The following is a 60,990-nucleotide window of genomic DNA, read 5'->3' as shown; positions in this document are numbered from 1 at the left end:
AAATAAAAAATAAAAAGGGGCTGGGAATGTGGCTCAGTGTTTAAGCACCCTTGGGTTCAATCCCTGGTACCAAAAAAAGAAAAAAAAAAAAAAAACTAGGCATGCAGGGGCATTAGCTCAGTAGCTAGGCATGTATCATCACATCTAGCTAAAAAGTAAAAATGTTTTTAATGATACAAAATAGCAAGTATTACATGGAGTAAAGACAAGTTATACCTACTCAGGTCACATTGCTAAAATATGTCAATATGAGTTGCACAGACCCAGAATCAATCAATCAATCACTCTCTCACACACACAAAGTCAATATGAGTGATGGGTTAGAAAAATTAAGATAAAATATCTGTAGGGTAAATAACATTAGCACTATATTTACAACCACAAGACAAGGGCACACTTTAATTTCATGATATTAATAGATTCATTAACTGATCTGAGCCTTGTTTTTAACTAGTTTAAGTGGGGGGAAAAAAATCAGACCTATGCCTTCATAAAGTTTTGAGCTGGGCAGAGTTTTAATGTAATTATAACCAAGAGCTACACTTTTTTTTTTCTTCAAAAACAGTTTATTTTAGAGTGAGAACATGTCACTACTACTTTTAAATCCTGGTGTATTCAAGGCAAGTAGTCTTGATACAGGATATAATCAAATCATGATGTACTTCAGTGATTTTTATACTGAGTCACAAACAATATAAAGACACATTGTATTGAATAAAAAAATAAGTGTTAAGTTCTTGAGCTTTTAAATTAGAATTTCATAAAGTGCTTTTCATAAAGTCATATATTAATTAAGTGGATATAATTTCCTTATTAAAGGCACCTTGAATTTAATTGGCACATGACATTGATTCACCTTTTTTTTTTCTTTTTGGTAATTTCAAAGTCTCTTCACATGTCTTCTCATATACTTTGCTTAAATTTTCTTTAATTCATTTGAACAGCAAGCCCTTTTATAAATAATGTGAACTTTATAAAGGTCAATTTTAAGGCAGTCTTAGGAGTTTGGCAATTTTGCTATGCATAAACTGATTCTTAACGATTTTAAAAAACAATTATATTGAAGTGGCAAATTTGGAAACAATATAGTAATTCAGAGTCCATGATTTGAGATGGTATTTTAAATACATGTTTTATCTTCAAGGTGTTCTGTTGTTTTCTCAGAGCCATCTGGATATAAATTGATGGTTGCCACAGGTAAAACATTCACTTTATCCATCTGAAGAATCGCTCTGAAATATAAGATGATTAATTATTATCAAAGATAAAAATAGTTCCTCCACCAATAGTTTGTGTGAGATAAGGCTAGCTACTTCAAGGTTATAATTACCTGTGGTTAAATGCTTTGCTTCTGACATTTTTATAATTGTTATACAAACTCTTAAGCCCAAAATTCATTTTTACGAAACTGACTTAGGTAATAGAAAGGAATACAGGGATTGGGTGTGGCAGTACACACCTGTAATCTCAGCAATCCCAGAGGCTAAGATAGGAGGATCACAAGTTCAAGTCCAGCCTCAGCAACTTAGAGGCCCTACATGTCTTTTTTTAATTTTTTAAAAATATTTTTTAGTTGACACAATACATTTATTTATTTGTTTGTTTGTTTATTTATTTATAGGTGGTGCTGAGGATCAAACCCAGGGTTGTCACATGTGCGAGGCAAGCACTCTACCTCTGAGCCACAACCCCAGCCCTGAGGCCCTACGCGTATTAAAATAAAAAATGAAAATGGCCGGATGTAGCTTATTGGTAAAATGCCCCATGGGCCTCTGCATCTGGCCCATAAAAAGAACAATGAAAGAAGAAAAAGTTGCCCTAAGCAACTAGCAAAGATCTTATTAAAAGATCACAGTAACTAGGCATGGTATTACACAGGCTATCATGGCAGCAACTCAGGAAGCACAGCAGGAGGATCATAAGCTTTAGACCATCCTGGGCCACTTAGCAAGACCCTATGCCAAAATAAAATTTTAAAAATGGGTGGAGATGGAGCTCTGTGATAAGAGTACTTGCTTAGCATGTACAAGGTCCTGGATTCACTCCCCAGTACAGTGGGGGGGAAAACTGAGGAGGAAAGCTCTCAACCTTTACTCTCTCATGCCTATTGGTTAGAAATAAACTATTCTCTCATTGCAATAATTTGGGTGAACACCCCCCCCCCAGCAGATTTTGGATTTATTGGGCCACAGAAAATCTCATTGCCTATGTGCCATTTAGTCAAGTCCTCATTGATAAATGACTAAGAGGCTTCTAGTTTAGCTTTTATTTTCTAATAGGAAGAATGCTGCAATTAGTATCTTGCCAGTCTGAAATTAACTACATTTTAAACTGATACTTTGGGATTGAAAATATACAGTGAATTCCTCTTGCTGATTTCTGACCTTATACACTGCACTTTCTCCATTATAAGCATACGTTTCCTTTCTCTCCCTACCAAGTTCTTAGAGCTTGTCTTATTCACATTTGAGTCTCTCAAAGTATTTTGATCACGATATTTTAATTTTACTAAAGTTGGAAATTAGAAAAAAGTATTCTTCCCCCCTCCCACTTCTCTTTCCCTCCTTATTTTTATATTTCTCTAAACTAAATATAACCCATATTTTAATAACTAAAAATACTGTTTCAAAAACAAATACTTACTTGTATTTAGAAACTGGGAAAAGCACCTTTAAGATGGTTATGACCCCAGCTGCTCCTAGAATTCCAACCACCATGACGTTCAAAAACATAAAGAACACTGGGAAAACACTGCTCCAGAACTTACACAGATCTTTTCTGAACTTTTCCATCCACTGACACATTACCTGGAAAATGAGTTTTAATTAGATATAAAAGTTCCACAAACTTAAAATGATTGTGGTAATGGTTACAATACTGTCAAAACGAAATGTATTTTTAGGGCTGAGGGTATAGTTCAATGGTAGAGTACTTATTCACACACTTGAGGCTCTGTGTTCAATCCCCAGCACCACAAAAAAAAAAAAAAAAAAAAAAATACAAAAACTAACGGTATATTTTAAACAGGTGCATTTTATTCTAAAATGTACCTTAATAAGTTATTTACAAACTTAAAAAATTATGTTCCAGAAATATAGAGCCAGAAATGTTAGTATCCTTTAAGATTATTTATACTGTAGTCTTAACTACACATCAAATGCAAAAAAAAAAAAAAAAAAAACCTAATATAATGAACTGTTTCAAGTAATTGGAAGACAAGAAAGAGAAAGACAAACTTAATAGCTTTTAGAACAGGTGGGAGGTTCATTGTGTACAAAATATTTCTTGACAAGCAAGAAAAGAACCTAAAGTGGGCACTAATGGCATGAGATATGAAGACAGTCTGTTCTGGTGCTGACCTGCTGCAGGGGTTGGGGTTAGATAGGGTGAGGGTATCACAGTCCAAACTGCCAAAGTGACCTAGATTTCTCCATCAACTCCAAATAAGCAATTCTGATCTTAACTTCTCTTCTATGTAGGCTAACCACAGACTTTTCTCATTTAAATGGAAATTATTTGGGGCAAGGGGGCTAACTAATAGGAAGAGATACCTGCATATTTCTGAACTGTATCCTAGTCAGCAGTATACATGTCAGGATAATGAGTACTTAGTAGGTGCCAATACATAAATATTTATACATAATATCCATCTTATTTTACCCTTACAACTTAATGAAATACTTCACACTACTTTAGAGATTAAGCACAAATAATGAAAGAGGTTACAAAGGTTAAGAATTTGCTACACAACTAGTAAATGGCAGGCCAGGTTTCAAACTAGGCAACCTGAATCCAGAAAGTATACTTTTAACCACCTGTGCTTAATCATCATACAAGATCCTGGGGGCACAAATGTATCTGTGTGTATATAAAGTAATAGCTGTAGAATAAAAAGAAATAGAAATATGAGAATTCTGGAACTGGGAATTCTCAACCAAATGAAATTCAGTGCCTTAATAATCATGATATGACTACGTTAGTATTAAATGAAGCTTAAAGAATAAAATAGGAATACCTAAAAATATCACCAAGTCCATTATTAACAATGTTCCATAGTTCTGATCTTCATGGTTTCTTCCTCATTTTAAATATTACTACTTTTTTCACGACAGCCATAAAGGTTGGTAACACCAAAGGCTCAATTTACCTTATATGAGGATGGAGGCTCTGCTCTGAGAGGAGTTTCAGGTAATTTTCCAGGTAAAGCATTTTCATCTATAGTGGTTTCCACATTCCTGAGAAGATACTGGCTGGTGGTCTGCAGTGAACTAACACTTTCCACTGAGGAAGAACAAAGTTACCAAAATGCTAGCAACATACTTGAGTCTCTTCTAAAAGTCATAAGATTATTATGCCAATAACATTTAGGTATTATGCCACATTCAGGAAAGTAAGTACATACCTTTTACAATGGGAGAAAAAAATAAAAACATTTTATTCCCCGATTTAAGCACCAGAAGGGCAACACTTAGGCACTTAGAAGAAGTTATAATTTAGTCACATACAAAGTATAAATTTAATAATTCTATAGCCTACAGTGGAAAATGAATACTTCTTCCTTTAAATGAACATTTACAATATTATATTTTTGATAAGTACCCAGAGTAAGAATGGGCAATTACTGAAAATTGTCACCACACCAGCAGCACTGATCACATTCTACTAAGGCTCAAAATAAGATTCCTAAAGTCCTTAAATGGACATACATACTAATACATGTTATGAGACTTCTGTGGTGCTGGGAATCAAACCCAGGGCCTCATGCGTGCAAGGCAAGTGCTCTACCACTGGGCTACACCCCAGCCCCTTAAATATTTTTTAAAAGAAGCTTATTTCCAAACATATTAAACACATATGGCAGCTTTTACAAGTAATATAAAGAGTCCAAAGTTCAAGAGTATATAATATAGCTACTAACTAAAGAAATAGTTTCCTTAATATGTTAAATTATGGCCTTTAAATACCTTTTTTGGAGAGGTTGGGAAGGGTAAATAAATTGTCACTGTCTCGGGAAATAGAGTATAACATGCTTTCTTCCAAAGGAAGGGTGTAGTTTGAATGTCTGAGTACTCCCTGGTTCTTAACTAAAATATCAATTTCGGTAACTTCCTTCTGTTGAGCCTATGAAAGAAAAAAATAAGTACCTGTATTTTAAATACTGGCCTAGAACCATGAGAACTTAAAAAGTCAATTTTCCTCCCTGATTTCTATAATTAAAAAAACTTGACTTATTCAGACAATTATTTCTTATACCCTCCCACTCCCACTTTGGAGCATTTAATTTGCAATTTGAATCATATTCCTGTCTGCTTTAGCATTCACACAATCCCAGTTCCATTCAATTTATACATAGACTTAGTAAAAGGAAATGGTAGCTGAACTATGAACCAAATTCAATCTCTTCACTTAACTTTTTGTTTAATGATATTTATAACAATTAAGTGATATGACATACAAATAAGCAAATTTAAAAAAAAAAAAACTGTTCATGGACCTTTATTAATTTATTTATATGTGGTGCTGAGAATTGAACCCAGTGCGCCTCACACATGCTAGGCAAGTGCTCTACCACTGAGCCACAACCCCAGCCCCAAATAAGCAAATTTTAAAAAATTAATATACTTAAAATGCTAAAATAATAAAAATGCTAACTGATTAGATATAGGCAATGTTAGGGTAGCTTCTTCCTTATCAAGTTAGAAAGAAATAATTGAACACATGCATACCTAGCACAAATTGAAATCTTAACAATTCCCAGTTAACAAGCATACTATCTTACTTGTTTTCCATCAATCTCCACTACCTCTTCTTGAATGACAAGTAGTTGCAAACTGGAACCCGATGTCATAGGCCACTCATGAACTAAAATCCTTACACTGACAATTCCAAAATATTCCTTTTCCTCCAAATTTTCCAGATTTTCATTCTTCACTATAAAAAAAAGTAGTGACAACTTTGAGCAAAGATTGCCACCAAATTTGTTATTGAATTTGTTTATTCTGATGACATTTACATGAAACAATACCATTGAAAACCATTTTCATTGGCTTCTTCATCCCTGACCTTAAGACTATTTCAGATTTATAAAAACAAAGACAACTTGACAACCCTGACAAGGGCTTATGCTTGTTTGAAAAGGGGAGATGCTTGGCAATCTTTTAATTTTATAAGAAATGCTACACCAGCAACATCTTTCCTATCCATTTTATACAGGTTGGTAGTGAGGAGCCAAAAGAGTGTAACTATGGACAAAGCAGGCCACAAGACAGTCAATCCCATGGTTTAGCAAAATAAGCACATACATTCATCCACAAAACCCAGTGATAGAAGAGGCGCAACATAAGTCCCCCCCCCCAATTCTTTCCTCTATAAGTGATTTGTTACTGTTGGAGAGGGCAGGAAGGGGGAAAAGAATGGGACAAGCCTAGTAAAGGACAGGTAGGGTAGGTACTAGCTATGTTCCTCTTTAGGTAGGAATATACTCCTACCCCCAACCCCAACCCCAAATGAAATGGGGTAGAGTAGTTGCAGGTATTTATGGAGCCAGTGGCTCTTCTATTAAATTAGAAAGTGCTATAGAAAAAGCAACACACCCAATGATACCACCACAAAAGGAGCATTTAGTTGTTGTCCTTCAAATAATCTCAGGATTTATCAAACAGGAACCTAATGGATATCTGAATGCAGACCTAGCAGTTTAAACTGATTTCTTGCCTTTATAGAGGTATTCCTTTTGTCTAGAATATCCCTATATCTAATTCACTACCACCCAGAATCATAATGGCTACCTAGTTATTCCCCTATAGTCTCTTCCCCTCTAAACCATTCATGCAACATTGCCTGATTTACCTTACTATAACAGTTTTAATTATATTCCTTGCTCAAACACTGTCAATGGCATCCCCATGAATTTTCTGGTACTTCTCTGACTGGTCTTCCTTCAGGCTTCTATTTGGGGCTGGGCTCCCTCTCTAGCCTTCCTAATCCCCACTTGCAATATCCTTGGACACTTGTAACTGTAAAATGCCCCCTTTTCATGATTCATCTCAGTGCACTTTTGTTTCTGTTTTGTTTTTTGCTTTGTTTTGAGGTTCTGAGGTCAAACCCAGGGCCTTTTACATACCAGTCCTGTGTTCTACCACTGAACTATACAGGCCTAGTCCCTTACATTTCTTTTCTTTCTTTTTTTTTTTTTTTTTTTGGTACTGGGGATTGAATTCAGGGGCCCTCAACCACTGAGCCACATCCCCAGCCCTATTTTAAATTTAATTTAGAGACAGGGTCTCACTGGATTGCTTAGCGCCTTGCTTTTGCCGAGGCTGGATTTGAACTCATGATCCTCCTGCTGACTCAGCCTCCCAAGCCACTGGGATTACAGGCATGTGCCACAGCACCCAGCTTCATTTTTTTTTTTTTGAGAATTTTAATATTTATTATTTTTTTTTTTAGTTTTCGGCAGACACAACATCTTTGTTTGTATGTGGTGCTGAGGATAGAACCCGGGCCGCATGCATGCCAGGCGAGTGCGCTACCACTTGAGCCACATTCCCAGCCCTTCATTTTTCTCTTGAGACAGGGTATCACTATGCTGCCTAGGCTGGCTTTGAACTCCTAGGCTCAAGTAATTCTCCCACCTCAGCCTCTCAAATGCTGGGACTACCAGTGTGTATCACCACACCTGTTTCCATGTCAGTGTTTCTAACTGTTAACTCACTGATTGCCCTTACAGCCTTGTTAGCATTTCTGTATGCCCAAAGCCTAAGGCACAAGAGGGAGTGAGAAAATGCAGTCATACAAAAACATCACAATGGATACTCTTCAGCCCCCAAATCTGATACCCCTACTATAAATTAAAACTAAATTAAAAACAGAAGCCCTTCACATTCTGACTTCCTCACTGTGGCAGCCAACTTTCAAAAATGGCCCTCAAAGATGCTTGCCTTTGCATGACTCCCTCTCTCTGGGTAAGGGACAGGATTAGTCACTTGTTTCTGACAAACAGCACGGCACAAGAGATAATTTACATTCCTTTTTTCATTTGAATAATATGGTCTATTCCAATGTAATATATTTGCTTATCTTTAAACAATTAAAAAATTTAAAAGGTTAAAAAGAAAAATGTTCTACTGACATAAGGGTAGAAGAAACTGACAATTATACCAACAGTTCATTTTCTCCAATCGTGGAAAGTGATTCTCCAAGATTTCAGCTTTTGCTATCCTACCTCAGTATATGCATGCTTATACTGATGACCCTCCCAGAAATGCAGTCCCATCAATGCCAATCTCATGAAAGAAAATGGTCGACATCCCATCAGTAACCAATATAAAGCACACAGTTTTAAGCACATTGGTATTGTATATTAGAGAAATGATGTGTATTATTGCTTTAAAATGGACATGTATAACATCCGAGAATCTTATTATTTAGTATTATTAAAAACAGAATACTTTGGAAATGATTTAGTAGTACTCACCTATCAAAGTCTGACAGCTTATTCGGGTTACACCACTATTTACAGGTAAGTCATTTACATATACCTGTCCACTCTCATAGGTTATGTTAAGAACAACCTTAAAATAAAGCAGCATATACATTAATTCCAGTGGTTTATAAATTACAAACTCTTCATGTCAAAAATACATTGTCTAACTAAATTACATGTAGAGGTGCTATGGTTTACATGTTGTTTGTCCTAAGAAATCATGTGTTAGAGGGTTGGTCAGTGTTGTGGTGTTGAGGTGGCAGGACTTTTAAGATATGGGTCAACTTGGAAGTCCATAAGTTGCTGAAAGCATGTCCTCAGAAGGAACTGTGAGACTCCAGACTCTCTTTGGCTTCCTATCTGGCAATGTGATCTTTCACTCCCACATGTGCTCTTGCCACTGTGGTACCATCTGCCACAAGGTGTTCCAAGCTGACTCCAGAAATAAGCCCTTGAATTTCCCTAACTGTTAATTAAACTGCTAAATAGACCTCTTTCTTTATAAAGTAGCCTAGCTCAGGTATTTTGTTATAGCAACAGAAAATGAACAAATAGAATAAAAGTAAAATCCACTGCATTTCATTTGGCTAAATTATATATTAAAAACATAATGAAAAAGAAACAAACCTGTTCTTTAGATACCTCCCCATCATCTTTCAGGGTAGTTACATTAATTTTGATGCCATCCTGCAAAACAAATATAAATAGACAGGTATTCATTTCACAAATTATTTTTATTGTATCATCCCTTATAAGAGCATGAAAAGAATATTTTAAAAAACCATTGCTGGGTACAGTGAAATACATTGGTAGTCCCAGTAATTTGGGAGTCTGAGGCAGGAGGACCACAAGTTCAAGGCCAGCCACAGTAGCTTAGTGAGACCCTGTCTCAAAATAAAAAAAAATAAGGATCTGAAGATGTATTTCAGTGGTAGAATGCCTCTGGGTTCAATCCCCAGTACTGGAAATAAATAAATAAATAAATAAATAACCTCAAAAGAGCAAAAAAATTATATTTTATTATAGACTTTTTATGACTTGATTACAATTCCAATTTTGAAATAATCTATATGCTTTTTCCATTGTGAAATATATTACATACATGAGAATATAAATGTCATGTAGAGTTTAAAAAGATTAGTCCCCATGTAACTACTACCTAGGTTAAAATCTAGAATATTACTCATGCTTTAGAAGTCCCTGCATGAAGCTGTCAAAGCCCCCTCCTCTCCTCAGAGGGAATCTCTTTTATTCCCTCCACATTTTTATTGATGCATTATAATTATCTATAATGGAGCACTATTTCCAGGTTAATTAATTCCTGCTTCATCATAGTTTTGGTAGAATGCCTCTTGGTTCAATCCCCAGCTTCATCATAGTTTTACTATCTGTATATCTCTAATAACATATTACCTAGTTTCATCTGTTTCTAAGCTTTATATAAATGGAATATTTTATGTATTCTTCCAAAATTTGTTTCTTCTATTTAAAATTGTTGATGCATGCTATGTGCAGTGATGCACACCTGTAATCTTCAGGCTAAGGCAGGAAGATCACAAGTTTGAGAGCAGAATGGGCCACTTGGCAAAACTTTTTGTCAAAATAAAAATTTTTAAAAAGGGGGCTAGGCTGTAGTTCAGTGGCAGAGTGCTCTTGGGTCAAATCCCCAGTACCACACACACACAAAAATTGTTGACGCACACAGCTATAATCACTAATTACACTACTTTATGCACCATTCCCACTGTAGGATTAACAAATTATTTAATTATTCCACTATTCATGGACACTTGTGTTGTTTTCAACTTAATTTTGATTTTACAAACGAAGGTGCTCTGGCCATTCTTGAGTGTGACTCTTGGACAAGCATATACAGTGTACATTTTATTGCCTATATTAAGGTATGATCAAAAGCATTCTACCCAAATATTAAGTTTACTGATGGCATGCTTTCTGTAGAAAAGAAGCACTATTTCACAAAGTACTATCACTGACCACCGGAACTACAATCTGTGCTTTATTTCCTAAGTTTTCACACAAGACATTGTTATCATAGAACAAAACAATACATTCCTCTCAAATATGGTTATCCTTGGGTTGTATTCTTAATTTAAAAATAGAAAATTTACTCATAAACATAAAAAACAAGTATTTCTTGGTTTGCGAGTATCCCTAATACCTTATATTTATACACAGTCATGCTCCACATAATATTTCAGCAAACAAGAGACTACATATGACAGTGGCCCCATACAAATGTATCATCTATTGATGGCATAGCTGTCCTTGTGTAAGTATGTTCTATACCACTCATACAACATCAAAATCATCTAAGGTTACATTTCTCAAAACATATCCCCATGTGACATAGCTACAATTTCCAACAGAAGAGAGAATAAGACTGACATGATTTCGTGAGGTTGGCTGACTCCAGGGACAATTTGTGGAGAAGGATTCATACCACATAAGGCCCAATCATATGTTTAAGCCCACTTTGGTGCACTTCCCAACTACTCTAGGAACCAAGGAAGCTCTGCAACCATTAATTCCTCAGAACCAGTTTGGTTCTTCCTAGTCCACCTTGATCTAGAGTAAGCTTCAGTTAGAATCAATGAAAACTCTAAAACATATCACTCAATAAGCCATCCAGTTGGTGGGTACATTGTTTTTTGTTTTTTTTTTAAGTTGCTCAAGACAATACAATGATCTTGACATATCATATTTGATTCAAATTCTCATTTTTCCATGTGTACAGATTGCAGGATAACATTGGTTATACATCCATGTGTATACATACAGCAATCCTAGTGTCAGTTGTATTCTGCTGCCCTCCCTATCCCCCCTCCCCTCCCCTCCCCTCCCATCACTATTCTCTACCCATTCTACTCTGACACTTACCTCTCTTTTTTTTCTTCCCTTCCCTCTCACACCGTCATATATGTATTTTGTGAACCCATGAGGGTTTCCTTCCATCTTCCGTGCAACTCCCTTCTCCCTCCCTTTCCCTTCCTCCTCTTTTCCTTGTTTCATGGTAATTTTCTTCTCATGCTCTTCCTTCCTACTCTGTTTTGAGTCACCTCCCTTATATCAGAGAAGACATTCGGCATTTGTTTTTTAGGGATTGGCTGACTTCACTTAGCATAATTTGCTTTAGTGCCATCCATTTCCCTGCAAATGCCATGATTTTGTTATTTTTTAATGCTGAGTAATATTCCATTGTGTCACAATATCCTCAAAAAAAAAAAAATAAAATATTTGGGAATCAACCTAACAAAAGAGGTGAAAGACCTTTTCAACGAAAACTACGGAACACTAAAGAGGGAAATAGAAGAAGATCTTAGAAGATGGAAAGATATACCTTGCTCATGGTTAGGCAGAATTAATATCATTAAAATGGCCATACTACCAAAAGTACTCTATAGGTTTAATGCAATGCCAATCAAAATCCCAATGGCATTCCTCGAAGAAATAGAAAAAGCAATCATGAAATTCATCTGGAGAAATAAAAGACCCAGAATAGCTAAAGTAATTCTAAGCAGGAAGAGTGAAACAGGTGGTATAGCGATACCAGATTTCAAACTATACTATTGAGCAATAGTAACAAAAACAGCATGGTACTGGTACCAAAATAGGCAGGTAGACCAATGGTACAGAATAGAGGACACAGAGACCAATCAACAAAATTACAACTACCTTATATTAGACAAAGGTGCTAAAAGCATGCAATGGAGAAAGGACAGCATCTTCTACATTGTTTTTTTAATCCAAAGTCCAGTTAAAAGTTCCTCTTACCAAACTACAAAAGCTGTTTCTAACTGCCTAGAGAGAATCTCCAATAACAGAACAAAATAGAAACCATTTTCAGCTTCTGCCTTTCAGCAGCAAATATATACTACAACATTGTTAGTCATTTACTGAACATAAACCTACTGCTTGCTTAGTAAAATACAGGGTTTATAAAAGACAATTAATAGACCAAACACACTGTATTTTCCAGAGACTCAAGTTTAATTAATTCTTTTGGGGTACTGGGAGTGTAGCTAAGTAGTAAAGTGCACACTTAGCATGTGCAAGGCCCTGGGTTTAATCCCCAGCACCAATAAAATAAAATAAATTCTTTTAGATCCTTCTCAATGACTTCAGTGCAGAAGGGAATTTCATTCTTTACTGCCTCCTAAAACTAAGTTCAAAACTCACATTTCTTGTTCTAAAAACCTCTGATTGAACTGGAAGTTCAGACTTGTAAGCCATGGTTGTGTATGCCTAGAAAGTAGATGTCAAAACTGAAGTTTCTCCCCACCCATTTTCAGATCTTTACTCACTGTCTGCCTATCTGGGACACAACTGGCTTCCTAAAGAAAAAGAGAATCAACTGTTGGTTTAAATTAAGTCTGGGAGAAATATATAAAACAAGTACCCATTCAAAATATATTATTATCTAAAAATCTCTGGAAACCAAGTTAACATTAGAAGAATGTACTACAGCCAGGCACAGTGGATTTGCCTGTAATCCCAGCAATTTGGGAGGCTGAGGCAGGAGGCTCTCAGGTTCAAAGCCAACCTCAGCAATTTAGCAAGGCCTTAAGCAATTTGGCAAGATCCTGTCTCTAAAAATAAAAAAGAGCTGAGAATGTGACTCAGTGGGTAAGCTCCCCTGGGTTCAATTCTTAGTACCAAAAAAGAAAAAGGAAAAAAACAAAGAATGTACTACAAAAGCTTTAAATATTTTGCAGTCTGACAAATGCATACACATGAAAGTGAAAATGCTTAGAATACAGTAAATGTGAGTCCTTGCAGGAAGACAGGAAAAATTTTCTTGACTTCAACCAGTTGTCTTAAATTTATATCAGGCTGGATATAAGGATGGACAGATGAACAAGTATGTAACAAAGTAAGTTCAGAAAAATGTTAATATTAGTAGTCTATAAGTAAAATCTGGCACCCTCTAATGGCACATGGCTACATAAATTACTTAAAATTAAATAAAAAATTTAAAAGCCAGTCCTTCATTTACATTGGCCACATTTCAAGTGCTCAGTGACCACAACTATAGCTACTACAATGGTAGGAAAATTAACAATCACTACACAAAGTTCTACTGAAGAGCACTTATCTGACATGGAGGACCACTGTAAAATTCTTTCAAGTTTTCTGTACATTTTTTTCTTTTTATTTCTTTCTTTTTTGTTTTGGTACCAGAGACTGAACTCAGGGGCATTTGACCACTGAACCACATCTCCAGCCCTTTTTTGTATTTTATTTAGAGACAGGGTCTCACTGAGTTGCTTAGCACCTGGCTTTTGCTGAGGCTGGCTTTGAACTGATGTTCCTCCTGCCTCAGCCTAAAGAGCCCCTGGGATTACAGGTGTGCGCCACTACACCCAGCGAAAATTTTCAACTTTGAAAAAGAACTTGGATGAATCGATTTCAGCATCTCATGTTTCTATCCCAACTAATGAGACTGTCTTTCTAGCTATTCTGCATTAATTTAGTTTATGAAATTCCGAGTTTAGATTTGAACTTTCCAAAAGTGGAATGAAAATCTAAGAAGGGAGAACTGAAATGGTGAAATCACTAACACCCAAGCCACAGTGCAGTGTACTTAACCTTTCAGCTAAACTCTTTTTTTCTCAGATTTTCAGACAGACCCAAATGTGTTTTGGGTTGATAAATAACAACGATACATCTTTATAGATGAAAAAGGGAGAAACAAAGTCATTATCTCCCTAACTTTAAAATTATTTCATTTTTTTTTTTTTTTTGGTTTCTTGGTGCTTGTCCATGGCATTTCTATTTTTAATTATATGCAACTGTAACACACAAATAATTTCACATAAAAGTGGTCCTTATGAGCTCTCAATGTTGTGGCTCTCTGGAATGTGCCAGCAGAACTAAAACAGACATCCTCGTCATTTTTGTACCAGGGACATAAAAGTTTGTTGTTGTTGTTTTTAAGTGACATTTTGTCAGTCACCTCTGTATTTATTTTACTCAAGTCCAAACTTGAGTAAGATGTACTTCCCTAGTTTCTTTTCTTTCTGGGAAAAATTGTATTTTAAAATCTTCAAACTTTTCCTGACTATACACCTGAAAAAAGGCCAATATCACGGCTGCTTTGTAATACAATGATGCAAAGGTTCTCACGGGTTCAGGGTCTCCTAACACACAGTGGGCCCCGCCCCCGGCCACACCTGAAGGAGCACTATTAACACATCGGACAAAACGAGGAGTCAGGTCTTCAGCCTCTCCTTTTCTCTAACCCCTCAGCCTGGGAAGGAACTCCTTCCCCACCGCCAGCCGAGGAAATACACTAAGAAATACACTAAGCGGGTAACTTTCACATTTCCCGAACACAAACACTGCCGGGCTAGGACTGCTCTAGCCCAGGAAGGCGCCACAACAAAACCCTGAGGTCAAGGGTGATCGCGCACTTTAGACAGAAAAGCTCCAGCAGGAGGAGCAACTGTTTGGACTGCTCTAAGAATCTCGAAGCTTTGCGGCCCGAGACTCGGCCACACATTAAGGTGTCCCAATTGGTTCCTTCTCTCTCTCTCTCGCCTCCGGCTCCCCACCATTCCATTTCCCACGGTGCTTCCCCTCACCCTTCCTTTTGGGTCGAACCACAGCCCCAGCTCCCCGGCGCGAGGTGAGGGGAGTCGCTGGAGCGACCTGGCCTCCCCGCAGGTCTGACTCGAAGAACGGACAGCCGCACCCGCCGTGTCCTACCCGTGGGGCTCCGGACAGCTCCGGCGGAGGCTCCCGGGCATTCGTCGTCAGCCACCCGAAGGCAGGCAAAGCCAGGAGGAGCAGCAGTCGGAGGGCGAGCCGTGCAGAGGGAGCACCATCCATCTTGCACAACCCGGGATTCGGGCTGGGAGGACGCCGTAGACCTTCCGGGGGCGGGGTCAGAGGGGCTGGGCAGGCCTGCCCCCCCAGGCGACTGCGCACGCGCTGGGAGCTGCCACTACCCTGCCCGCGCGGAGGATCAAACTGTGCACGCGCGCTGCGGCTCCACCAAGGGATCAAGTCAAGTTTGGGGAAGACCCGGTTATTTCACCGCGGCTGAGCTTTGAAGAGGGGTTCCAACCTAAATAAGTGCAAGCACTTTCGTTGCCATTACTTTTTAATTGACAATAAACAATTTTACTATTTTGTATGAACCATTCATACAAAATAGTAAAATTGTTTATGTACTTTATATACATATGCACATGCATCTGCAAAATGAAAACAATGATAACACTTCAGGACACTTATGCATCAAAAGTAAAAAGTTTCACATTTAAAAGGGAAATTTTTGTTAAATGGGTAGTTCCCATCCTTGGCTGCATGTGGGAATCTCCGGGGCAGTTTTTGAAAGTACTGGGGTCTCTCTGGGCTCCCAAGTTTCTGAGCTAGGTGGGAATTCCAGGAAGAGAGTAACCAAAGTACAAAGCTAGTTGAAGAAGGCCCTCAGTTGAGGCCTGTTGGCTAAATAATGGCTAAATAGTTTACAGTATTATTTGACAATAAACAATTTTACTATTTTGTATGAATGGTTCTACTTTTTTGCTATATGCATGCACAAGCATCATGGGATTTCATGTTAAAATGTCCCAAAATATGAAAAGAAATACATCACAACTATGATGTTATAACAAAACTTTAAGCAAATCTTGTTACAAAGTTTCACTCACTTGTTATCCATTAGAATGTCATCAGACTCAGCTTGGCATACCTGACTTTTTTATTAATCTGTAAACCAACTCAGCCATTGCTTAAATTACAGTGGGTTTTTGTTGTTGTTGTTGTTTGGGGGGGATACTGGGGATTGAACTCAGGGGCACTCAACCACTGAGCCATATCCCCGGCCTGATTTTATATTTTATTTAGAGAAAGGGTCTTACTGAGTTGCTTAGTGCCTGGCTTTTGCTGAAGCTGGCTTTGAACTTGTAATTCTCCTGTCTCAGCCTCCAGAGCACTGGGATTGCTGGGATTACAGTCTTGAGCAACCAGACCAGCATAGTGTGTGTTTTGATCTTTTGTGTCCGCACATGTCAACTTGACTTCCTTGATCATTAAAGCAATGAAAAGGAGTTTCACCTAACACAGGAATCCACTGTAGTTCAGTACACACGAAGTGCTTTCCACTTAGTGAAGATAATCTTTCAAGTAACAGTAAATAGTCTAAAAATTTCTAACAGCATGTAAGTTGTATTAAAAATAAATCTTCAGGGGCTGGGGATATAGGTCAGTTGGTAGAGTGCTTGCCTCACATACACAAGGCCCTGGGCCAGCATCACACACACACACAAAAAAAAATCCCTTCATTCCTTCATCAGATAATACCCTTGGACCCCAAACTATGATTTATTTCCTTCTTCAGCCAATGATTTGTTATTTTCATCATTCCCATATTTGAAATTTGAATTCAGCTTTTCTGCAATTCAAAGCAGGCTGGGGGCTGGGGCTTGGCTCAGCGGTAGAGTTCTTGCCTTATACTTGTGAGGCACTGGGTTCGATCCTCAGCACCACATAAAAATAAACAAATAAAATAAAAGCATGCTGTCCATCTATAACTATAAAAAAATTAAAAAAAAAAAAAAGCAGGCTGGATACCAAAGGGAAGACTGGGACACTTTGTATCTGGTTTCAATTTCTGGGATAGAGTGAGTCACTGCACTGATGTTAAAACACATTTCCACTCCTCTTTTCCATATTTACTCAACTGTATATTTTTGAACTTCCTGAAGACCTCCAGGAGAGGATAATAAGGAGAGCAAGAAACAAGGATATGCTTTTTCACATCTCTTAAAAATCATTGACAAATTTTATCTTATATTTTCTAAGATATTAAAAAACTGCTTTTACAGTGTACTTCTCATCCATTAATTTAGAAGTGAATTTTATTAGACCCATCATGATGGATGATGCTTCTTATATGAAAAACAATTCAGAAATATCATTGTGGCAGCCAGCATTTATTGTGATGAATTATGATTCCATTTTTTATATACAAAACATATTTATAGGGGCTGGAGTTGTAGCTAAGTGGTAGAGTGCTTGCCTAGCATGTGTGATGCACTAGATTTGATACTCAGCACCACATAAAAGTAAATAAAATAAAGGTATTGTGTCCACTTACAACTAAAAAAAAAATTATTAAAAAAAAAAAACATTTATAGAGATTAAATGTTTTGCCCCAAATTAAAGAATGGTGATGGGGCCATGAATTTTAGCCCTGGCATTGTGAACCAACATATTATACTGGTTCATATTAAAAGTTAAACATCATAATTTAGTAGAGTGCTTGCCTGACATGTATGAAGCCCTAGATGCAATCCCCAGCAACCCCCTCCACACGTACACAGAGCAATAAAATGTTCCTTCACTGATTTGGAAAATTTGGCACGAACTGGGTTGGGAGAAATGGAGAAACAGGAGAGTGTGGTAGATATTTACTTCTTACTACCACAAAAACAGAGAAGCATCACATCCAAGATGCATCTCCTACTGTCTGCTACCCCAGCTAACTGGTATCAACAACCTGAGGGTGTGCAAAGAGAGCCATTCCCAAGGATGTTAAAAAGTGTACTGTAAATTTTGCTTGATTAGTACTCTAAATATCCTTCAGGGAAAGGGTGTGGTAGAGTTATTGTCTAGCATGTGAAGTGCCCTGGATTCAATCCCCAGCTCTAAAAAGAAAGAGTATCCTAGTTAGAGATCTTGTCAGGACTGGGTATGGTGGCATATGCTTGTAATCCCAGCAGTTGGGAGGCTGAGGAGGAGAATTGCAAGTTCTAGGCCAGCCTCAGAAACTTAGCAAGGCTTTCAGTAACTTAGTGAGACTGTCTCAAAATGAAAAAAACAAAAAACAAAAAAGGGCTGGAAATGTGGCTCAGTAGTAAAGTGCCCCTGGGTTTAATCCCTAGTACCATTAAAAAGATGAAAAAAATTTGTCATATTAAAAAAATAAAGAAAAGGGAAAGTCATCTATGACAAATGTTAACAACAATTAAATGGTGGAGGTATAAATAATTTTGAGTCATAGTAACCCAGATGCATAGGTAAATAATTTTACATGGCCTTGGCATCCATTCTGAATATAAGGTGGACTTTCTCAAACCAGAAGCAGAGTTCAGTCACCCTTTACATGGTTTCCAGTTCTATACCTCCACCCAGTTCTTCAGTATGGATGATCCAGATACCTGTCTAACACAACTGCCCCTCTTCAGCATCTCTACAGGGGGCAGCTGGATGCAGCCTGCTCAAGTGGCCCTACTAACCTCCATACCAGACAGATACTGGGCAGATAAGCCATAGTGACCAACTCTCAGCCATAGTGTGACCTACTGGAACTCATGCCTGCTTGTTTTAAATCTACCAATTAAAACTCCCCATGGAAAATCTGTAGGCACTAGGAATTAAGCAACAAAGTTTATTATATTTCTGGAATATACACTGTAACAACGATAAACAAATTCCTAAATACCATACGAGATGATGAAAACTCCAACTAGAAAGTTCAGCTAGTGAAAAGGCCCTGATGCAGGTATTTGTCCCCAGTGTTCAGGGAACAGCAAAAAAGCTAGTGTAGTTTCAGGGGAATAAGAAAGAAGACAGGAAGATGGAGTAGAAGGAGTTCATGTAAGGCCTGTAAACTATTGTAAAAACTTTGGTTTAGTGTCAGATAAGAAGTTACTGGAGGTTCTAGATGTGAAAGCTGCTAGATCAAGATGAAGTTATATTTATTCCAAACGATGTCATGAGACCATAAAGGAAGGGCTCTCAGGAACATATGCCTGTGTTGAAAATCTACAAGGATCTTAACCCGCACACCTTTCATAAAAAAGTGAGTTTGTGTGTGTGTGTGTGTGTGTGTGTTTGTGTGGTGCTGGGGATTGAACCCAGGGCCTGCTCATGTGAGCCAAGCACTCTACACCAAGACAGCTATATCCCCAGCCCCACAAAGAATATTTCTGCCAGAATGTCTACCTTGGCGGATACCACCTTGTTTCGTCTTTCTAGAATAGAATAATTTCAAAACAATTTACGTAACCTTCATTTTACCTTCAAAAACCCGTGTCTTTCTTTGCCTCCTTGGAATTGCCCATGCTCAGCCATAGCACACATCCCAGATTTACATTGATACGTATAAAGTGAGAGCAAGGATGCATACAAGAGAGCAAGTCTGTAGACCAGGAGAGTGGAGAGTAAAGTTTGCACAGAAAACTGTTATTGGAGGGCCCAAAACCCCAAAGAGAAGTCAAAACTAGTTTTAAGTCTTCTAGAGTATTCATCATACCAGTAGAGATTTGGGGGTAACGCCTGTTACTTTTTAGCTTGTCGAACACAGGAAGTTATACTTATTATACTTATTCCAAAATCTAACGAAGTTATACTTTATACTCGCCATGTGTGGCTACTACCAGGGTTAGTCGCTAGACAGTACTCGCAGGAAAAACAAACTCCTTGTTAATCACCTTTCCCAGTAACAAACGGTGAGCTTCGGGCCTGGAATTCTCAATGTAGAGCTATGAGAAGAGAGTCGAAAAGAAGGTCGGGGACAACCACGCCGCCAGGAGAACCTTCCTATTCTGAAGATGGGCACAAAAATCTTATAGCGTTATCCTCTGAGAGATAGGCTCGCATACGGGTCAGCAAGGGCCAACCCGGACTTTCAAACGTGCACGTGCCGCGACAGAGAAACTCCTGCGGGGTTGGTCAAGCGCTGACCAAGCCAAAAGAAAAAGCAGCCCGAAAGAGGGCGGTGGCGCCGGGAGATGACGCAAGCACGCGTCGCGGCCAGGGCGACGCGTGGCGTAGAAAACGTCGGGCCGCGCTTGTCAGTCCTCCGCCCCCCCCACCCCCCCCACCCCCCGCCTCCCGGGGCTTGTTGCCGAGGAGGAGCCGGCGCCATGGCGGTTCTGCTGGAGACCACTTTGGGCGACGTCGTCATCGACTTGTACACGGAGGAGAGGCCGCGCGGTGAGGCCCACGCCCCGCTCACCCCTGGCCGGGACCACGAGCCCGTCTCCCCGATTTCCCCTCTCTGCTTCCCCAGGTCTCCAGGGGCCACTGGCTCGAGCTGCTGGTGCCCGCCGCCACACTATTCCATTAGCGGGCCTTGTTTAGAAAAGTTTTTGTGAGGAGAATTCGTTTGAACCTAGGCAGCGCTTCTCCTGCATCTTGTGTGGGCCCGTCGGGCACAGGGCGCTGCGGTCATGAATTGCCTTTGGGTGTGTGGGGTGAGGGGGCTGCCTATGCCATGCCAGTGGCTTTTGTGGTTTTACTCTGCTTTCTCTTGTCTTGAGAGGAACACAACAAATATTCATTGGTGTGTGATCAGTTCAGTCTTAAAAGCAAGGAGGATGTGCTTGGCACAGCGAGTGTTGGCATCGCATCCGGTCTAGAGGGAAGAAGCCGGTGCCCAGAGGTGTGGACAGAGGCTGCAAGCCACTGGGCTAAGCCCTAGCCTAGGCGTCCTGCCCTTTATGGTCTGATTCTCCCCTCGGAGACTTCGGTGCGTGAATCCGTCTGAACTCTTAAATTGTTGTGGAGGAACGTGTAAGTTGCTATGGAAACCGGAGGCGAGAGTAATTTTTTAGTCCGGGTAGAGAGATGCGAAGTGAGAACACATCTATTAGCTTTTTCAAAGATGAGTGGGAATGAAGGTTTTTCTCCTGGTTTGCTTGGAGTTTGGGGAAATGGCAAGTAGTTTGGAAGGAGGTATGTGAAGGGGAGTGGTAGACTTGCAGTCTGGTCAGGTAAGATTAGGTCAGATCCTGAATAATTCTGTGTGCCATGCTGAGGATCAGAGTCTTGGAAAGAAGGTTTTAAAAACAGGATTGATGCTTGCGTGCGTAGCATACTTGCTTTGAGAAAGTAATAGGCAGCAGTGTGGAGAATGTTTCAGATTTAGGAGAAGTTGGAGGCTAGGAGAAATTAGTTACAGCCTGGGTCCTGTCCCCAAGGAATGCAGTTTATCAAAGAGGATGAAACTGGCTTCAATGCTGTACAGTGAGTGTCTCCTACTCCCCACACTCAGCTGTTGCCTGTCCCCTGCAAACACTTATTCTTTATAGTTTTTACCGTTCGCTTACTGTTGCCCCGTTCCATGTTCTGCTACACTCTTTTTCTTCTGGAGAACCCTGCTTTTTCAAATCTCAGATCAAGCATGATCTCTTCTATGCAGCACTCCTGGTCCCTAAGCAGATCTGTTAGATCTGTTCCTTGTGCTCTGCCTCAGGTAGCTTTGTGAGTCATATGACACTCATTATGACATTTACCTATTGTCCTGAAATTATTTATATAAGTCTCATCTCCTCTCAAGAATGTACTGCAATGAGAGCAGAAACTGTACCTTAATTATCTCTGTGTCTTGAGTATCCAGTACAGTGTCTTCCACTTTGAGACAAACTTAAGAGATTATTTGTAGTGGCCCATGCATATAAATGTGTTGTATTCTAGGACTCTTTGCATGTGATAAAAATGCAACTAAAACTGGCTTAAACAAAATAATTGCCTATGTTATTGCAGTAAGCTTGGCTTTACGGATGACTGAATCTCTGAGTTCAAGAGATGTTGTAGTTGAAACCCAAGCAAAACACACACACACACACAAAAGGATGATTTAGGGAATTGGATTGTTTTATTTTTATTTTTGGTATTAGGTATTGAACTTAGAGGCACTTAGCCACTGAGCTACATCCCCAGTCCTTTTTATTTTTTGTTTTGAGGGAGGGTCTCACTAACTTGCTGAGGCTGACCTCAAAATTTGAAATCTCCTGCCTTATCCTCCCATGTTACTGGGTTTATAGGCATGTGCCATCTTACCCAATGAGACTTGTGTTTTTTGTCTCTTCGTTTTGCTTTCCTTTAAGTTCCATTGACTCTGTCCCTGTAGAGCAGCATCTTACAAAATGAATGGGTCTCTTCCCAGTGTTGTAAAGAACTAAAGGTAAGGTAAGGCCATCTCACATAATTAGAAAGCAGTTGTTCTGTGTAGGTAGCCTAAAATACCAAAAACCCAAGTCCACATGTATACATATTTGAAGGTATATGAATACCTGTTTATCATTTGATAGTATATTCAATCTTTCCTGCATGTGTGCTCTCTCTCTCTCTCTTTTTCTCTTTTTACTTTGTATTATAAATGTAGAGAAAGTCATGTAAATGAAGTCTCATATTCCGTGGCCATTTTTGTTTAACAGTTCTCATCACATAACTAGTCCCAGTCTTGTTTCCTTTATGATAAAACCACTTCCACTGGATTTATTGAATTACAAGATAATTCCTTAAAAAACCCACAAATCATTATTATACCTTAAAAAGTTAAAAATAATTTCTTGGTATTATTTAAACTTTCCTTTTAGCTCTTGAAGATTTTTAAAATGTGATCATTTAAACTAGGATCTCAATAATACCTATATATATTAATTAATATATTTCTTAAATGTTTTAGCTTATGGTATCCCCCTACCCTTTTTTTCCCCCGAAAAAATTCTTGAGAAAGAATCTGGGTCATTTGTTTTGTAGAATTTCATTTGGCATTTGGCTGATTATTTCTCTTTTGTGTCTTTGAACATATTCCTCTATCCCTTCTATTTTCTATAAATTGTTTAGATTCAGAACCTCCATCAAATTTGTTTGGGGCAAGAATGTTTCATATAGAGTGTACTTTTGCCTACATCACATTTAGGAGGCACTTGACGTCTGGTTGGCTGTTTTTGTGATATTGAACTTAGACAGTGGTTTCAGGCCTTTAAAGTGTTTCCATCAGTTTGTCATCTAAAGATTTTGGCAGCCATTGATGGTCATTGCCTAGGTCCATTATTTTTGTTTTCTAGTAAAAGGACTACATCTGTCTCTTTTCTTTTTTTGTTTAAAGAATTTTTTTTAAGTTGTTGGTGGACCTTTATTTATTTATTTATATGTGGTGCTAGGATTTGAACCCAGGACCTCACACATGCCAGGCAAGTGCTCTACCGCTGAGCCACAACCCCAGCCTGTAATTCTGTCTCTTCACAATGAGTTCAGAAATATTTTCAAGAAAACAATTGAAAACTTGATATTGAAGACTGTCCAACACCTTGGGCACCATCTCTCCAGATTTTCACCATCTCTCATTTTGTAATACCAGAATATTGTAGAATTTAGACTGATCTTTTGGATACCACCCTCCTTGCAAAATTAAATTCCCACTTCTAGGCTTTTCCATATAACTTCCCAGCATGAAATGATCACTTTTTACTCTCTGCCAGCCCAGTTCTTTTATTATATATTTATTTTTAATTGACATATAAATATTGCTCATATTTTTGGTATACCATGTGATGTTCCAGTATAGTCCAGATCTTTGAATGTTTTCCCAAAGCCTCCATGAGTCTTTTAATTTCCTCATCTAGAAACAGTCTCTCTTTTGAACCCTTGTGACAGTTTTTATACTACTTTTTACCATATTACTATTTAAGGGGCATAAATTATGCTATTAGATATCTAGTATTGTAACTATTTGTGTTCACTTGACTTTGGAATTTAACTATTGTTTTACTTTTAATAGTAATTTAGATATTAAATTGTACTAACTGTGGTTTTACTTGTTTAAAACCAAATTTGTGGATTACTATAATAAATTGTATATTTACTGTCTTTCAGCCTGCTTGAATTTCCTGAAATTGTGCAAAATAAAATATTACAATTATTGCCTTATTCACAATGTACAGGTGAGTTAGTGGTTGTTAGTCATGTCCTTTGTTATTGGAACTATCAAACTCTGTGACAATTAACAAAAATTTCTGAATATTATAGAGGGATTTTATCATACAAACTGGTGATCCTACTGGGACTGGCCGAGGAGGAGAGTCTATTTTTGGGTAGGTTCTTTTATTTTTAAATGAAAACTAGAATTGCTTATATTTAAGTCTTCATATTAAAATATGATTAAAATGTAGGAAACTTGGGAAAGTTTCTAAATGTTTTTAGTAAAAGAGAGGAGTCTTTTGAATCATGGTATCATTTCTATAGAGAAGTAGTTGGTAATACTATATTATAGTACTTCTACATTTATATTTTGACAGAACTTATGTTTTATAACCTTATTATATGTATTTCCAGTCAGCTGTATGGTGATCAAGCAAGCTTTTTTGAGGCAGAAAAAGTGCCAAGAATTAAGCACAAGAAGAAAGGCACTGTGTCCATGGTGAACAATGGCAGTGATCAGCATGGATCTCAGGTTAGGAAATGTGTGTAAAATGAACTTTGCTTAGAAATGAAGGACTAGAAGCTACTTACAAAGTAGCTTTTTAAACTGTTCAATAATGAAAGAATGTGTTAATCATATTCAAAGATATGTATTAGAAAAAACTTGCACTATATTTCTTATATTAAAAAATATATTGGGCTGGGTATGTGGCTCAGTGGTGGAGTACTTGCCTCAAGCTCATGAGGCACTGAGTTTGATCCTCAGCATCACATAAAAATAAAAAACAAATAAAATAAAAGTATTGTGTTTATCTACAACTAAAAAAAATTTTAAAAACTATATACTACATCATGTACAACCATAAGAATGAGAAGTTATACTCCATTTATGTATGAAGTGTCAAAATACATTTTACTGTCATGTATAAATAATAATAAATTTTAAAAATTTAAAAAAGAAAAGATCTAAGGGTGAAGTTCAGGGGTGGAGGAGGTGCTTAACATATACAAGGCTCTGGGATTGAAGCAAAACAGAAAATATTATTTTCTTCTTTTAAATATAAGCCCTGCCCATTGTGAATAATTTAGAAAATACAGAAAAGTACAAAGAAGAATAATATTAACCACAATCCTATTCATGATTATTACTTTTCACATTTATAGACACTTTCAGTGTTTATTACTTATTTTTATTTTTTATTTTTTCGTGATACTATGATCAAACTCAGGTCTTCATACTTGCTAGGCAGGCACTCTACTACTGAGCTGCATTCTTCTCCCTTTGACTATTTTATAAGCGATTGCTGGGGGGCTGGGGGTACAACTCAGATGGTGAGTGCTTGCCTTGCATGCACAAGGCCCTGGGTTCAATGCCCAGCACCAAAAAAAAAAAGAGAGAGAGAGAGAGAGAGAGAGAAAGAGACGGAGACAGATTACTGGGGCTTGGGGTCTAGCTTAGTAGTAAAATGCTTGCCTAATATGTGCTAGACCCTGAGATTGATTCGCAGCACCACAGAAAAATATAAATTAAATAAATAAATAGATTAATTGGAAGGTTAATCCTCATGACCATCTATTATGGTAGGTGCTATTGTTTTTCACTGTTTATGCATGAAGAAAATGAGCCATGGTTTTTCCAATCATTTTAAACAATTGAGGAAACATCTGTGTACATGTTGATAACTTATATATAAACTCTGTTTTTTATTTAGTTCTGGGAACAAGTTTTTAAGAACTGGTGCAGTAAATGTAGAGTTTCACTCGTGTGTGTGTGTGTGTGTGTGTGTTTTGTCAATTTAGCTGACAAAACACACACACATACGTATTTTTGTATTTATTTTGTCTTTCTGTTAGTTTCTTATTACTACAGGAGAAAATCTAGATTACCTTGATGGTGTTCATACAGTATTTGGTGAAGTGACAGAAGGCATGGACATAATTAAGAAAATTAATGAGACTTTTGTTGACAAGGATTTTGTACCATATCAGGATATCAGGTATTATTACAATTCACTATCTTGAATGTATTAGAATGTTTTAATACTGTGATGTGTGACGAGACTGGTGCACATAGGACTAGTTTTTGACTAATTCCAAAATGTGAATTAATATAAAATGAATACGCATAAAAAGAACCTTTTGTATTTTTCTACTTATACTAATTTTTTTTTTTTCCTTTTTTGGTACCAAGAATTGAACCCAGGGGTACTTAAGCACTGAGCTATATTCCAGCCCTTTTAAAATTTTTTTGGTACCAGGAATTGAACCCAGGGTTTCTTAACCACTGAGCCATATCCCCAGCCCTTTTTATTTTTTATTTTGAGACAGGATCTCACTAAGTTGCCTAGGGCCTCACTAAGTTTCAAGGCCTGGCCTCAAAGTTGTGATCCTCCTGCCTCAGCCTCCCAAGTGGCTGGGATATCAGGTGTGCACCACTGTGTCCTGCTACTTGTACTAATTATTTATAATAGATTTTGTTAGGAAAAATTACTGTGCTTTCATTTTTAAAGCAATTTATTGAGAAATGTGGAAAATTACTAAGATTTAGACATTTACTTTGCTTCTTTGAAGTAATGCAGAGAAATATATACAAAAAATGGAAACCGGTAATACTCATTGTGAAAGTGTACTGTGAATTAGTAATATCTTTGTGCAAAATGGGGGTTTTGGCATTAAAGATACTTAAGTTATTCTATGAAAATAAAATATAGATTTTGAAATATTTAATGTAACATTTGACTTGGACTTTTGTAAGGATAAATCACACAGTGATTTTAGATGATCCGTTTGATGACCCTCCTGATTTAATAATTCCTGATCAATCACCAGAACCCACAAAGGAACAATTGGATGTAAGTAGAGCCTTCTTGTGATTGAATGTATGTGCATATTAATTTGTATGGATTTAACTTCTTAGTCTATAATAAATTAATTTCTTCATAATGATTATTTTGCTTAATAAATTATACTAGAACGAGTTGAGTTCTTTTTCTACTCCACGGAGATACTCATTTTTCTAGTTATCTTTTTATTTCCCTGACTTCCTTTTTTTAATATCTATTTCATTGGAACAGCCTTAGCACTGGAAGCTTATATGAATCTGGATTTTTTTTAATCTAACTCTAGTTAGGAGAATAACTTCAAGGCCAAACTAAACAATCATCCTGTGAGGGAATTTTTCAACTGGAGATACTCTAGAGCCAGGCTAGAACCAGAAATTTCTGTGGAACAGCACAGACTTTCCCCCAGATATTTTAAGATATAAATTTTTGCTTTTGAGGCTTTCTCAAAGACAAATTTATCTTTATGGTTGAAATTGATGCTTGCTTATTTCTAAGATGATTTATCTTCTCCAAGCAGCACTTAATTGGATAATAGTATCTATATAGATGTTTATTTTCATTTCCTAATAAATCAGAAGCCCAATCTGGCTAATGTCATAGAATTAATTTAAATCAGTTCCAGAGGTTTGTAAATGAAGCGTAATACCTTTCATGATTCTCAGATTTTTTTTGTTTGTTAAATATTTATATTAATAACTTCTGCCTTACAGAGTGGTCGAATAGGAGCAGATGAAGAAATTGATGATTTCAAAGGAAGATCAGCTGAAGAAGTAGAAGAAATAAAGGCAGAAAAAGAGGCCAAAACTCAAGCTATTCTTTTAGAGATGGTAAGATGATTATGTTTGTTTAAATAGTTGATCTGCCATATATTTAATGCATATTTATTTATAAGTTTATTTCTGGCTCTTGTGATAGTTGTAAAATATTAAAAATTTAGTTTAGAGTTTTCCTCTAGATTAAATTTTGAATGATATAATAACACATGAAAATGAATAAATTCCGTTCCATTATCATTATAGTATCAAGTGCTTTTATAAAAAATGGAAAGTGGATATTTCATTATTTTTAACATAAATATTAATTGAATTTCAATTGTTTAATATTCACCTCTTTTTTAAAGCATGTTTATTAGATTAAATCTTATGTTAAGAATAATTCTTCATTGTACCACTCAAATATTGAAATTAAATAGAATAGTCATTAAATGATAAAATAAACCTGGGTAAAAATTGAAAATTCTAAAATATACTTCTTCAAATATATAATTTTTGATGTTTTCTCTTTTCCTTTCTATTTGTTCATTATAATTTTATATAACAATGGGATTTGTTGTTACATATTTGTACAACTTTCATGTTTGTGTATCAGTTAAAAAATATATAAATACATGTCTGCACATATAAAATATATATATATACATATATATGCACATTTATATATTTTTTAACTGGTATACACTCCTTTGTCTTGCTCATAGTATGAAGTCATTTGGGGATTAGTTATTCAGTAAACCATTAATTGACGTACTAGGCATTTTTTTCCTTCTTATTTTTAAGAAATAGGTATGCATATTATATAATAGATGATTAATAAACACTTAAGTGAAAGGATAACAATTTTGTTTTTAATATTATTGTACATAATAGTGTTTTTATATTTTTGGTCTGTTTTAAAATTTATATTAATTTATATTTTATTAATTAATTTATATTTATGTTACCAGTATTAATGAATAAATGCCAAAAGCTCTCATTTCAGAGAACTTTAATGAAATAAACAAAAGTTGAAAATACACTTTTTCTTTTCTGCAATACTGGGAATTGAACCCAAGGAACTCTACCACTAAAAACTATATCCCCACATTCCCACCCCCATTTTTAATTTTATTTTGAGACAGAGTCTTGCTAAATTATCCAGGCTGGCCTTGAACTTGGTATCCTCCTACCTCAGCTTCGCAAATCACTCAGGTTGCAGGCATAGGCCAGGCTGGAAACACTTTTTTTTTTTTTTGGTACTAGGAATTGAACCCAAGGGCACTTAACCATTGAGCAATATCTCTAGCCCCTTTTTGTATTTTATTAGAAACACAGTCTTGCTGAGTGGATTAGCGCCTCACTTTTGTTGAGGCTGGCTTTGAACTCATGATCCTCCTATCTCAGACTCCCAAGCCACTGGGATTATAGGCATGTGCCGCTGTACCCAGCCACAGGCATTTTTAATTGAGCATATATACACCTAAGAGTATTGATCCAGAACAATCAATAGCAAGACAAATTCTAAGAAAACTATTGAACATAAAATCAACACCAATGAATCAGTTGCATTTCTAAACACCAAGGATATATCAGTTGAAAGAGATATCAGGAAAATTATTCCTTTTACAATAGCCTCAAAAAAGTAAAATATTTGGAAATCAACCTAAGAAAAGAGTTTAAAGACCTCTATAGTGAAAACTACAGAACTCTAAAGAAAGAAATTGAAGAAGATCTTAGAAAATGGAAAGATCTTCCATGTTCCTGGGTAGGTAAAATCAATATTATCAAAATGGCCATGCTAGGGCTGGGATTGTGGCTCAGCGGTAGAGCGCTCGCCTAGCACGGGTGGGACCCGGGTTTGATCCTCAGCACCACATAAAATAAAAATAAAGGCATTGTGTTGTGTCCGACTACACCTAAAAAAATAAATATTAAAAAAAAAACAGCCATACTACCAGAAGCACTCTACAGATTTAATGCAATTCCTATAAAGATCCCAATGATGTTCTTCACAGAAATAGAAAAAGCAATCCTTAGTGTGAAAAGTGATGCAGGAGAGAGACATCACAATGCCAGACCTTAAATTATACTACAGATCTATAGTAACAAAAACAGCATGGTATTGGAACCAAAACAGATATGAAGACCAAAGCACAAGAAGTAAAATCAAGGATCAATAAATGGGATGGTATCAACCTGAAAAACTTCACAGCAAAGGAAACAATCAGGAATATGTACAGAGATCCTACAGATTGGTAGAAAATCTTCACCACCAGTACCTCAGATAAGGCATTAATGTCCAGGATATACAAAGAACTCAAAAAACTTAACACCAGAAAAATAAATAACCCAATCAATAAATGGGCAAATGAACTAAACAAACACTTCACAGAAGAAACACAAATGGTCAAAAAAAAAAAATATGGAAAATGTTCAACATCTCTGTCAATTAGAGAAATGCAAATTAAAACTACAGTGAGAGCCCATCTCATTCCAGTCAGAATGGCAATTGTAAAGAATACAAGTAACAATGTTGGCAAGGATGTGGGGAGAAAGGTACTCTCATGTGTTGTTGGTGGGACTGCAAATTGGTGCAACTACTATGGAAAGAGTATGGAGATTCCTTAGAAAACTTGGAATGGAACCACCATTCGACCCAGTTATCCCACTCCTTGGTCTATACTCAAAAGAACTTAAAAACAGCATACTATATTTATGCAGCCACATCAGCTCAACTTACAATAGCCAAGTTATGGAAACAACCTAAGTGTCCTTCATTGGATGAGTGGATAAAGAAAATGTGTTACATATAGACAATGGCATATTATTCAGCCATAAAGAAGAATGAAATTATGGCATTTGCTGGTAAATGGATAGAACTGGAGAATATCATGCTAAGTGAAATAAACCAATCCCCAAAACAACAAATCCCAAATGTTCTCTCTGATTTGTGAATGCTAACCCAAAACAAAGGAGGTTGGGAAGGGGAATGGTAGAAATCCACTGGATTAGACAAAGGGAAAGGATTAGGGAGGGGAATAGGAAAGACAGTAGAATTAATCAGTCATAATTTTCCTAGCCTTGTATTTTTATACACAACCAGGGTAATTCTACATCATGTACAGCCACAACAGTGGGATCCTAAATAGAATAAGTTATATTTTATATATGTATAATTTGGCAAAATACATTCTACTGTCATGTGTAACTAAAAAGAACAAATAAAAATTTTTTTTTAATTATTGGACATAAAAGAAAGATCTTTTGAGGCAGCGTACAGTGGCTCACACCTCTTTGAGGCAGGAGGATCATAATTTCAAAGCCAGCCTAAATAACTTAATGAAACCCTGACAAGAAATAAAAAAGGGCTTGAGATGTAGCTCAGTGGTTAAGTGCCCCTAGATCTTTTGAGGAACTGGCAAGAAGAACAAGTGACTTATAAGGGAAATATTATTAGATTATAATCAAACTTCAACTGTAAAACTTCAGGAAGTTTGTGCCAAAGGGAAAATGGGTTGTCATTTTTAAAACTTTTATGTTTTTAGATAATTTCAAACTTATAGAAGAATAGAGTACAGAAGTTATATATACCTTTTACTAGGAGTCACCAATTTTTTTTTTAAGTATTTACTTTCAACACTCTTTTTTTAAAACAATTTTTATGTCAATTTTTATTGAGGTACAATTAACATAAAGTGAGACTTGCCAATTTTTTTTGTGTGTATGTGGTGTGGGGGATTGAACCCAGGACCTTGTGCATGCGAGGCAAGCATTCTACCAACTGAGTTACATATACCCCCAGCCCCGGATTCACCAATTTTTAAAAAATTTTTTAGTTGTATATGGACATAGTACTTTTATGTATTTCTATATGGTGCTGAGGATTGAACCAGTGCCTCACACATGCTAGACAAGTGCTCTACCACTGAGCTACAACCACAGCCCAGATTCACCAGTTTTGAACATTTTTGCTATGTCCACTTTACCATTCTATCAGTTCTTTTTTGTGGTGCAAATATTAACTGTTATTATTTTTTTATTGTTTTTGTAATATTGCCTTATAATTATATATAATAGTGGGATTCATTATGCACATAATATAATATTGTTAATACCAGGAATGGTAGAGTTTCAAATTTTAAAGTCTTATTAGATTTATTTTCCTAAGGCTGGAATTTATGGAGGAAATTTAGATATTTTAGGGAAATCTGTGTTGTGGGCTTAGATAAAATATTTAGGATGGAACCTAAATAAAGAAATTGACTTAAGTTTTTGTTTATAATTTAGGTAGGAGATTTACCTGATGCAGATATTAAACCTCCAGAAAATGTGCTGTTTGTATGTAAATTGAATCCAGTGACCACAGATGAGGATCTGGAAATAATATTCTCAAGATTTGGGCCAATAAGAAGGTAAATCCTGGGGCTGGGGTTGTGGCTTAGTGGTAGAGCGCTCGCCTAGAATGTGCGAGATGCTAGGTTCGATCCTCAGCACCACATAAAAATAAATAAAATAAAGGCATTGTGTCCAACTACAACTAAAAAAAAAATATATATATATCAAAAAAAAGGTAAATCCTGCAATTAATAAAAGAGAAATTTGGAAAAATATAGGTATTGATGGTTTTCTAATGACATATTTTGGGTGAGTCTGTGAACTTTGGTTGAATTTTATGCTGGTGAATTTTTACAAGTGAATGAACAGTAAGAAAGAAAAGAATATATAAAGAAAAATATTTGACTGATGTTTCTACTCGCTGCGCAAAAATTTTCACTTTAAAACAGGAAATAAGTGGGATGATTTAGGTCTATTTTTATAAATTTTCAACAGTCCTCTTTAATATTTAAAATACTTATCTCATTTTACTCCTAAAATTACCAGCAATCTGTTTCAAACTTAAATTTTTCAATTTTTTTTCTTTTGGTTTATTTTCCTTGCATTACTAATGCAAAAGTCTATGAAGGCAGTATTTCTGTGAGAAAGATGATTATTTTATAATTGATTAAAATGTATTATTTTACTATTTTGTTTCATATTTTTGAAGTAAGACTATGGTACATGGAGAAGTAAACAAGTCAATTTCAGCTTATTGGCCATTTTGCTTGTTTATTGTACAATAGATTATTTCTATGTAAAAGCTATACTCATGGTATTAAATTTTACCTTGATATTAAAATTCCTAAGTGTAGACTTGCTTTAACATTTATATGTGTATGTTGTAATTCATCTTTGTGATTTAAAAACTTTATAGGAGTTTATTTTTGTTAAAGGAAAATTAAATATTTTTGTTTTATTTCCTTAGTGCTTAGGGAATTTAAGGACTGTAGGCCTATCTAGGTCATTTAGAGTCTACTGGGTTAGTAAAGTATTTTTTTTAAAAAAAGAAGACTTGTTATTTAAGAAATATGGTGAGTTTAATTTGGCCTTTTGTTTTTTTCAGTACTAGGGATTGAAGCAGGGGCACTCCCTCACTTAGCTACCTCTCAGCCCTTTTTATTTTTTATTTTGGGATAGAGTTGAGTTACCTAGAATGACCTAAAACTTCTGATCCTCCTACCTCAGCCTCCTGAGTCACTGGAATTACGGGGGTTCAGGACAGCACCCGGCTTAACTTTGCCTTTTAATAACTGGCTTATTATGTTATTTAGTTCCGAAGAGTATGAGTGAATACTTTCCTTTTTTAAAAACAAAGTCACTTTTTAAAACTTTCTTTCAGTTGTGAAGTTATTCGGGATTGGAAGACAGGAGAGTCCCTCTGCTATGCTTTTATTGAATTTGAAAAGGTATGCATAAATGAGATATATTAGGTTTGGTGTTTATTTTATGAATATGTTTCGTTTTTTTATTTTTGTACTGGGGATTGAACTCAGGGGCACTCCACTACTAAGCTATATCCCTAGCCCTTTTTATTTTCTTTTTATTTTGGGGCAGCATCTTGCTAAATTGCTGAGGCTGACCTCATACTTGAGATCCTCTTGCCTCAGTTTCCCAAGATGCTTGATTATAGGCGTGCACCTCCATGCCCAGCTCATAGATTAGTTTTGTCTTAATTTTTTTTTAGTTATAGAGGGACACAATACCTTTATTTTACTTATTTTTATGGGTGCCGAGGATCAAACCCAGTGTGTGAGGAAGAGCTCTGCCACTGAGCTACAATCCCAGCCCAGTTTTGTCTAATTTTAACCTTGATATAAATGGGAACACAATGTGTTCATTTGCATCTTGATTCTTTTTGTTATTATTTATTTAGGTACTGGGGATTTAATGAACTGAAGGCCTTATACACTGAGCTACATACATACCCAGTCATTTTTATTTTTTATTTTGAGACATTCTCGCTAAGTGCTGAGACTGGCCTCAAACATGGGATACTCCTGCCTCATCCTCTTGAGTTGGTGGGATTACAGGCATGCGCTGTCATGTCTTGCTTCTTCTGCTAGTGTTATAAGATTATATGTGTTACTGTATGTGGTTTTTAAGTTAACTTTTTAAAGTTAATTTTTTTTGACATAGTATTTTATTGTATACATATAAAATGATTTAGATCTCCATTCTGCTGTTAATTGACATTTAGGTCCTTTCCAATTTTTGACTGCAATGTGCAATACTATGAGAAAGTAAATTTTGTTCCAAGCATGGTGATACATGTGTGTAATACCAGACTGGATAATACCAGATGCTCAGGCAAGTGAATTGCAAGTTCAAGACCAGCCTTAGCAACTTAGCAAAGCCCTAAGCAACTTAGCAAGACTCTGTCTCAAAATAATAATAAAAAAGGGGGGGTTGGGCATGTGGCTCAGTGGTAAAGTACCCCTGGCTTCCATCTCTGGTACCAATGAATGAATGAAAGAATGAATGATTTTTTTTTTTTTTTTTTTAAGTGCTGGAGGAAAGCTGGGGTTGTGGCTCAGTGGTAGAGTGCTCGCCTAGCACATGTGAGGCACTGGGTTCGATCCTCAGCACCACATAAAAATAAATAAATAAAAGTACTGCATCTATCCAAAACTAAAATTAAAAGGGCTAGGGGTGTGGCTCAGTGGTTAAGTGCTCTGGGTTCAATTCCTAATACCTAAAAATAAAAAAGTTTTGTTGTTTTGTTTGATCTACTGTGTCTTTTATTTATTTTTAAATTTTCTAATCATTTCTGTAAAGAAACCTTCTGATGTTGTGGTATGTATGTATTTCTGCAGAATATATATCTAGTTGTGAATTGCTGGGTCCTACAGTAGATGCAGCATTAGCAGACAATTCCAATTAATTTTCCAAGGTGGTCATACTGATTTTCACTTCCAGTAGTAGTGTTTGGTACTCCATGTTGTTCCATGTCTTGACCAACTCTTAATATGGTCAGTCTTTTAAGTTATATCCATTCTGGAAGATCTTTAGTAGTATCTTATTGTGCTTTATTTTACATTTCCCTCATTGAGTCACTTTTTCAAAAATTTATTTTCATTTAAATGTACTTTTTAAATGAAGTACCTATTCAAGACTTGCCCACTTTTTGATTGTGTATTTCACTTACTGGTTTCTAAGAATTCTTTGTATTTTCTGGGTGCAAACTCTTTTTTGCAGGGGTGGGGGGCATGTTTTATGCAGTTATCTTCTATGAATTTTCTTTTTTCTTTCTTTCTTTTTGATAGTGCTAGGGATAAAACCTAGAGCCTTGTGCATGCTAGGCAAGTGCTTTACCACTGAGCTGCATCCTTAGCCCCCTTTTCCCATTTTTTAATAGTGTCTTTTGATAAACAGAAATTTCTAATTTTAATAGTTAAATTTGTCAATATTTTTTTTCTGAATCTGCTTAAAAAATCTTTGCCTTCTCCAAAGTCATGAAGATATTTTCCTATTATATTTTTTAGCAGCTTTGTTGTAAACTGTTTCCCATTGGATATGTAATTTGATTATTGTGTATTACATTTAAGGTTTGTTTTTCTTAGATGGGATAGGCAAGTGACTTACCACCACTTATTAAAAAGATTGTTCTGTTCCCATAGCTCTGGAGGGCCACCTTTATCATAAATCAGCTCTCTATTTATGTGCAATGTCTGTTTCTGGATGCTGTACTGTTGCACAGATCAGTTTGTCTATTCTTTTATTGTTGTTGGCAGTGTGTGGTTCTGGGGGTTGAACCTAGGGTCTCATGCATGCTAAGCCAGTGGTCTACCACTGAGCTACATCCCCAGCCCAATTTGTTTATTCTTATATCACTGTTACATTTTTTAATCACTACAGTTTTTTGATATCTTGTAGTGTGGGTTCTCCAACTTTATTCTTGAAGATTTTCTTGGCTATTTTGTCTTTTACATTTCTAAATGCATTTTTCAATCAGTTTCTCAATTTTGAAGACATTCCTCTTTTGTTGTTGTTGTTGTTGAAAGGCACTACTGTGCCTTTCTTCCATTCCACAGGGAGATCAGCCCAGTGAAGGCTGGAGGACTGAACTTAGGGCCTGGCCCAAGCTAAGCACACGTTCTTACACCCTCATACCTGAAGAAATTCTTAACTGTTTTTTAGATGTAAGTCTGTTGACTATTTTCAAATGCTATCCTTTTGAAAAAATGATCTGAGAAACTTTCTCTTTGGGAAAATGACACAGTGTAAATTATCACTGCCCATACTTAATTAATCAGATTAATCAGCAGTAATATTGATTGCCTACCATGTCTAGATGTTTGTTTTGTGGTGGAGGGAGTGAACCCAGGTCCTGCTCATGCTAGTCAAGCGCTCTACCACTGAGACACATCCCTAGCCCTTTTTATTATTTTGAGGCATGTTGCCCGTATTGGCCTTGAACATGTAATCCTCTTGTCTGAGCCTCCCAAGTCTCTGGAATTGTCGATGTGTGCCATTGCACTGACTTCAAAAGCACTGGCTATGCTTCTAAATTTAGAATTTTTTTAGATTTGAAAGGTACACTGTGTGTGTGGACATAGTCAAATACACATTACATCTGTGGCTTATGTAATACTCCTCTGGGCCAGCATTCTGTAATGTATCACAAAAATATTTCTGCAATGAAGCAAATGAATATTCATACTAAGAATCAAAAAAGGCCATAACCTCATTAGGTCAGATATTGCTACCCAATTACTTTTAATACCGAATTTTTATCAAACAAACAAACAAAAAAACGCTTGCACTTTTCAGGATACAGTATTTTGGAGTTTTAAGTGAAAAGGAGTATGGAATTGTATAGGCAAGGATATCTATGTCAATCAGATCTTGATTAAAACTCTTGGCTTTGACCCTTGTGTAATCTTTAGCAGCTTCAGTACCTCTCTAAAATTCTCTTAGTACCTCTTGGGTTGTTACTAGAGTTAGTTGAGATAAATAATAGATGCATACAATAGATAAATACAACATCTGGTATAAGAATTTTTCAAATATCAATTTCAATAACAATAAATTTTATGTATTTTCAGAATTTGTTCTTATTACAGAAATCTTTTCTGTAAAAACTTATGCTTTTTTAAATAATTACAATAGGAAGAAGATTGTGAGAAAGCATTCTTCAAAATGGATAATGTACTTATCGATGACAGAAGAATACACGTGGATTTTAGCCAGTCTGTTGCAAAGGTTAAATGGAAAGGAAAAGGTATATTGATTTAACTTCTTTTTTTCTGTTCTGCATGTTTTGCATGCTTCCATATGTAGCCTTTTACTTGATACTGTTAATTAGGAGAAATGTCAATTGACATAAACGCCTGCCATTAATGATTTTACCCATCTGCTATCTAGAATCTAAGCTGTATGTATTTGAAATTAATGAAAAAGATCTGCATTTTCTGTGTTTAACTGTGTTACATTTAATATGGTCAGTCTTTTAAATTATATCCATTCTGGAAGATGTTTAGTAGTATCTGACTATAGATTTGATTTGTTTCTAAAGTGACTCTGATTTTAAGGTTGTTTGGGTCTTTTAGATACAAAACTCTTTTTTAAAAGTTTTCTTAAGTGTGTTTTAGTGGTCATGGTAAAAAATTGAGAAGATTCATGAAAAGGTATAAGACAAAAAAAATCTCTTCCACTCCTGTTTCTTATCTACCTAGTTTCTCTTCCCAGAAATAACCACTCTTACCTTTTTTTTGTTTTTGTTTTTGTTTTTGGGTACTAGAATTTAAACCCAGTGGCACTTTACTTCTGAGCTACATCCCCAGTCTTTGAGACGGGCTTTTACTAACTTGTTGAGGGTCTCACTAACTTGCTGAGGCTGACTTTGAATTTGTGATCCTCCTGCCTCAATCTCCTGAGAGTTGGGATTATAGGTGTGCAACACTGCACCTGCCTAAAATGCAAGTTTATTCTTTTCAGTGACTGCTCAGTCTTTTTTTTTTTTTTTTTTTTTTTTGTGATGCTGGTGATTGAACCCAGGGCCTTGTGCAGCAAGGCAAGTATCCCCAGCCCCAGACTGCTCAGTCTTCTATAGAATGTAGGTATCACAGTTTTTTAAATCAGGTCTATTAATGGACATTCAGTGTTTCTAACTTTTTACTCTTCTCTGTACTACAGTACTATTTGCTATTCCTATATATATGACATGTCCCACATATGCATATGCATATCAAATAAATTCCTGGTAGTGGCATGCCAAACTAAAGGTTGGGTCTATTGGATGCTGAAAGAACATGCACTTTTTAAATTTTTAACTTTATGTTATATATTTTTGGTACTGGGAATTGAACCCAGGGGCACTTAACCAGTGAGCCACATCTCTAGCTTGTTTTTATTTTTTGGTACCAGGAATTGAACTCAGAGGCACCTTAAACACCAAGCCATGTCCCCAGTCCTTTTTTATATTTTATTTAGAGACAGGGTCTCACTTAGTTGGGGCCTTGCTAAGTTGCTGAGGCTGGATTTGAACTCAGGATCCTCCTGAGCCTCTGGGATTATAGGTGTGCGCCACCACACCCAGCTATTTTTTTATTTTGAGACAGGGTCTGAGTTGCTGAGAGCTTTGCTAAGTTGCTGAGGCTGGCTTTGAACTCATGATCCTCCTGCCTCAACCTCCCAAGCTGCTGGGATTACAGGCATGTGCCACCATGCCCAACCATTTCTTTCTTTTTAACTTTAGTTTTGAGACAGTTTTACTAAGTTGCTGGCCTAGAACTTGGGATCCTCTTGCTTTAGCTTCCCAAGTAGCTGGAATTACAGGTATATGCCATCATGCCCAATTCATTTCCCATGATTTTAATGAAGTCTTTTTTACTAGAAAGAAATTGAGAACACTGTTTGGTAGTGAAGTGCTAAATTGTTTAGTAGATTGTGTTACCATATGGGGGTTCAGAGAAGGGAGAAATTGTTAGGGACTGGAGAAGGCAAAGAAGGCCTAGTGGAAGCCAAGATCCCTGTGGTAGGAGAGAGTGACTGGGGCTGGGGCCCTGTGTACTACTTGTTTCCTCCCATGAATGCTTCTGAGTGACTTGTGAAAACTATGATGAAGTACCAAAATGTTTTTTTCACATGTTACAGCTTTACGAACAATACATCACATAAGTATATTTAGTGGTAAGCTTAGTGGGATTGTAGCTTATTGGTAGAATGCTTGCCCAGTACATGTAAGGTGCTGGGTTCAATCCTCAGCACCACATTAAAAAATAATAATAATAATAAAATAAAGGTATTGTGTCCATCTACAACTAAAAAAAAGCAGTAGTAGTGATGAGTTGCTGGCCTGAAGTGATGTGGTTCTGTTCCAGTAGTACTGCCAAGTGGCCTTTTATGTAGGGCTTTTTTTCCACAGAGCTAATTTAATTTTATCATTTGTTTCAAATATATTAACTATAATTTTACATTATTGATAAGAAACTTAAGGCATAATCTTGTGACATAATTTACCCAGAGTCATATACTATGATGATTTGGAGACCTTAAGTCTAGTTTGGATTTTTTTTCTCTCAGTCTTGTTTTCTTCCCAACCCATTGACACGTTGAAGACATGATCCTACTTTCCTAAGTTGTTTCAGCATGGTTTATTTACAAGATCGTTTTTACATGAATTTATTCATGCTGTTTTCTAAAATAAAATGCAGCATATGGGAGAGAGATGCTTTGGGTTCACAGACGCCATCATAAACGTAGTTTATTGTTAGTCTCTTAATTCTGAGATAATTTTGAATGTACATGTAATGGACTCACATTTTAAAAATTGAATGTATATTCTTCACAGTGCTAAATACATTCCCACAGTCTTATTTAGTGTTTTAACTAGCAATGTGAAATGTTGATATTATTTTTAGTTTATAAATGAAGAGAATGAGTTGGCAGAGAAGTGAAATGTCTTACTCCCACTAGAGCCAAGATTTGAATTTAAAATCTCTCGCTTTAATCTGTTACCCTTTCTATATAACATCCATACTGCATCCATACTGAAACTCCTAATAACAGACACATGGCAAATCATTTTTCAGGGATAAAATACTACCTGTTGCTGGGTGTGGTGGCGGACGCCTATAATCCCAGCGGCCCCAGGAGGCTGAGACAGGAGGATTGCGAGTTCAAAGCCAGCCTCAGCAATGGCAAGATGCAAAGCAACTTAGTGAGACCCTGTCTCTAAATAAAATACAAAACAGGGCTGAGGATGTGGCTCAGTGGTCCAGTACCCCTGAGTTCAATCCCTGGTACCCACCCCACAAAATGCTACCTGTTTGTTACTGTTTCCAGTTATTTTAACTCTTACAAGTCTATTTCACATTATAGGAAACATTGTTTGCTGACCATTTTTATTTTCAGAGTCTCCGGAATCTAGCCCTCTCCCACCACCACTTTTTTTTTCTTATGAGGAGTTTTGCTATGTTGCCCAGGGTAGCCTTGAAATTGTGATCCTCATGCCTTAGCCTCTGAGTAGCTGGGATTATATTCGTGCACCCTTGTGCCCAGCTTTTATCCTCTTTTTTCATTCCTGTTTTCCCCTTCCTTAAAACCCTGACAATCAAGATATGCAATATTCATAATCAAGACATCTCTCAGTATACTTCTAGTTTTCCTTTCTTGTCCTTGCAATCCAGGGCTCTGCTATAGGAAGCCTTCCCATAAGAAGCACTTCCTCATGGTAGCTGAAGGGATAGAAAAGGTAGGCCAGTTAGCAGGTCTGGGACATGGATGGAATCTGAATCCTCATTTGGTAGGAGACTAGACTGGAGAGTAGTTGGATGTTAACAATAGTCTTATTATCCTGAAGAGATTATTGATTTCATTTCTGGCAGTTGGGAGGAATAAAGGTGCCTATAGGTGAGAATTCAAAGGGGGAATGGTTCTCTACTGTGCTGTCGCCAACCCTCTTTCACATCTCTTTAGTGAACTTCTGTGCACATTGTTATCTCCTACCTGTCTGGTGCTCTGTTTGGAAACAAGTCAGTTGTCTTTAACATCTTATTCCAAACTAATAAGTCATTCAGTTTTCAAACTCAAGCTCCAGATCTTCAATTTTCCCTTGGACTTATGTTTTCCTGGGTTTATTGGATCTACTTAAACATTGCACTGTGTCTTATTTGAAAGTTTGATGTAATATTCACATATGTCATTAGGTGGCAGTATACGGCTATCTAGCAAAATCTTATGTCAGTTAAAATAATAATAATGGAGATTAAATTTCTATGATTTCTTTTGTTCTTTTCTTACCCTTTTTCTGTTTACTAATAGAATACCATTTATAAAATAGCTCTTAAAGTATATATTTTATAAAATAACTATTGTTCTTGATTAGTTATGTGACTTTTCTTACTAAACTCCTTTTTTTTTTTCTCTTAATAAATAGGTGGGAAATACACCAAGAGTGATTTCAAAGAATATGAAAAGGAACAGGATAAACCTTCGAATTTGGTCCTGAAAGATAAAGTAAAACCCAAACAGGAGTATCCTTAATAAGAATCAATTAATCAATGTGCATTGATCACCCATTATGTGTACTATGTGATGAGCTATAAAATGTCATAAAGGCAAGTTTCTTGAATCTAAATGATTTGTAAAAAAGTAACTTATTGTTATCTTTTTAAAAAAATTTTTTAAATACATTTTTTAGTTGTAGATGGACACAATACCTTTATTTGATTTATTTATGTGCTGCTGAGGTTCGAACCCAGTGCCTCACACATGCTAGGCAAGCACTCTACCACTGAGTCACAACCCCAACCTCTTATTATTATTTTTTTTCAGTACCTTACATATACTTTGTGTTTTCATTCTAGTCTTTTTAAATTAATTCTATTATAGTTAAGTATAATTCTATTATAGTTAAGTTCAAAAGGAATCTTAGTAACCTAAGTCTTTTCCTATTTATCATATTCCCAAATGATCTTCAGAGTCAGGTGTTAATTTTCTGTATATAATTGCAATTTTTAAAATTCCTCATAATTAGAAATTTATTATTGCTAAGCTAAATCCTTTGTGCTAATCATTCTCTTATGCTTAACTTCCTTACCTAGGTAAGAAAATCCTATAGTTCTTTGTTAAGAGATTAGGTTGCTTTTTACTGCATGCTACATTTTATTTTAATAACAAATATTTATTGAGCTGCTGTTGAATGCAAGAGTTGATGTTTATAGAATTGAAAAGAAATCTACTAAGTTACTACTTAATTCAAATTCTTCCAAGTTTTAGGTTGAGACAAGTAAAAAGCAATGAAACATACTGTTTATATTATGTCATTTAATTTGTTCACTGATTTTTTCCATTATAAATCTATCACTCCACACATTGCAAAGGTTATTTCTTTGGTGATTGTTTCTGGTAAATGGTGTCTTTGTTTCCTTTTTTCTGTTGGTGTTTCAGGGATTCTTTTTTCCTATGCTATGTAGACATTTCTTTTCCAAGTATTTTTAAGGAGAGATGAATATCAGTTTGACCTTTATATATTTATGTTTTAAAATATTGTTGGTTGTCTATGCAGTGCATAAAGCATTGTGAGATATTAGTGCCAGGTAAATTCTGAAGAATGCTGACAAAATCAACATCAGAAGCTTTCACAGGCAAACAGACCAACAAGCTGAGATTTGGCCCCAAAAGAGCCACATTAGAGGACATCTGACTGAAAGTCAAAGTCATAAGAGAAATCGATGAAATAAATACACTTGAGATTTATCTATCAAATCTCTTAAGCTATGTTTAGGCTACCTACTAGTAACTGTAGCTAGAAGAAGGGGAATGTGGAGGGCAAACAAAAGGAAGTACAGTTATAGAGTATAAAGCAGAGGGAGGTTTCTTTTTCCTCGTGGAGGCTGAAAAGAAGGAATGCATAGCATTAAAAATGTTTAAAATTTAAGATTGTTTTAGCTGGATGTGGTGGCACACATCTGTAATCCCAGCAGCTGAGGAGGCTGAGGCAGGAGGATCACAAGTTCAAAGCCAGCCTTGACAGCTTTGTAATGCCCTAAGCAACTAAGCAAAATAAAAAATAAAAAGGGCTAGGGATATGGCTCAGTGGTTATGCACCCCTAGGTTCAATGCCTGGTACCAAAAAAAAAAAAAAAAAGAAAGAAAGAAATCAAGAGAATAGATTTCTGAGTTAAGAAAGGAAACTAGGCATATTTGAAAGTTAATCTGTAATCCAGTACTATTCCATAGAACTTTCTAGACAGATACAGTGGTGCATGCCTATAATCCTAATGACTCAGGAGGCTAAGGCAGGAGGATCACAAGTTCAAAGCTAGCCTCAGCAATTTAGCAAGGCCCTAAGCAGCTTAGCAAGACCCCATCTCTAAGTAAAAATATAAAAAGAGCTGGGGATGTCGCTCAGAGGTAAAGCATCCCTGGATTCAATCCTCAGTACCAAAAAAGGAACTTTCTACTTTTATAAAAATGTACTATAACTCTGTTGTCCAATTTAACAACTAACCACATGTGGCTAGTGAGCTTATAAGATGGACTAAGGAGCTGAATTTTAAATTTTTTAAAATTTTAATCATATGATTGCATATTTCTAGTATTGAACAGTATAGCTTCTAGTCTTCTGAAGTTGATGTAGAAGACAGACATGTCCTGATAACCATTGTCAAATAATTGACAGAATATTGTACAGGAAAGAGAAAATTCATGAATCTAACCTAATAGATAATCTTTATCTTCTTGGTAGTTACTAGTTTTCGTTTTAGCGAGGCATTTATTTTCTCAGGTAGAACAGCAGAGAGAGAACATGTTTATAGTATGTAAGCTACATACACACAACACAGACTCTCTTACATTCCTTTCATGTATTAAGTGATTTGTTACTTATGGCAAGGGAAGGGGATTCAGAGGACATCTGAATATATGTACAGATAAGTTGTCTGAAGTCAGTTAAAAGGCATGATGGAGATGTATGTTCTGGATCTTGAGAGAAAGAGAAATTATAAATGTAGATTATTAATTAAAAAGACTAAAACTATTAGAAAAGTTTAGATCTTAGGGAAGAAATTAGAGAAAACAAGTCAGTAGAGTCACAAATTTGTATTTTATACAAAAGATTTTAAAGTGTTGGTTTTAGTAGTTAAGTGGAAGATAGTGAGGAAGAGACAGAACAAGTCTCTTAGTGGTATAATGGGTAATCAACAATTATTTAATTAGAAACTGTTAAATACCCAGTTTGGCAGTGAAAAGTTCTGTCTCTAACCACATGGAACTTGCATTTTATTTTGGAGTGTGGCAGGTGGGATACTAACATAAAATAACTACCATTAATAGGCTGGAGCATTGCAAAGAAGTAAATTCATGGGCTAGACATAGTGGCACGTGCCTGTATTTTAGCTACTCAGAAGTTTGAGTAAGGCAGGAGGATCAGTTGAGCTTCTGCGTTGAAGACCAGCCTAGCCAACATTGCAAGATAACATTTTTTTTGTTAAAAAGTACATTTGTGTGGGGCTGGGGTTGTGGCTCAGTGGTAGAGCACTTGCCTAGCATGTGTGAGGCACTGGGTTTGATTCTCAGCACTGCATATAAACAAATAAAATAAAGGTCCATTGACAACTAAAAAGTATTTTTTTTAAAAAAAGTACATTTGTGGGATATGAAGGAATTCTGTCAAGTAACATTCAAACTATAACTTGAATATAGGGCAGAGGATAGCCGCCGAGTCAGTCAACTTCTTTATTTAATTTTGGTCCCTCATTTAAGAAAGATTATACCTTTTGTATGTGTATTTTAAGAAAGATACTGGGGATTGAACCCAGGGCCTCATCTATGCTAGGAAGTACTATACCACTGAGCTACATTCTCCACCTCGTTTTATTTGGAGACATGGTCTCACTAAGTTGTCCAGACTGGCCTCAAACTTGGAATCCTCCTGCCTCAGCCTCCTGAGACACTGGGATTACAGGTATATGCCTCTGTGCCTGCCATAAAATAGTATTTTTATTAGTCACCATTATACTCCATGTTCTGTTCTATGGTATGTCTAACAATGCTGATCATAACCTATGGATTTTAGCCCCATTGTTGGATTATGACCTTCGGTTTGAAGAACACTGCTGCAAAACATCTTTGACAGAGGGAGCCCCATGTACTGGGCACACAAGGGCTGTTGGATTTGTATCTGAGAGAAGATCCAGAAGGCACTCTGGGTGCCATAGTATACAGGAGAAAAAAAGTTTGAGATAATGGAGTGATAAGGCTAATATGGGCTGACGAGCATTTTTAGCCATCTGGAGGAAAGCTAGAAGGCATAGTGTTCCTATTTGGTATTATATAGACAAGAGACATCCTTGAGGAAAGCCATGAGCTGTGGCTTTGTGAAAACAGACATGAGACTCGTCCTGAAGGAAGTGTGTCTGTTTACTCCAGTTCCACATGCAACTACAATAGTTCCTGTATTTTTGGCTTCCTCATAAGCTTTCTTTTGAAAACTGCTATTGTAGCCCATGTCAGCCTGCCTGAAAATCTAATTTAGAAGTTGAGATTACTTTTAGAAGAAGTTGTAACAATTTTATCTTTTCTCTATTCTAAGACATTAATTTTCCTTCTTTCTTTTCTTCCTTCCTTCCTTCCCTATGGATTGAATTCAGGGCTTCATCATACTGGGCAGGTTCATCCTACTATACCATGGCCCCATTATTAAAATTTTAATAATGTATTTATGTGAACTTTAGGAAATATTCACTCAGTTCTATCTCCTAGAAAAATAATGATTTTTATCTTTTTTTTTTTTTTTTGGTACTGAGGATTGAGCCCAGGGATACTTTACCACTGAGCTACATCCCCAGCCCTTTTTATTTTGGTTATTTGAGACAGGGTCTTGCTAAGTTGCTGTGGGTTTCCCTGAGTTGCCTAGGCTGGCCTCAAATTTGCTATCCTGCCTCAGCCTCTGATTCATTGGGATTATAGGTGTGCACCATCCTGGCCAGTGATAGTGTTTCTTTCTTTTTGTTCCTTTCAAGCCTTTTTATGAAGTCTTTTTATTAAGTTGTATAAAGTTATAATCACTGTATGGTATATTCAATTTTTGATTTAAGCTTTTTCTACTTTTAGTTTTCATAGACATCTTTCCACATTTTTTAGAGCATTTATCATTTGTCAACAACTCTCTTTAGAATATATCATGATAAAATACTGTATTTAATTATCTTTATTACTAAATATTTTCCTACTCTAATATTAAAAATAATTCTGCTATCTATATCTTTGTTCATTTAACTTATTTTAATTTCTATCAATTCTTATTGGAATTTAAACATGATAACTGTTTGATATACTTTGCTGAATTTCCTTCTGTAGCATCAGTCTGAAAGAACAACCATGGGAGTACCTGTTTTCTTTTGGGGCTGGGGTGGGGCATAGTAGGGATTGAACCCAGAGGTATTAGGCCACTGAGGTACATCTCCAGTCCTTTTTATTTATTATTTAAAGACAGGGTCTCATTAAGTTGCCTGGATTGGCCTTGAAATTATTATTCTCCTCCTCAGCTCTCAAATTGCTGGTGGTTTATATATAGCTTTTCTGGTATTTGGGTTTATACTATCTTAATTTTTAATTTTTTTCTAGTTAAAGATGGACCTTGTTTTCTAAGTTTTAAATTTTTCATTATTAACAAATATATTTCCTTCTTTCCTCTCTCTCTTCTCTCTCTTTCTCTCTCTCGCTTTGATACTGGAGATTAAGCCCAGGGGCACTTTATCAGTGAACTATATACCATCTTTTATTTATTTATTTATTTTTGAGATTAGGTCTCACTTGCTGAGGCTGACCTTGAACTTGAGATCTTCTTGCATCAGCTTTCTAAGTTGCTAGGATTACAGGCACTGTGTCCAGCATGTTTCCTTATTTCTTTTGCTAGTTGTATTTTCATTTGTGGACATTGTTTTTTATTTCCCCCTTTATATTTTTTGCTTACTAATTAACTGTTAAAAAACTGTAAAGTTTTTTCCATTTCTCCTTATTACATAATGAAAGAAAATAACTGTTTATTTTAGACATATTCTCTATGCTTTTGAGGTGCTATTTGCTTTTGCTTTTTATCCCCCAACATTTGTATTATTTTAGCAGTTTAGGAAGAGGTTTTGGTTTAAGTCCCATTGTTTGTTGCCCTCAAATGTCACTGTTACACAGATCACAACAAGGACTATTGTTTGGTTCGTTGTGGCTCATGAACAGGCTGGCAGTCTACCACATTGATTTGGAGTTAACTGGAGAACTCTTGTCCTGAAATGGTATTTCCATTCCATACCAGGGTGGCTGTGCCTGTGTATAGGCCAGATAAGAGACGGTGCCACTTATCCACGGTGGTATAGTAGACAGACTCCTTAGCAGCTCTGCAGGCCTGAGCCATTTTAAGTCCTAAAAGCCACAGATGCCATTTCTGGGTCTGTAGAAAGTAGCCCCTGCCAGGGTGTCCCCTCTAACTTAGGGCGCCAGGGGCTGTGCTATGACATCCTAATCCATAGTGACTCACTCACTGGTCCCCCTCCAATGGGCTGTGCTCCCTGGAGGGGCCCACTGTTTGCTCTAAAAAGTTACATTTGGCCTTCCAACCTCCCATATCTACCAGATTCTTATGTTTTGATGTTTTTATCTGTCATTTCTCATATTCGCCCTTAACTAAGTGTTGCAGTGCAAAATATGATCTTATACTAGATGAGCAGGCAGAAGACTCAAAATCAAGTCACTCACACACAAGTAAAAAACACAAGAAGAAAACCCGGCACTGCTCTGAAGAGAAGGAAGATGAGGACTACATGCCAATCAGAAATACTAACCAGGTACTTCAGATGTCCAACTTAGATTCAAAGAAATAAATATTTTATTCCTCTGTAAATGACACGTTAGTGACACAATTTAGGAGGTAAAGGATAGTTCTGAACAAGGATAGGTATTAGTTCCTAGCTGTAAAATTAGAATGATGTGGCTCAGTGGTCAAGTGCTCCTGAGTTCAATCCCCAGTACCCACCACCAAATTATTTTTTTAGTTACTTTAATGGTTTCCCTGTGGTTATGCCATTAATTGAGTTCACATTTCAGTTAATTTGTTTTATTTGGTTGTTGTTGTTGTTATTAAAGGATTGTTTAAATAGTTTTGGGTTTGAGTTTTTAAAACTATATGCTTCAAAAGTAAAATCTTCAAAATGGTACATGCAAAGAACCTAGCTTCTCTACCCCTGTCCCTCTTCCTTTTCTTTTCCTCCCTATAAGTATCCATTTTATGGTTTATATTCATTAAAAAAAAAAATTCAGCAGAATGTTTGATAAGTATTCTTAGCTGTGTCCCAGAAAGCATACATCCCTACCCTTTGCTATTGTGTAACAGAATTATAATCTCTCTTTCCATTGTCAGTTAGCTATTTACAGATTACATTGTTCATGCATTGTCCTGGTTGTACTGCACCTTTGTCTGTTTCTGCAAATATTCCTTATGAATCAGTAGTAATAAAAGCAATAGTAGCTAACATATTGTCCTTATGATGTGAGGTGTGTTCTCTTATTCCCATTATACAACAAGAAACTGAAAAATGAAAAAAAGATTTAAGCTACTGGACCCTAGCTTTACATAGGTAGTAAATAATAGAATCAACATTTACATCAGACTCATACTGCTCTATTGCAGTTCTTACCTAGAATATATTCTTGTCAGTTTTCTTTCCTCAGTTATCTGAGACAGTTTGCCCCATATGTAATATCCAAGTAGGATCTAACAGGAATGTCTCCTGTCTCTTCATTTCTGTACTCTATTAATTTAGTCAGAGATTATCCCAGACTTTTTTTAATGATGGTTATATCACATTCCTGAGATATGTTTAACACATTTTCCACTATGAAACCCATAATCGTCCCCTCCAACCATGTGCTATTTTTAGCTACAGTTCTTTGTCCTGCACTAGTATGTGGAATCTTTGATGAAGTGATGATGCCTGAGGTAAACATTGGTGTATTTAAGGTAATCAGAGGTCTAAACAGTTCAAAGACAGACTGCATTTTAATTCTGTCCCCACCTAACTTTTATGAACCTTTTGATCCTGCTGTTAATCATTACTTGTAATCTTACAGTGGCAAATATTCTTCTCTTTTGGCATGGAGTAAAAAGCATCACATTTTGGGGACAATACTACCAACATTTTTAGAAGAATTTTAAGGGGTTTGGTAACTATAAAATTATTAAATCTTGAATAATAATTTTCTAACTTTATTTCTTTCCTCTAAGTGGGTATTAAAATAAATGTTTATTTGATTTAATAACATAGCTATAATGATTTTGTCTTCTTTTTAATAAAATTCAACACCAGCATTTTTTATTTCAGTCTCAAAGACAATAATAGTTAAAGCACATTTTTTAGTACTATCTAAATTTTTAGGCATAGTTCAGATTTTCCTATTTCTTGGTATTTTGCTGGGTAAGTACAGTTTCCTCAGAAAGTTTTAACTTAATTCTTCAAATTGTTTTTATTGAATGACAGCCTTAATATTCAATTTGAAAGCTTCTTTGTTTTTCCACCTAATGTCTTAATTCCAAAGATGGTTTTTATGTTGAAGTTTGGGTTTTACTGGGGCTACAGGAAATGAGTAGTCAGCCTCGGGTTGCCTGGTTGAGAAGTGTTCAGACTAGGTGTCAGTTCTCCACTGAGGTGTTTGTAGTATGTATATTCTTGTAATTTGGCACGTGAACATTTTTGTTGTCATTTTAATGATTTAATGTTGTTTTAGTGATTCAGATTTTATAAAATCTTTGATTTAATCCCAGAGATTAGATGTGAAGATACTGTCCCATAAACCCTGAGACTTTTGTACGTTGGGGGGAAACCTAGAACTTTAATGTTTATTGTGATTTGATCAGTTAATTATCTTTGACCTGTATAGATCTCTAAAGTCTCAGTCTCCTTATTGCTAGAATGAGGTTAAGATTGCACTCCTGAAGCACAGCGCTGTGTTAGCACATACTTAGAGGGTCCATTCAAATACGCCTTCATCCAGCTCCGCAAATTTGTGTCCTGCATCCGCCCAGAACTAATTCTTCCTTGTTTTTCAGTTCTCACATGCACTACTTCCATCAGCCTTCTTGTAGCCACTCCAAACCCAAACCTACTCTTTTTTTTTTTTAATTCTGTTTTTGGGTTTATCTGAAATTAAGTTTGCTCTTTGAAATTTACATTGAATATTCATGAATATTCAGATTAGATTTCATAATGGATTTCAGGAGGGTTTGGATAATGTGTTTATATATTCCCAGTATTTGTTAAAATTTTATTTAAGGTTTAAAATGTTTTAGATTTTAATCTCATAATTCAAGATGAAGATTTATCCCTCCCTCAAATACAAACACAGCTTTACCTTCTTTTATTGTTCCAATAATCTTTGTTCAACTATTCATTAAAGAAAACCTGTGGATTTTTTTATTGCCTTGATATGTGTACTAGGATTATTTTCTCTTTATTTTGCGCTTCACTTTTTAAGTAGAGTCAGTAAACTCTGTTTTTTCATTTTTTGAGCTTCACCTCAAATTTTAACTTCATGAAACCTTCCCTGATAAATATAACCTCAAGAGTATTTTTTGATTGGTATATCTCCTAAATGGCAAAGACCATTTATTTGAACCCAGATCTGCCTGACTACAAAACTTGTGTAGCTTTTAAAATTACTCCACATAGGAGTGGATTGAAAATGTTGGTCCTTTTCAGATTTTCAGCTTCCTCAAATTTTCAAAGAAGTATGTGTTTCATAACATTTCCCCCTTTTGATTCTGGGAATCAAACTAAGGTCCACTACAGGGGCTAGGCAAGTGCTATACCTCTGAGTTACATCCCTAGTCCCATGACTTTTTTTTTCCTCTCTTTAAAAAAAAAAAAAAAAATGTAAAGCACCAAAGTGCCTATTTGTATAATAATGTGCTGAGAATTTTATACATCTGCTGATAGTGTCTGCTTTTTGTTGTTGTTGTTTTAAAACCAGGAATTGAATCCACTGGTGCTTAACCACTGAGGGATGTGCCCCATCCCTTTTTATTTCTTATTTTGAGACAGGGTCTCACACAGTTGCTTAGAGCCTCTCTCAAGTTGCTGAGGCCGGTATTGAGCCTGCCCCAGCCTCCTAAGCCACTGGGATTACAGGCATTTGCTACCATAACCAGGCAGTGTCTACATTTTAAAACTTTATTGTTTCAATCAATATAGAAATAAATACTGTGTGTTGAGGCAGAATATATGTTTCAAGAAGCCCCCAGAATTCAAAGTATGCCACTCCACAAATGTCATGTTTTGCTAGAAAATTGTTGGTAAGGGACTAAACCACAATCCTATTCATCTTGTGTGTTTGTGAGACTGAGGATTGAACCCAAGGCCTCACACATGGGAGGGAAGCTCTACCACTGAGCCACATGCCCACCTAATCTATTTCATAGACTTTTATAGAATGATTAGAGCTATTGAATTGTGTGGGAAATCATGAATTGGTTTATATTATATTCTACAAACAGTGTCATTATAACAATTATGCTAGATCTATTTTTATATATTATAAACTATTCCAGGTTCAAAGCAAGGTATACAGTTTATGAAATAATCATCTGCATAAAATTCAGCCTTTAACCATGAGTCATGATCTATCACTCTGGATTTTAAACTTTGCAGTTATATCTACTATAATAATGTTAACAGTGAGGGAATCAGGACTTTTAGGAGTTTAATTCTCAGAATTTTACCTTTTCTTTGAAAAATGTTTAAGGAATCCAAATTTTACAGGCTCTCGAAAGGATTAGCTCTGGTCTTTCTGGATTTCAACCACTTTCTGAAATACTTGTTTCAATTAAAAGAGAAGACACAACAAAAAGTATTGTTAAATAGTTCTTTTCTGTATGGAAACATTACTTTACTATTTAATCACTAAGAATAGAATTTTTAAATATACCTATTGTGTTGTCTCCAGGACAATGAAGTATTCCAGTGTTTCTTAACTAATTTTTAAGAAATGTGTAGTAATAATTTTAACAAAAATATGTAATAGCCTGGCCTAAACATAGAAAATATATTTGAAGATCTAGAGAGGAGATTTATGCAATAAACCCCTTTGAAAATTAATTGGGACTGGGAGTGTGGCTCAGTGATAGAACCTGTGCTTAGCAAGTGGGAGACCCTGAGTTCAATCCCTAGAACAAAAATTTAAATTAAAAAAAAAAAAAAGTAATCACCTAGACCAAAGTAAAGCAGTATCTATTTTCATTTTAAACTGATTGACTTATCTAAGGCCTCTTCCTGCTGTTATTTAAATATCTTCTTTATAGAATTCTTATGGGGATGGTAGTAGCTCCATTGAAGATCAATAATGGGACAGACACTTTTGGGGGAATGGAGAAAGAGAAAGTGGAAATGTAACTGTAGTAATTAGAAATTTGGGTATAGCAACGTTACTTTAAACACTTGTTCTAATTTCACTTGGCAGTTTCAGTTCCATATTGTGGATATGATTCTTCAGTTCAACCTAAGTAGCAGATACAAAGCAATGAGACTGAGAAGTAAAATTGTTAAATCTTTTTCTGAGTTATTTTGCTTTTTATGTCTGATTCTTGGCATTACCAGGAGTATTTAAATTTGAGCTGTGGGCTGGGATTGTGGCTCAGTGGTAGAGCGCTTGCCTAGCATGGGTGGGACCCGGGTTCGATTCTCAGCACCACATAAAAATAAAGGCATTGTGTTGTGTCCATCTACACCTAAAAAATAAATATTTTAAAAAAATAAATATGAGCTGTTACAATAGCTTGCTAATAGTGGACTTTTCTAGATTTTATTAACCAACAGTGCTCACAAAGTGATTATTTTACTGGTAACTCTTAACTCTTTCTGCATTTCCTTGACAGGATATATACAGGGAAATGGGGTTTGGTCATTATGAAGAGGATGAAAGCTGTTGGGAGAAACAAAAGAGTGAAAAGAGAGATCGACCTCAGAACCGAAGTCGCAGCCGATCTCGTGAGAGGGATGGCCATTACAGTAACAGTCATAAGCCCAAATACCAAACAGATCCTTATGAAAGAGAAAGGAGTAAAAAGAGGGACCGAAGCAGAAGTCCAAAGAAGTCCAAAGACAAAGAAAAATCTAAGTACAGATGAAAGATGAAGAATCAGAAATGAGTGGCTGACGTGCTTCTTGACTTAAACAGATGTTTAGATGTTGTATCAAAGCAGTTAAAGACTGTGTGTTCGTTTTCATTCTAGGATTATGGCCCTTTTAGATTAACACTGATGGCATAGGGCACTGAGAGATAAAAAAATTGAACATTTCCTGTGCATTCTTTTTTTTTTTTAACACTTAATTTTATTGTTATACAGAAATGGCATAATTCATTTTTGTCTTTCACAGTTTTACTCTTTTTTAAAATGAAGTCTTTCATATTATAAAAATGCATAAACATGTATATATAAGGTATAAGGAATAATAAATATAAGTAGCTGTATACCCCTCAGCTAGCATAAGAAATAGAACATTGCTTACATTTAACATATATGACCTGTCCCTTTCAAGTAATTATTATTCTGAGTTTTGTGTTTGTCATTCTCTTGCTTCTTGGTATAGTTTTACAACATATGTATGTATCCCTAAATGAAATGTTAATTTTGTATGGTTTTGAATTTTATATAAATGGCATAATTATGTTTACTTCTGTGACTTTTTTTCAATTAGCATTTTTTTCAAAGACTTCATTTTTATTGCTATGTAGTGTTGTATGGATATATACCATAACTTATCCATTCCTTTGCTAATGGGATATTTGGGTTTTGTTTGCTTTTTTTTGTTTGTGCTATTGCAGGCAGTGCTGCTATGAACATTCTTTATCTGGGAGTGATATCGACAGGTCATGTGGTTTGAGAATCTTATCTTTACACGATAATGCCAAATTTTATTCTAAAGGGGTTGTCCCAATTACACCCCATCAGCATTATTTTGTTCTGTTATCTTTGTTTTACATCTCCAATAGTTCTTACTTTCAGACCTGAAACCTTACCAGCCTAGTGGATGTTAAGTGTTACTGTGATTTCCATCCAGAAGACTTATATTATTCCTGTCTTTGTTCTTTTATATGTAAGTTGTCAGTTTTTTCCCAGACTGCTGTTCTCTTTATCACTGCATTTAAACAATTTGATTTTGATGTACTTGGTATAGTTTTGTTCACATTTCTTCTGCCAGTATTTACCTGTGGGTTTATGGTTTTCACCAAATTTAGAAATTGTTTGGTATTAGTCCTTCAATTATGTTTTTCTGTTCCTCTCTTCTTCTTCCTCTTCTCCTGGGGTTCCAGTTACCTGTATCTTAGGACACTTGAAGTTGTCCCATAGCACACAGATGCTCCATTCAGTTTCTTAGTCTTTTTCTGTTTCATATGAGGTAGTTTCCATTGCTGCCTCCTCATGTTCATTAATGTTTTCTTCTGAGAAGGATCTAGTCATTTCATCCCATCCAAAGAATATTTACCTTAGACATTACATTTTTAATCTTTAGAAGTTTCATTTGTGTCTTTTTCTGTCTTCTCTCTCTCTCTTTTTTATGGGTGGAGGGGTAACAAAGAATTGAACTCAGGGGCACTCAACCACTGAGACCCATCCTCAGCCTTGTTTTGTATTTTAGAGACAGGATCTCACTGAGTTGCTTTAGTGCATCACTTTTGCTGAGGCTGGCTTTGAACTCTCTTGCCGTAGCCTCCCAAGCCACTGAGATTACAGGCATGCACCACTGTGCCCGGCTATAGTATATTTTTAATAGCTGCTTTAATGTACTTATTCATTCTCTACCCTCATTCCCTACCTCCTTTGTAATATTGGGTTAAAAAATACAAAGAACAACAACAAAAAAAGTTACACATTCTGGAATTATTTGATGGAATCTTCATGGTCCCCTCTAGTCTCTATTTTCTGTAAATGAAGTTAGGTGTAGATGTATAATTAGAGAATTAGGTCATACATTTTAGGCAGAACATTTAGAATTTGATGGCAAATGTATCAACCTTTTCCCTCTGTGTTTTGTGCTTTTGTATTCTGTTGAAGAAATCTACCAAAGCTGGAGGTATAGCTCAGTGGTACTGAGTGTTTGCCTAGCATACATCAGGCCCTGGGATCAGTCCCCAGTGCCATGAAAGAAAAAAGAAAAAAAAGAAATTACTTATTCTGTAGTAATAAAGATAAATTATGTTCTAAAAATTATAAGGCTTTGTATTTTTACATTTAAATCTATATTGAGTGTGTGTGTGTGTGTGTGTGTGTGTGTTTTATGATTCAGGGATCCAAATTCACTTTTTACATTAGTTTTTGTTGTTGTTGTTGTTGTTGTTTGTTTGTTTGTTTTTAACATTTATTTGGATATAACCAGTTGCCTGAAGCCCATTATTGAAAGCTTAGTCCATTCTCTGTTGATCTACAGTTCTATTTGTATATGAGTTTCTGTATATGTGTGGGTTTTATTTCATGGGGTCACCATTCCTTTGGTTTATTGTCTGTCCCAGAGCCTGTACCAAACACATATATTTCTATGACTTAACAGAAAGTCTCAGTATTTAAACAGGTCCTTCTATCTGTTAGGAGTGGCTTAACTCTTCATTCTTTATAACTTTAGAACCATCTTATCAAGTTTCCTGAAGAATTCTATGGGGACTTTAATTGCATTAGCATTAAAATAGTCGATTACTTTCAGGAAAAAGTAATCTTTATAATATTGAATCTTTCTATTCATTAAGCTACATACTTCTCCATTTAGTTCTTAGAATTTTCCTAATAAAACTTTTGATCATCTAGGTTGGATTTATTCTGTTTCCTTTTTTAAAATGTTCTATTGTAAATGGCATCTTAAAAATAAATTTTTGGTTTGCCAACAAGTTGTTTTTTTGATTACTATTCATATTCAGCCATTTCACTCAGTTTTTTATATTTAAAATTTGTAGGGTTTGGGGGTCTATTATGTGGACAATAATATCTGCAAATAATGACAGTCTTTTTTTTCTTTGCTAATTATTTAAAAACAACTATTATATGTGGTAGTGTTATGGTGCTTTCTGGCAAAAAAATTCTAGTATAATGTTGAATAGGATGGTGATTTCTTATTATTTTAGCAGGCTAAAATTTCCAGTACAGTGATGAAAAAATGGCCTGCAGTTTTTTGTTATTGTTTTTGTCTAGTTTTAATGTCCAAGTTATAGAATGAGGTAGGGAATGCTTTTCGCCACCACCCTTCATCTGGAAAAGAAGAAAAAGACTTAAATTATCAGTTTCTTAAACGTTGGATAGAGTTTGCCTACAAAATTATCTGAATGTTGTATTTCTTTTTGTGAAAAAAAAATTCTCAACTCTTGTTACATTTTAATGATTGTGAATTATTAGCCTTTCTATGTCTTTAGTGTAAGCATTTTGGTGATTACATTTTTCTGGGAATTTATCACATTCATTGAAGTTTTTAGGTTGGTTGACTCACAGTTGCTCATAGCTTTATCTGGTAGATTTTTACCATCCCTTTATTTTTACATTACTGTTTTAGTATGCCTCATAAATAGCATATAGTTTTAATCTAAACTGATGAGTTTAATGCATTGTAATGTTTACTGATACATTTGGATGTGTACTGATACATTTGGACTGTTCTTTATTTTTGTTTGCTTTTGCAATGCTGGAGATCAAATCCAGGGCCCTGCACATGCTAGGCAAGCACCCTACCACTGAGCTACATCCCTAGCTGGTAGTATTCTCGTAGTACTTGCTGGCTATCTCATTTTGTACTTTTTCTGGCTTCCCCAACCCTATTTTCTTTTAAATTAGCTTAAAAATTATGTTAGTTCAACCCATTTGAGAAATTGCTTTTCACTTTCACCATCCATACTTAACTCATTAAAGCCCAATTTTTCAATTCTATGAATATTTCAGTGAAATTAGCACAGGCGCATTAAAATAGGTTAGAAATCATAATCTAAAACTTACATATTCTTTATGTATATCCATAAATAACATACTCACATACATATGCAAATAATTTTTTTAATATTTATTTTTTAGACGTAGATGGACACAACACAATGCCTTTATTTTTTCGTGGTGCTGAGGATCGAACCCCGGTCCCACCCAAGCTAGGCGAGCGCTCTACCGCTGAGCCACAATCCCAGCCTCAAATAAATATTTTTTTTAAATGTTCTAATCATTCTATTTTCTCAAAAGAATAGAACTCTAAAAACACATTAAACCACTATAAGTGGTATATTTGTTGCTCAGTTTAGGTATTTATTGGTGCCCCACATCTAGGATGATAGAACTTAATATGTTTACCCTCTTTGAACTTTTTTTTTTTTTTTTTGGTACTAGGGATTGAACTCAAGGGCACTCATCCCCTGAGCCACATCCCCAGCCCTTTTATGTATTTTATTTAGAGACAGGGTCTCACTGAGTTGCTTGATGCCTCACTTTTGCTGAGGCTGGCTTTGAACTTGCGATCCTCCTGCCTCAGTCTCCCGAGCCTCTGGGATTACAGGTGTGCACCACCATGCCTGACTCTCTTTCAACTTTTGTGCTACCATCACTCAGTATTTTAGTTTGAACTTTTGATTTTTAATATTAAAATTAGTTCTTGTGACTATTACTATTTTAATTCAGATAATTGTTTAGATTTACCCATGTGTTAAATGGTTTCTGTACTCACCATTTTTGCATCTCTGACCTTTCACCTGGGATAATTTTCATTTTTTCTGAAATATATTCCTTTAGCAATAATCTGTTGATTATAAACTCTTAGTTTTTATTTATCAAAATGATTTTTTAATTCAACCATGTTTTTTAAAGTTGATTTTCTGTATTTCCCAAAAATTTACAGTTATTCTTTTTTCAGTACTTTGAAGGTATCATTCAACTGTCATTTCCCTTTTTATTTCTGTGAGAAGTCTGTTGTCATTCTTAGTATATTCTTTTGGGTATAATGTAACTTCTTCTGGCTGCTTTTTTATTTTTAATTACATTTTTAATTTTAAAGATAATTGAAGACTTACATGCAGTTATAAGTAATACAGAGAGATTCCATGTACCCTGTACCTAGTTTCTCCCAATATGAGATCTTTCAAAAGTACAGTACAGTGAGCAGCCAGGATGTTGGCATTGACAGAGTTAAGACACCAAACATTTCCTTCCCTGTAAGAATCCCTCATGTTCCTGTTCCCTGCCACTTCTATTTCTTCCTTAACTTCTGGCAACCACTAACCCATTTTCCATTTCTATAATAGTGTCTATTCAAGAATTTTTATGTAAATGGAATTATCTAGTATATAGCCTGATGGGATTAGCTTTTCTTTTTTCCATTCACTCAGCCTAATTAATTCCCCAGAGATTCTTACAGATTATTGCATGTATCAATAGTTTCCTTATGTTTATGGCTGAGTAGGATTCTATGATATGAATATACCACAATTTATTTAACCATTAAAGGACATCTGGGTTGTTTACACTTTGGAACTTTTTTCTTTTTTTTTTAGTTTAAGAGTATATGGGCTTTTAATATTATCACCATAATTAATAACACAGTAAATAGGTTTTCACAACATTAGAAGGAACCTAAAGTTAATAAAATATAACCTGTTTGTCATGTTTGATAGGACCTAAAGAAAAGGGCTTCCTTAGACATTGGATTTCCCATAAAGTGTAGGGGCCAAGTCCTTATGTATGTCTGGTCAGAAGTATGTCTACAGCAAAAGACAGGCTTGAGATGGGGAGAAGGAACAGGAAGGAATACTGAATATCAGGGAACTTTGAGCAATGTTAATAAACCTTATGATTCTACCTTCACAATCCGGGAATACTCCTATTTGGCCAGAGGGCCTTGGTACATACTGAAGAACAAGTAGGGAAGGTGGTAGAGAGTGTAACGGGTACCCTCCTTAACATACCCAAGGAGAAAAAGTCCCTCCACCTCATCCATCTTGTCATCCCTGTTCTCTTTCCAATAATAATTACAGATTCTAAAAGCTCACTTCCAAGAGTCTCCCACATCCACCTCCCAGTAATATCTTCCAGTGGCAAAATTCTGAATATCCCGACAAGAAAGCATTCTGATGTTGGAGTGATCCAGGAGGCACCTTGAGGATCACACCCAACAGTCATGCTTTCAACTCTCCATACAGGAAGACATAACTGTTGGCTCTCTTGGATACAGAGTAGTATAACTCAGAAGCAGTTGAGCCTGTCGATTATTCCAGTGATGGGCTGAGTTCTGGACTCACAGGCTGGGCTACATACAGCTGCATGGATTCAATCCTGTACAGTGTGTCTCCAAAGGCCTGGTCTATGGCCTATGTCCTCCAGCTCTTCATATGTTTCTCTTAACATCTCCTTTACATGAGCCATTCTGAGTTTACTTTCTTTGAATTGCTGAAAAATTTCCTTGCCCTCCTTTTCTAGCCTCTTTAAATGAAGCCATTCTTCCTCATGGGAAAATGGGTACACTTTGGAACTTTAATAAAGCTGCTGTTGTTTGTGTGTGAACATAGTCCTCATTTTTCTTGGATAACTTCCAAGGAGTGCAATTGGTAGGTCATATGGTAATTGCACATTTAGATTGTTAAGAAACTGCTGAACTATTTTCTGGAGTGGGTTATAAACCCATTTACAGTTCTAGCAGCAATGTACAAAGCAATCCAGTTTCTCTTCATCTTCACCAGCATTTTGTGTAGTCACTGTTTTACCTTAGGGACCCTGATAAGGAGGATGTGTGTGTGTGTGTGTGTGTGTGTGTGTATGTCATTTGGATCTTAATCCATTTATTTAATTGCTAATGATGAATATTTTTATACTCTTTTTGCCATCTGCATATCCTGTTAGGTAAAATGTCACTTTATGCTATTTGGATTGAGTGTGGGGGTTACTTTTGAGTTTTTTAGAGTTCTTTATATATACTAATTCTTTGTCAGATATATTATTTGCAAATATTTTCTCTCATTGTGTGGTTTGTCTTTTTATTGCCCCTGTCAATCTTCTTAACAGTCTTTGCAGAACAATATATTTCAATTTTGCTGATGTTCAGGGAGTTTTGTGTTTCATTCGTTTTGTTTTTCAGGACTGGGGATCAATAAGGGATTCAGAAATGCTAGGTAGGTTCTCTACCACAAACTACAGCTCCAATCCTTTGTAGAAATTTTTATTATAAGAAGCAGCCTCACAGGATGGAGAGGGAGTTTTCTTTTGATAATATCCCCTGGGAGGACTTTGATGGATTGTGCTGATTGTGCCCAAAATAAGAACTCAGCCTAGTCCTCGCTCCAGAAGTTTTTGTTTTTAAAGTTAAAAGTTTTTCATAAGTCTTACATTTCAGATTTTTTTTCTAAAATTTTAGTAGTTTGACAGTTCTTAACCCATTTCTGAAGCTTGTGTATATTTTCTGATGAACACCCACTTGCACCATTTGTTGAAAAGAATGGCTACTTCTAAGGTTTTTTCTTTGTCTTTGGCATTCTAGAATTTCACTATAATGTGTGAAATTCTAACATTTATAACATTTAAAGTTGAGACAAAGGAGAATGTGGTTTCTGAAGAGATTAACACTATTAGAAAGAAGCTAAGTACTTGACACTGGGACAATACAAAAATACCTTAAGGGTACAGTAATTGGCCAGACTTCTATCATCATGGGTTTGTGGATCTAAAGGTATAAACTCACTTGAAATACTTTGTTTGGAGAAGGGTAGATTTTGTTATTTTGTTCCTAATCCCTTTCCTCACCCCCTTTTTCTGCTTCCTGGCTACATGAAGTGAGTGGCTTTGCTCTGCCATCTGCTTCTTGCCATGAGGTTCTGCCTTTCCACAGGCCTAAAGCGACAGGATGAAGCAACATGG

At 36.0% G+C, this 60,990-nt stretch overlaps 2 protein-coding genes and 1 non-coding gene across 3 annotated transcripts; 1 reads left to right on the top strand and 2 right to left on the bottom strand.

Annotated features, from left to right (window-relative positions):
* Nucleotides 1-491: 491 nt before the first annotated feature.
* Ginm1 (glycosylated integral membrane protein 1) lies at nt 492-15,381 on the bottom strand. Its single transcript, XM_046427406.2, has 8 exons — nt 15,212-15,381; nt 9,113-9,172; nt 8,477-8,573; nt 5,780-5,931; nt 4,965-5,121; nt 4,148-4,281; nt 2,644-2,807; nt 492-1,232 (listed from the first exon to the last, which is right to left on the bottom strand). The coding sequence occupies exons 1-8, from the start codon at nt 15,332-15,334 to the stop codon at nt 1,121-1,123; spliced, it is 999 nt and encodes a 332-aa protein (XP_046283362.1). The 5' UTR covers nt 15,335-15,381; the 3' UTR covers nt 492-1,120.
* Nucleotides 4,731-4,802, bottom strand: Trnaa-ugc (transfer RNA alanine (anticodon UGC)). Its single transcript has one exon. It is a non-coding gene; the product is annotated as a tRNA-Ala (tRNA).
* A 4,957-nt stretch (nt 15,382-20,338) lies between the features above and the next one.
* On the top strand, nt 20,339-55,296 carry Ppil4 (peptidylprolyl isomerase like 4). The gene is made up of 13 exons (XM_046427432.2): nt 20,339-20,452; nt 24,122-24,189; nt 24,275-24,339; nt 24,581-24,698; nt 26,021-26,163; nt 26,922-27,018; nt 27,720-27,836; nt 32,052-32,176; nt 33,481-33,547; nt 37,251-37,362; nt 41,521-41,617; nt 47,779-47,926; nt 53,005-55,296. Exons 1-13 carry the CDS (start codon nt 20,383-20,385, stop codon nt 53,254-53,256), a joined length of 1,479 nt encoding a protein of 492 aa, XP_046283388.1. The 5' UTR covers nt 20,339-20,382; the 3' UTR covers nt 53,257-55,296.
* The last annotated feature ends 5,694 nt before the right edge of the window (nt 55,297-60,990 follow it).

This window comes from Marmota monax, unplaced genomic scaffold, assembly GCF_021218885.2.
Source record: "Marmota monax isolate L192 unplaced genomic scaffold, Marmota_monax_Labrador192_F-V1.1 WCK01_AAM20220418_F8-fsc00114, whole genome shotgun sequence".
Taxonomy (NCBI): Eukaryota; Metazoa; Chordata; class Mammalia; order Rodentia; family Sciuridae; genus Marmota; species Marmota monax.
Note: the sequence above shows the minus strand (reverse complement) of the source record. Positions and strands in the feature narration are given on the sequence as shown.

Coding starts and splice junctions, on each gene's coding strand:
- Ginm1 (XM_046427406.2), bottom strand. CDS start 15,334: ATGGATGGTGCTCCCTCTGCACGGCTCGCCCTCCGACTGCTGCTCCTC. Junction 5,122..5,779: donor TGGAGATTGATGGAAAACAA/GTAAGATAGTAT, acceptor TTTCTTTCATAG/GCTCAACAGAAGGAAGTTAC. Junction 2,808..4,147: donor AGCCTCCATCCTCATATAAG/GTAAATTGAGCC, acceptor CTCATTTTCCAG/GTAATGTGTCAGTGGATGGA.
- Ppil4 (XM_046427432.2), top strand. CDS start 20,383: ATGGCGGTTCTGCTGGAGACCACTTTGGGCGACGTCGTCATCGACTTG. Junction 24,190..24,274: donor GCCTTATTCACAATGTACAG/GTGAGTTAGTGG, acceptor TGAATATTATAG/AGGGATTTTATCATACAAAC. Junction 41,618..47,778: donor AAAGTAAAACCCAAACAGGA/GTATCCTTAATA, acceptor TAAGTGTTGCAG/TGCAAAATATGATCTTATAC.